Source organism: Macaca nemestrina, chromosome X, assembly GCF_043159975.1.
Source record: "Macaca nemestrina isolate mMacNem1 chromosome X, mMacNem.hap1, whole genome shotgun sequence".
NCBI lineage: Eukaryota > Metazoa > Chordata > Mammalia > Primates > Cercopithecidae > Macaca > Macaca nemestrina.
The window spans coordinates 35276133-35348221 of NC_092145.1; the positions used below are offsets into that span (position 1 = coordinate 35276133).

Here is a 72089-nt window from a genome sequence, read left to right on the forward strand (position 1 = left end):
AGTCTTGCTCTGTCTCCCAGACTGGAGTGCAATGGCACAATCTCGGATCACCTGCCTCAGCCTCCTGAGTAGCTGGGATTACAGGCACCTGCCACCATGCCCCGCTAATTTTTGTTTTTTGTTTGTTTGTTTGTTTTGTTTGGTTTTTTTAGTAGAGACAGAGTTTCGCCATGTTGGCCAGCCTGGTCTCGAACTCCTGACCTCAGGTGATCCACCCTCCTTGGCCTCCCAGAGTGCTGGGATTACAGGCGTGAGCCACCATGCCCAGCCCTCCTTCATCTCTTAATCCGACTCCCCAGAAGACAGAGAGCCCCTGCTGAGAGTTTGAGATCTCATCACTCAGAATGTGGTCTCCAGACCAGCAGCATCAGATCACTAGGGAAGTTGCTAGAAATGCAGATTCTTGTGTCCTACCCCAGACCTGTTGAACTTCACAGTGGGGCCCAGTAATCTGTGTTTTAATAAGCCCTCCAGTGGTTATAATGCATAAATCATTTTGTTTTAGCAGATTGGATCAGATCTTTTGGCAGGGGAGGTTGAGAATACTACTGGCCGTGAGAACAAACAACTCAAAATGACACGTTTCCATTTCTCCAGAGAACTCTGGCTGAAGAGTTGGCAGCCCCTTGAGCCCACTGTGACCTCACTGTGGGGTTGAGCGACGACTATACTGTCATCCAGACAGTGGATATTATAGGTATTATCCAGAAAAAAGGGAAATGCCAGAAGGAGAAAGGAAAAAGAGAGAGGGTAGGAGAAACTTAAAAAAGGATGAGTAGGGAAAGGAAAAATGGGGCAGAGAAAAAGATAATGCAAATTTAAAAAGTAAAGATTCTATGGTGGCAAATAGATGACACCAATACCTCAGGGCCACTCATTTATTTATTTTTATTATTTATTATTATTATTATTATTTTGAGACAGGGTCTCACTTTGTCACCGAGGCTGGAGGGCAGTGGCGCGATCTTGGCTCACTGCAACCTTTGCCTCCCCTGTTCAAGCAATTCTTGAACCTCAGCCTCCTGAGTAGCTGGGTTTACGGGCATGTGCCACCACACCCAGCTAATTTTTGTATTTTTGGTAGAGATGGGGTTTCACCGTCTTGGCCAGGCTGGTCTTGAACTCCTGATCTCAAGTGATCCACCCCTTTCGGCCTCCCAAAGTGCTGGCATTACAGGCGTGAGCCACCGCGCCCAGCCCATTTATTTAATAACTGTTTATTATTCTTCCATTCTAAACCTCTGCACCTTTAAGTTCATTTCCTTGGCTTATCCCCACATTTCATTGTCTATCATTTACCAAATATGATAGGGTCACCATTTCTTACATAATTCAGTATGTTGACATGTAGGGAAATGTTTGCCAGTGATTCCCTGCTCTTTGGCCAAAAAGTAATGCACTCTCAAAGGTGCTGAAAAGAATCTTAATCTCCCTATGATGGTAGGGGACAGTGTGGGGGGACTGCTGAGGAGTTTGTGCACTGGGGTGGTATGAGGTATATTCAGGAGAGCAAATAAAAGCACCCTAGGTACAAGCAGTATCAACAATCAAGTCAACCTATGTGAAGCTAGATCGGAGGGGATCTCACAGATTTCCTCAAACACTAACCCCAGTCTCACGTATACATCTGCATCTAGCACCGAAAGCCAAGGAAAAGCTCCTTCAATCTGGGGCAGGGTAATGGGAGACTGTATACAAAAAGGGATCTTTCTCACAGTGTTTTTTGGGGAAAACGTTAAACAATTCTGAGTATGGGAGTTCAGCGCAAACAAAGATTTGAGAATTTTTAGCCTATTTATTCTGACAAAATACCCAGCATGTATCTACAACTTTTTTTTTCAAACTTTTTTTATTATCACAGTTGAAATAATTTCTACATTGTAATTTAGAATGCATGCACACATGCATGTGCACACACACACATATACATACACACACACTTCTATAAGTAAACCAAAAGTGGTCAAACATCAACTTTCAAAACATTGTTGTGTCTCACGACGATGCCTGTCCCAGTCAAGGAGCCAACATTTGTATTTGCCTGAGGAAAAGGTTGTGATGGGGGCGAGGGTGGATTTCGCTTGTAAGGCTGCTCGTATTTCACTGTGTTTCTTTGTTTTTTTAATTTGATGACACCTTCAAGAGATAAATGGCGACAATTTGTTACACCAGATATTTGACAAATTGGGACAGTATTTTATTTTAATTGTTAGAGACAGGGTCTCACTCAATTGCACAGGCTGGAGTGCAGTGGTGCCATGATAGAGCACTGCAGCCTCAACCTCCTGGGCTCAAGCAATCCTCTCATCTCAGCCTCCCTGGTATCTGGGACTACAGGTGTGCACCACCATGGCTGGCTGTCCTTATATATAAATATAAATATAGTATATGTGTATATATGTATATATGTATATGTATACATACATATATGTATGTATATATAAATATCTATATATGTATATATAAATATATGTACATATATAAAAATATATCTACATATATACACATATAAATATATTTATATATAAATATATACACATAAATATATATTTATATATGTACACATATAAATATATATGTATATATAAATATATGTACATATATAAATACATATTTATATATAAATATATGTACATATATAAATACATATTTATATATACATATATAAATATATGTACATATATAAATACATATTTATATATACATATATAAATATATGTACATATATAAATATATATTTATATATAAATATGTACATATATAAATACATATTTATATATAAATATATGTACATATATAAATACATATTTATATATAAATATATGTACATATATAAATACATATTTATATATACATATTTACACATATAAATATATAATTTATATATTTATATAGTTATATGTGTATTTATATATATATACACACACGCACTTATATATGTATTTTCAGAGACAGGGTCTTGCTCTGTCACCCAGGTTGGAGTGCAGTGGTGCAAACATGGCTCACTGCAGCCTCCACTTCCTGGACTTGAACAATCCTCTTGCCTCAGTCCCCAAGTAGCTGGGACTACAGGTGCACACCACCAAGCCCAGCTAGTTATTCATTTTTTGTAGAGAAGATGGGGTTTCACCATGTTGGCCAGGCTAGTCTCAAACTCCTGAGCTCAGGCAATCTGCCTGCCTTGGCTTCCCAAAGTGTTGGGATTACAGGTGTGAGCCACTGCGCCTGGCCAATTTTAAATAAATGAGCATTTACTCACATAGAACCCTTGAATTACAAAGCTGGTGCCACCTTAGAGATCATCTGAGGCCCACCAATATTGTTTTGGGGAGTTTTGCGAAAAACACCATGCCCAGGCCTGACTCCAGACAAACTGAACCAGAAGCTCAAGGGATGGGACCAAGGGGCATTTCCACTTTTAAAGCTCCACAGGTGATTCCAACATGCAGCCAGGATCAAGAAACAGCTCCAGTCTCACTATTTCATTTTACCAATAAAGATCTAGAAGTTCAGACAGATGAAGTGACCTGCCTAAGGTCACACTGCCAGTAAGTGGTGTCTCACAACCAGCTCCTCTGACTGCCAACCCAATGTTCTTTCCACTATGTTCTTTTTTTGTTTCTTCTTATAGAAAGAACTTAGGGTTTTACTGAACATTAAAGTTATACAATTTACAATTGAGAGAGAAGAGCTAGGGTCCAGTAAGTACTGGTGGGGCATCTCCAGAGGGCTCAACGCAATTGTGGGTTCTCTGAAGACTACTATGCCCAGGACATAGCTCCTGCCAAGTCTCATTGATGGCAGTCGAATGACATTTTGCTAAAGGCAATGACTAACACTGTATGCAGTGTTCATTAGTCTTGTGTTCGGTCACTTGTTCACAAATTAGTTTCACCAATGATAGTAAACATTCACTGACAAATGTTCTCACTTTCAGGAATTAATTACATTAAAGCAAACAATAGTGGGACAGATCAGTGGTTCTTAGTGTTTGAATTAGGGTGGTTTATTAACCTTAATATTGGTTAGGGCAGGGAGTCACAGGTCCCATTGGAGAACTAGTGAAAACTACAAACTTCCCCACAAAAATACACATACATAAATGTTGCATGTAATTTCTGAGGATTCACTGACACCCCTCCCATCCTGCCTAAACTCATACATAGACTCCAGATTAAAATCTCCTGGACTAGATGATTTTGAAGCTCTCTTTTAGTGTTTCTCAAAGTGTGGTCCATGGACCACAGAATCAGAATCACTTGGGGTGTTTGTTAAAGAAGAGATTCATAAGACTGCCACAGACCTACTGTTTCAGAATCTCTGGGGAATGAGGTACAGGAATCCTTATGTTAAAACAAACAAACAAACAAAAAAAAACCAGATGGTTCTTTTGGAAACTAACACTTGAGAATCAGTGCTTTATTCCAACTCGACATTTTTAAATGCTTTCATCTGTTGAATATTTTAGGTTTTGTCTGTTCATCTATCAAGTATAGCAAACAGTATGCTTAGTATTAACTCATTACAGAATATTTGTGTGTATGTACATAGGAAAAACACCTGGAAGTGTAGATGTGGGTGTGTGTATATATATGTGTAAATATATATAATAGTGTTAATAGTGGGAATACAGATCTCTATTTTTCCCCCTTTATTCTTCTGTTTTATTTCTCTCATTTTTTTTTCTTCCTGTGTTTTAAAAAATATGCTTCTTGTTTCTGAGCTCAATTCCCCCATCTGAGAACAGGGTGTTGTAACTAGGTGAACTTCAAGATCATGTCTTGTTCCAATGGTCCGTGACTCCATACTATCCTCTAGGTTCCCTCGTCCATCTCACAGCATGAACTGCATAGGTAACAACAGTGTTTGGAGAATAAGCATGTATTATTTTTGTATGTATTACGTTTGAGATGCCTAGCAACCGTTTTTGTGCCCGCAAAATTTTTCTCTTCTTTGTCAAGGAGCCAAAACGGAAATAGTCTACTATCTACGGCCCTCAAAAGTTCCTCCTCTCTCCTTAGCCTTAGAAAATACCGTCCGCCATAGGCATGGGCAAAGACTTCATGACTAAAACACCAAGAGCAATTGCAACAAAAGTCAAAATTGACAAATGGGATCGAATTAAAAGAGCTTCTGCACATCAAAAGAAACTAGCATTAGAGTGAACAGGCAACCTGCAGAATGGGAGAAAATTTTTGCAATCTACCCATTTAACAAAGGTCTAATATCCAGAATCTACAAGGAACTTAAACAAATTTACAAGAAAAAACAACCCCAACAAAAAAGTGGGTAAAGGATATGAACAGACACTTCCCAAAAAAGACATTTATGTGGCCAACAACATGAAAAAAAGCTCATCATCACTGGTCATTAGAGAAATGCAAATCAAAACCACAATAAGATACCATTTTACGCCAGTCAGAATGGCGATTATTAAAAAGTCAGGAAACAATAGATGCTGGCGAGGCTGAGGAAAAATAGGAATGCTTTTACGCTGTTGGTGGGAATGTAAATTAGTTCAGCTGTTGTGGAAGACAGTGGGGCGATTCCTCAAAAATCTAGAACCAGAAATACCGTTTGACGTGTGCACACGTATGTTTATTGCAGCACTATTTACAACAGCAAAGACTTGGAACCAACCCAAATGCCCATCAGTGATAGACTGGATAAAGAAAACGTGGCACATATATACCATGGAATACTATGCTGCCATAAAAAAAAAATGAGATCGTGTCCTTTGCAGGGACATGGATGAAGCTGGAAGCCATCATCCTCAGCAAACTAACACAGGAACAGAAAACCAAACACTGCATGTTCTTACTCATAAGTGGGAGTTGAACAATGAGAACACATGGACACAGGGAGGGCAACAACACACACGGGGGCATGTCAGGGGGTGGGGGCCAAGGGGAGGGAGAGCATTAGGAGAAATACCTAATGCATGTGGGGCTTAAAACCTAGATGAAGGGTTGATAGGTGCAGCAAACCACCATGGCACATGTATACCTATGTAACAAAGCTGCACATTCTGCACATGTATCCCAGAACTTAAAGTAAAATTAAAAAAAAAAAAAAAAAGACAGAAAAAGAAAAAGAAAATGCCGTCCGCGCATATCTCTTAGGCGCATAGGAAGGGTTGTGAACCAAAAAGCCAGGGCGTGGTTGCCCCGCCCACCGGCCTCTACATCACCACCCCTCTCGCCGCTTTCAAGCGCGGAGATTGGCTGTAAGCAAGAAAGAGCCCCGCCCCTAGTCTTATGACTCGCGCTGAAGCGCCGATTCCTGGCTTTTGCAAGGCTGTGGTCGGTGGTCACCCGAGCTCTTGACCCAGGTCCAGCGAGCCTTTTCCCTGGTGTTGCAGCTGTTGTTGTACCACCGCCGTCGCTGCCGCCGTCGCCTGCTCTGCGGGGTCATGGTGTGCTTCCGCCTCTTCCCGGTTCCGGGCTCAGGGCTAGTTCTGGTCTGCCTCGTCCTGGGTGAGTTGTCGGGCCCTCCCGATTAGTCTGTCCGCCTGGGCCCGGGGCGCCAGTTCAAAGCTACAGCCTGAAAGACTGGTCCGAGGGGGCGGGGGGTGAGAGGCTCAGCAACTGACACTGGGCGGCGGCGATTGGCCCGAGGAGGCGAGCGGTGACCTAGAGAAGGCCTGACAGAGGGATGGCGGGGAAGAAGGGCCCAGGAGAGTAAGAAGGGGCCGGTAACGGGGGGTGGACGCCGAGGGAGTAGGCTGGGAGGAGTGAAGCGTGGAGAGGGTCAGGGTGGAAAGAGTAACTTGGGGAAAACACTGAGGAGTGAGCGTAGGAGGGTGGTACATGCAGATTTTGGGCGCCAGAGACAATTAGGAGAGTCCTGGTTTGCTGAGATCAGGGAAGAGTTTTGAAGATGGTGGAAAAACTATGGGGTGAGATAGGAAATTAAGAGAGGAGACCATGCCTGCCTGGAGTAGCTTGGGGGAAGAGTGTGGGTGGGGGACAGATGGAACAGATAGGACAGTAGAGCCTGAAGGGCAGGGGCAGGGACAGGGTTGGGCATTTTGAAGGTTGGAATTTGAGGCTGTGAAGAAGGGGTGATTCAAGAGATTAGGAGTGATGCTGGGTTTGAGTTTGGTAGTCATAGTTTTAAGGGCGAAGGAGCCTAAGGTAGCTGGGGCAATTTCCAGGAAAGAAAACTTGGACCCAGCCTCTGGAGACTAAGGGGTTCGGTGGGAACTTTGATGGGGAGTGCACATCTGACTTGGAGGTATTAAGGATGTCGATTTTCTCCCAGTTTTGCTACTTCCTCCCAGCCAGACGCTGACAAAAAAATCCCCAGACGTTTCAGTTAGGAGGGCCTCCCAGATGAGAGGTTTTGATAGACTGAGTTTGGTAGACTACCTCTTTGCCTTCAGAGTCTCTTGTTTTCTTTCTTCCCCATCACACTAGCCTATTACCTCATTTTTTTGGGGGGTGCAGGGAGCAGGTAGACAACTTGCTAAGGATTGGGTTGTTACCAGGGCCTCATTAGAATGGCTGGATGGGGCCGGGCGCGGTGGCTCACGTCTGTAATCCCAGCACTTTGGGAGGCCGAGGCGGGTGGCCTCACCTGAGGTCAGGAATTCGAGACCGGCCTGGCCAACATGGTGAAACCCCGTCTCTACTAAAAATACAAAAATTAGCCAGGCGTCGTGGCACATGCCTGTACTCCCAGCTACTTGGGAGGCTGAGGCAGGAGAATCGCTTGAACCCAGGAGGCGGAGGTTGCAGTGAGCCAAGATCGTGCCATTACACTCCAGCCTGGGTGACAAGAGTGAAACTGTGTCTCTAAATAAATAAATAAATGGCTGGGTGAATGTTCGCTGATTGTGTTGTGCCCTAATAGGCAGTGGGTCCCTAACAGCTTTAATGCCTGAAGATGAACTTTGACTAGTGTCTCTTCCTGACTTGATTCATGCTGTGCTTGTTGCTACCCACCTGCTCTTGCTATTTGTGACTTAATAAAATAACATAAAGAACAGACCCAGATGGAAGTGGGGAAGAAATAGACTTATTAGGGGTCTGAGAAAGCAGTGAGAGGTATACATTTTGTAATTCACATTTCAGTAGAATAAAATCAACACCCTGGAATAGTCATTCTCCACCAGGGGACATTTGGAAACTTTTGGAGACATTTTTGGTTGTCACAACTGGGGGATTGCTTTTAGCATCTAGTGGGTAGAGGCCAAGGATGCTGCTAAACGTCCTAACTAAGCACAGGGCAGCCCCTCACAACAAACAATTATCTTCCTGAAAATGTCATTGATAAACCCTGCTCAAAAACCATAGTATTGGAAGGGTTCTTGATTATCTAATTCAGTGACTCTCAAGGACCTTTTCATGGGTCTATGAAATCAAACCTTTGGAATAATGTTAAGAAGGTTTTTGTCCTTTTCGGCTGGGCACAGTGGCTCACGCCTGCAATCCCAGCACGCTGGGAGGCTGAGGCGGGTGGATCACCTGAGATCAGGAGTTCAAGACCAGTCTGACCAACGTGGTGAAACCCAGTCTCTACTAAAAATACAAAAATTAGCCGAGTGTCGTGGCACATGTCTGTAATCCCAGCTACCTGGGAGGCCAAGGCAGGAAAATCGCTTGAACCCGGGAGGTGAAGGTTGTGGTGAGCCAAAATTGCGCCACTGCACTCCAGCCTGGGCAACAAGAGCGAAACTCCATCTCAAAAAAAAAGAAAGTATTTGTTCTTTGTCCTTTTCACGCTCATCCTCTCACCAGTGTACAGCGGAGTTTACCAGTGGCTACATAACATGTGATGACCTCACCACTCTGATGTTCTTATATTTTATTCATTTCTCAGTTTTAATTTCTAATACTCTAAATACCAATACATATGACTCACATAAACCTCTGTGAAGTCCTCAGTGGATAAGAAAGTAAAGGGGTCCTGACACCAAAACGTTTGGTAGTCCAACTGTTCATAGGGTGCAGGAAACTCTTCTGTAGCACTTCTGAAAGGTGGCCTTGAGGCAGGCTTTGCTTGAATACTTAATTCGAAGCCTTAACTGTCCCTTGGAGCACTTACTGAGGGCCAACTGACCCTAAGAAAGGATTGTTTACAATGGAAAGTACCTTATCAGTGACTAGAACACATCTGACCAAGGCATCTGTTAATCAGTAGTTCCCTGCCAGTTGAATCTGTGCACAAATACAACACTGCTATTGTTTGGGGAAAGTGAAAAAAATAATAGTTGTCCTACTTGTTGGCTTTCATGTCATTACATTTTTTTTGTTTTTTAATGAAAGCTTTTTTGTTTTGTTTTTACAAAAGCAGTGCTTACTCATTGCAGAAAATAAACATGCAAAAAGAAGCACATAAAAGAACCCATCAGCTCATCTGCTAGTTTGCCATTTATTGATCGGGACTAACTAGATTCATCCTCTTGGAAAATTTCCAAGATTGATCCCCTCCACCTCCAAGTTCAGAGCAGGATTTGGAAAAGTAAATATTAATAATGTACCTAGATCGGATTTTTAAGAGGTTCCAGGATGAAATAGAAACCATTCTTCTATACAGCTGCATTTTCTGATGGCTACTGGTTCAGTGTGGAGCCCAAAGTCCTCCCATATGGCTTTTTCTCTCAAGAATTTAGCAGTTGCTTGGTGGGTTTTGCGCAAGTTACTTTTCTGTATCAAAATGGATACCAAGAATAGGTTTTTGAAAACTCAGTAAATATTTGTAAAGTACCTACTATGTAGCTAGATCAATAAATATTTGTGAAGTATCTACTATGTAGCTAGAACTGTGCCTGGGTACTGTACAGGGTGCCAATGAAGAAGGACCTGTCCTAAATTTATAGTCTTATTAGCATTAGTGCTCTAGCTGTGCCAGTTTGACTTTGTAACTTTATAACTCTATCCCAGCTTCACCCGTAACCTTTTAAAAACAGCAGCTTTAGAGTAAGTACAGAAAAGGATTCTTAGAGGCTATATATTGGTCTTTTTCATAGAGATTAAATTATGCTGGTGTTTATTTGGATGAATTGTAACTGGCCAGATAACTTTCCGAAGAGAAGCTATATGATTTAGAGGTGTTATAAAGTGGATAGTGAAAATCCTTTCTTTATATAATTGCCTAATTATGGTCCTTTTGTGACATCATAGATTTCAGGATTCTTCTGTGGTTATTGATTCTTATAACTAGCTTGACTTCTGTTTTTTGGTTTCTTTGTGTTTGTTGTTGTTGTTTTTTGGTTTTGTGTTCAGATTTTTCTTTTTTAGATTTGAGTCTTTTCTGGGTGGGAAAAACCTCACAGAAATATTCTTAGTGTCCGTCACTGGTAGGAGCCTCTCCCTTCCACACATGTTTACAGAATGCCTATTGTGTCCCAGCCACTATATTAGGTGAAAGTGACAGAGGAATGGATAAGACAGATGAGTTTCCTGCTCTCATGGAGCTTACATTTTAGTGGGAGAAGAAAGCTCAACAGATAAATAACATAATGTCAGATAGTGATAAACACTATGAAGAGGTTGGGTGTGGTGGCTCACACCTGTAATCCCAGCATTTTGGGAGGTCAAGGCAGGCAAATCACCTGAGGTTAGGAATTTGAGACAAGCCTAGCCAACATGGTGAAACCCCATCTCTACTAAAAATACAAAAATTAGCTGGGCATGTTGGCCGGCACCTGTAGTCCCAGCTACTCGGGAGGCTGAGGCAGGAGAATTGCTTGAATCCAGGAGACAGAAGTTGCAGTGAGCCGAGATCATGCCACTGCATTCCAGCCTGGGGAACAAAAGCAAAACTCTGTCTCAAAACAAAACAAAACCCTATGAAGAAGATTACACAGGTAATGAGAAAGGAGAATGAGTAGATGATAGGAATGGGTGATGGTGGATGTTCCTTCTTTATATTATGTGGTCAGAGGGCCTTCCATTATTGGGTGACATTTGGGCAGAGACCTGGGTGTTGGCAGGAGGCCAGCCATTTGACCATCTGGGGAAATAGGAATAAACCTTATCATTTGCAAAATCTTAGGTTACTAGCCTATTTTCCACTCTCTTTTGTTTCCTCCTAGTTTTAATCAAGTCTCTCCTATGGTAGCAGTCTCTAAGAGCAGAGACTACTTTATGTACTGTTATCTCCCATTTCCTACTTAGCATAGGGTCTGGTACATGGTTAACCCTTAGTAAATTTTTGTTGAAGATATTCATTGGTGGGCACTAGGGATATGATGGTAAACTAGACTCATTTAATCTCCTTTTTCTTCCATGAATTTTAAATGATGTTTTGCAAGAAGTACTTTTGGATTGAAAACTTCAAGATCAGTGCTAAGCAGTACAGATAATTATACAGTAATTTACTAAAGTATAATCCCATATAATAATGCTTACCTGTACTCCTTCAGATATACCTCCATAGTCTTGAAGGGGATGATATGGAGAATTAGGAAGTCCTTGGTGAGGAGAGTTAGGTTTTCACAAAGTTAGGTTTTCTCTGAGAGAAAACAAGCACTAAGATTTTTCTGTAGACTTAAAACATTTCATTTAACTGATAACTTTGATTTTGAGGTTCTACCAAATTATTCTAGTTATAGAGATATTGGAAAGGACAGGCTTGCATTGGTTTGTTAGTCATTGATTATCACATCTGATAGAGTTATAGATATTCAAATATGTCCCAAATACCAGATTAGTTTGTTAGTCATTGATTATCATATCTGATAGGGTTATAGATATTCAAATATGTTGCAAATATCAGATTATCACATCTGATAGGGTTATAGATACTCAAATATGTCCCAAAAGGACAGCTTTGTTCCCCTATATCTTTGGGTAGATTTTGTCTATAACCAAGGATTATTTCGTAGCACTGGAGCTGATTTAAATGACCCTTGATGCAGGAAGGCTGCTCTTCTTTCTGTAGTGCAAAAGCATTCTGATCATAATTTTTTATTAAAGTGATCAGAGATCCCCTCAGACCCAAAAGTATACTTTGTAAGTACTTGTTGGTATCCTGCTATGCATTGTGAAAGAATTCTGGAGGTGTGCCAAACACTGCTCAACAATAAGCACTTTCCATTAGTTGAGTAGTATTGAATCTTGTTTCCTACCCACTCTCTGACCTTAAAAAATTAAGTCATTTTATAGCTTAAAAACATATTTTTATTAACTTCTAATGCTCTTTTTCATGTGTTCAACATTCTTACTTTAAAATCATATTACTTTTCTCTTTTAAGAAACTTACCAAAAAGCAAGGGTATAAGGTAACTGAATGCAATGAGTGTACCTATTATTAGGAATTATAAAGGAGAAGCGGTTAATCTGACTTAAACCTGTAGGAAAACCATCACTCTGAATAGAAAACAAAGACAAATAGGTACTGTATGCCTCTGTGTCCTGTATTTTAAGAAGACCTTTTGCTCAACATCATTCTAAATTCATGAGTTTGAGGATGAGTCCAGAATTTAATATGATGAAAGTAAACATAAAGCTAAAACTTGGGAAGGTTCCCTTTAGGTGCTGTGTTTACTAAAAAGGAGACTTGTAAATTGGTATCTAACTTGTTTGGCAAATTTCTTTTAGCTCTGAAGGGTTTATATGCTTTCAAAGAACCTATTGGAGAAATATGCACTATAATTCTAAACAAGGGTAACCTGCCCAAAGTCTCACAGCTAGGAAGTTGGACTGCCAGATTTGAATTCTAGCTCTTCAACTCCAGGAATGCGGACTCTTAATCACTTCATTTTATGATCAATCCATTATATCTTAGATCATTGTTCCATTTCTTTTTATTGGTCTTGTTTTATTGCTAGCATTATGTTCTTCCCCCACCCCTAATTTTGTGTGTTTATATTTTTTCAGCTACGTTTTGGGTGAGATAGACTTGCAAAAACCTAGCCACTTTTTGCAGTGTCATACGCTTGGGGAAGTAAGGTCTGTGTTCTCTGTGAGAGGTATTTTTTTGTTTGTTTTGTTTTTGTTTTTTGTTTTTTGACCAAGTCTTGTTCCATTCCCCCAGGCTGGAGTGCAGTGGAGTGATCTTGGCTCATGGCAGCCTCTGCCTCCTGGGCTCAAGCAATGATCCCACGTCAGCCTCCCGAGTAGCTGAGACCACAGGCATGCACCATCACACCCGGCTATTTTTGTGTATTTTTAGTACAGATGGGGTCTCGCCATGTTGCCCAGGCTGGTCTTGAACTCTTGAGCTCAAGTGATCTGCCCCCCTCCCCTTGGCCTCCCAAAGTACTAGGATTACAGGTATGAGCCACTGCCCAACCAAGGTCTGGGTTCTAAAAGAATTTACAAATGACCTTTTTGGAAAACAGGATTGAGAGGATATTTGACTTTGAGAACGTTGATTTTGAGGCATACCTTTTTCGTTTGTTTAGAGTACAAACTCTCAGCTCTAAAATTATACACTCTAGAATATATTCATCTATGGTTTTTTAATGTCATAAAGCCTTTTAACAATTGGGTATTGTAAAATCAAACACAGCAATAAGGATGGAAATTGCTTGCTAGAGACTTTTTAACAAAGTGTAAATATTTCAACTGTAAACTTACTTTGTGGGAAAAGCTCTGTTCCTAGCTTGAAATCCATGCCAAAATTTATTGAGGTAAAACCCAACATGGGGCTTGAGGGAATATCAGAAGACTTATAGGTTCAAGACTTGGAAGAGCTAAAGGACTGGCCTCTCTGTAATTAGATTAAGCTACATTTTGGATCCCTATTGCAGTGTGTTTTCACCTTGATATAATCAATCAGTATTTATTGAAAATCTAATATGCATTCAACACTACTTGAAATGATAGGAGATAGAGGAAAAGTAATACACATGGTGTCACCTACCATGACACACATGATAGGTGGCATTCATATAAAAGACACACTGCTAGGGGTTGTGGCATAAATCAGATCATCTGGTCAAGGGAGCATACTGGAATTCAAATAAGTGACAGAAGTGTTATCTAAAGGGAATCTTGAATCTATCCATATATATCATTCATTCACAGACTTGGTACTTTTTTTATTAGTAACAAATTACTTGCTGTATATTATAATTTACCATGGCACACCAGTCTGTTATGAAGTGACAGTTGAAAACTGCTGTGTTGGAGCTTATGACAGTAGGATGGACAGGATTTACTGCTATAAAATAACTGAATAATTCAGGATAATATAAAATATACTGAAATGGGATATGCATTATTACTGCTCCTTGAGGGCTTTTATAGTCAAGGAAAGCTTTGTGGAGAAAATGGCTACTGAAAAAACAGATAGCGTATCAGCCCAGGTTCTTAATTGTAAGGAAGAGAAATACAATCTGATTGATTTTAAGCAGAAAAGAATTTATTAAAAAGATACTGGGATGTAATTCATATCCTTTGGCGCCACAGTTTCATTCCTAGATATACAGCCAACACACACACATACATGTGTTTACCAATATATGCAAGAATGTTTGCAACAGTGTTTGTAATAGAATCAAACCAGAAACTATCTAAATGTCCATTAAAGGTAGCATAGATAAGTAGTTTCTTTTTCTTTTTCTTTTTTTTCTTTTTTTGAGACAGAATTTCATTCTTATTGCCCAAGCTGGTGGAGTGCATTGGTGCAATCTTGGCTCACTGCAACCTCTGCCTCTCAGGTTCAAGTGATTCTCCTGTGTCAGCCTCCTGAGTAGCTGAGATTACAGGCATGCGCCACCATGCCCAGCTAATTTTTACATTTTCAGTAGAGGCGGGATTTGGCCATGGTGGCCAGGCTGGTCTCAAACTCCTGACCTCAAGTGATCCGTGCTCCTCAGCCTCCCGAAGTGCTGGGATTACAGGCCGGAGCCACCACACCTGGCCTGTATTCACCTGATCATAGAAGGTTATACAGCAGTGAGCACAGACTGCAATTATGCACAGCATGGGTGAATCTCACAAAACCTAAAATTGAGTGAAAGAAACCAGACACAAAAGAGAGCATAGTGAATGATTTTATTTATATCAAGTTGAAAAATGGATAAAATTAATCTATAGTGTTAGAAATGAGGATAATGGTTACCCTTGTGAAGGGAATAGTAACTGGAAGGGGAAATAAGGAGGGCTTTGGAGGTGTAGTTGACCCTTGAACAACACAAGTTTGAACTGTGTGGATCTACTTATACATGGGTATAAGGCTCAAGCGATTCTCCTGCCTCAGCCTCTGAGTAGCTGGGATTACAGGTGCCCACCACCAAGCCCAGCAAATTTTTAGTGGAGATGGGGTTTCACCATGTTGGCCAGGCTGGTCTCGAACTCCTGACCTCAAGTGATCCGCCCACCTTGGCCTCCCAAAGTGGTGGGATTACAGGTGTGAGCCACTGTGCCCAGCCCTCCTTATGATTTTCTTAACATTTTCTTTTCTCTAGCTTTATTTTCAAAACACAGTATATAATACATATATAACATACAAAATATGTGTTAATTAACTGTTTATGTTGTTGGTAATGCTTCCAGTTAACAGTAGGATATTAGTAGTTAAGTTTTGGGGGAGTCAAAAATAATATGCAGATTTTCAACTGTGCAGTGGGTCAGCACCTGTTCTGGTAATGTTCTGTTTCTTGATACAAGTGGGTTTGGTTTGTGAAAATTATTTGAGCTGTAGACTTAATATTATGTGCACTTTTCCCTTACATCTGTTATACTGTGCCTGTTTCTGTACATATGTTACATATGAAATGTTTATTAAAGGGGTATATTGGGTAACTCAGAATTTCTGGTGCTCCTGGCTATATATACCAAATACCAATTCAGGATTCAACAACCCAGATCATGCCACTGAACTGCACTACCACTGCCAAGTGTGAAATTGCAGCTTGCTCTGCTGGCCTTGTTGCCTGGGAGCTTGATCCTGCTTCTGCTACTCTACACCTGCCTCCCAACCTGTTCCATTCCTGGCTCCATTTGCAGCCCTCCTTTCAACGTGTGGGGTGGATACCTTTGTTAGGCAGAGCCTAGCACAAGTGGTCCTCCTTACTGCAAGGGAGTCTGTGAAAGCAAGTATCCAGTGTTTTCAGCTTTTATAGTGGGTGGTGATTTCTGCCAGAAATTGTAACAAGGGGACAAGGGGTATTTCAGATTTGGGACAGCCAAAAAGAGAGGAAAATCCATCTTTGAGGTGAGCATTTAGGCCAGTAGAAGAAAATAGACTTCAGGTGTTAGGAACAATAGAAGCCCAGGGTAGAGGTTGAATAGAGTATGGCATTTGAGCCCGGTGGAAACAAGTTTAACTGGATTACAGGGTGTGCTCTGGGAAAATAGTTTGAGAAAAGTTGAAGCAATAGGATGGGACAAGATTAAAGATTACTTTGAAAGTCAGGCAGAGGAATTTAAATTTCATATGGGAATTTTGGAACCAGTAAAAGTTTTTGAACAAGAAAGTGTCGTAAAAGGAAATGGTGCTTAAGGATTGTTAATCTGGCAGCACTTCTAGGGGTATCTTGGCATTGTTTGTCATAATTTAGGCATGGGGTGATAGATTGGGAGTAGAAATAAAAGGCAAAGATTGGATTTAAGAGAAGATTTGAAGGAAAAAAAATCAACAAGACTTCTTGAAGAGAAAGAAGTAGAGGCTATTTCTGAAACTGAGCTTGAGTGACTGATCCCACTCTTCATTTAGAGCTAGCGAGGCTGAGGAGGGACCCAGTTTGGGGGAAGTAGAAGAATGAACTTTAGTTTGAGAATTGCTGAGTTTGAGGTGAGAGATATTGAGTAAAAGTGGCCCCTGTGTAGTTAGAATTGGGGACCAAGAAGTGGAAAGAATTGTACTCCCAGGTATAAAGGCTGTGAAGGGAATGGAACAGAGTGTGCCAGAACCCTCGGGGTGTTTCTGAGCTCTTGTTTACAGGCCACCAGGTATACTATCTTGAATTTGATTTCAAGTGATACATTTGAACCACAACCTCTACCTTCTGTTTCATAAAACGTCAGTTCTCACACCCCAAGACACATTGATGCTATCCCTATTATACATGGTCTTCTTCCTGTTATTCTAATATCTTTGGAAAGAAAACGATTAATACATTTGAGGCTTTTCTTGGTTATTTTCAATACTTTTGAATGCTTTGAATACAAGGAGAATAATATACTAAAGCTAGAGACCTTAAACAAGACCAAGAAAGACTGAATATAAAAAGCAAACCTCCAGTTCATTAAAATTGTTAAGTTGGAGCTCTTGGCTCCACGGCAGGGAGCCTTGGATCAGTAAGTGTGACAGCTCCCTTCCGTATTGTACTTAGAAAAGAATGATCATAAAACCTACTTAGGCCTCACAAGGTCTTTTTGAGCCTTAGCCAATGCATTTAGTCACTGTCAGTAACCACAAGCTTTAGTATAATATTCTGGCTTGCAAAGCAGCCAGGTCTCCAGAGCATGACGATAGGCTCTTGTATACGACTTGAATGCTGTTGCCGAGGCATACCTTCTTGATATTCATCTTAGCACTTTTCTCTAGTCTATAGCATGTCCGTACCTGTAGATGACAGTGGATTGCTCAGATATTATTAAAGAGTATGCAAGTATCTTAACAGGAAACAGCTTACTCTTTGGGTAATGTGTGATACAGTGAAGAAAATCCCTTAAATGGTTGTTCAATATTTATGCTGCTGGCATGTGTGCTGGAATATTTTTTCACCTCTGAATTCGTATTTTGAGTCCTTGGGCTCTTCAGTTTAATAGGTAATGTTTCTGTGTTTAAGTGTAGAAGATCAATCATGTTAGCTGAAAAGTCCCAAGGCTTTTCTGTCTCTGTAATATTTCTCTGCCTAAAGAGGTAGCAGGTTGAAAATTTAGGAAGTAACTCTGTGTCAAAAAATTCATCAGCCTTTCTAATCAATTAGATTTTAAAGTGAAACAAAGTGATAAACTTTGCATTTATAAGAATTCATGTTTTTCTTACGGATTTAACAGCCCTTTGCAACTCTGCTTCCTTGGTTACATGATACTCGGAAAGAATATCTGATCACATCAGAATAAAATCGTTTGAGAAGACATCCATGTGTCATGGGTTATGTAGCTTGCAACAGGATTTAAAGCAACAAGATGATAGAATCTATCATTATTTTTGCAGAGAATGTTTCACCAGCTGGTTTGAGAGGAGTTTTACACCCCTACCAGGCTTTCTCTTACCTCATTTACCTCAAAAATCACAAGTCCTAACAGGCAAACTGTAATAGCCTAAAACAAAACTAGTAAGGTATAAATGCATGTGGAAATGATTATTTGAAGGCAAAAGGCAAATAAATGTCACCAGTCTGAGCCATTACCTAAGCATCCTAGGTCTAGTAACCATTCTTTTGGTAAGGGATAATGCCAACTTTTTATCAATAGGATTCTGTTAAAAATACAAAGAAAAACAGTCAGCAGGATACTATATATATATATATATACACATACATATATATACATATGTATGCGTATACATATATATGTATGTGTGTATATATATAGTATCCTGCTGACTGCATGTATATATATGTGTGTATATATGTATGTGTATATATATAGTATCCTGCTGACTGCTGACATATATGTATGTGTATACAGAGATATACTTTTGTTTCATTTTAGAGCTGGTTGAACTTCAGTGGTGGATAGAGCTTGTTTTTAATTTATATGTATTTTTGTAGTACAATTTTAAAATCTTATTTTTTAAAATAAATCCAGGAGCTGTGCAGTCTTACGCATTGGAACTTAATTTGACAGATTCAGGAAAAGCCACTTGCCTTTATGCAAAATGGCAGATGAATTTCACAGTACGCTATGAAACTACAAATAAAACTTATGTAAGTATATATTTTAATTTTTCTTTGAGTTTTATAGTAGGAATTTAATTGACTTTTTTAATCCTTTAGATACATGTATACAAATGAAATTCCACATTGACTGACTTAATAAACTCTGGGAGTTTTTTTAAGCATATACACTCGGAAGTTATTCTGTTTAGTGTTAGAATGAATATTTCTTCTGATTCATTGGTTCTTGGGAGTTTTTGCAGGACTTGATTAAGGGCAAATGATCTGAAGATGACTATATGGTGTTCAGGTCTAACTATTTCTGTAAAGTGTTTAAAATGTACTAGCACCAAAGCTTGCCCTTTTAAAAAATAGCTTCCCTTCTGGGCATGGTGTCTCATGCCTGTGATCCCAGCATTTTGGAAGGCCAAAGCAGGAGGATTGCTTGAGCCCAGCCTTGGCAACATAGTGAGACCTCATCTCTACCTAGAAAAAATTTTAAAAATTAGCCAGGCATGGTGGCATATACATGTGGCTCCAGCCACTTGCCAGGTCGAGGGGGGAAGATCGCTTGAGCCCAGGAAGTTGAGTCTGCAGTGAGCGATGGTTGTGCTACTGCACTCCAGCCTGGGCAACAGAGCGAGACTCTAGCTCAAAAAAAAAAAAATGCTTACTTAGGTTGGTACAAAAGTAATTGCCATTAAAGGAACAAACCACAATTACTTTTGCACCAACCTAAGTAAGCGATTCTTTTTGGCACAAACTGCAATTACTTTTGCACCAACCTCTCCCCCTTTTTGGTGTCTCCTCTTAATCCCTTTGCCTTCTTATTTTCTTTTTGTTAAGGTCATGACTAGTTACAACCTAATTTTTTTAAAAATCAGTTTAAGAACAGCAGCTCAAGCCAGTTTTCCTTTTCTTTTTAGACATACATGAATTTATCTAGAGGAGTGGTATGTAGCTGAAGAATCAGGGACTGGTTTACACAGCAAACCAGGCAAAGGGCAACCTGGCCACGGAGAATGTATGATTTAGGCTGAAGTGGCATGCCCTGCATAAATGGTTGGTGCTACTTGCTCCCTGTTTGTTTCTCACCCCCAAATTTCTATTTCTTTTAGAAAACTGTAACCATTTCAGACCGTGGCACTGTGACATATAATGGAAGCATTTGTGGGGATGATCAGAATGGTCCCAAAATAGCAGTGCAGTTTGGACCTGGCTTTTCCTGGATTGCGAATTTTAGCAAGGCGGCATCTACTTATTCAATTGACAGCATCTCATTTTCCTACAACACTGGTGATAACACAACATTTCCTGATGCTGAAGATAAAGGTAACCTTAAGAATGGATGTGTGTTATGTTCTCTTGCTTTTTATTAATGATAATGTAAACAATTTAAAAATTGTTATGAACGTCTGTCTTCCTAACTAGCATGGAAACTTCATGTCTTTATACCCCTCCCACCGACCCCATGCGTAGCACATATGCCGCCATCCAACACACTGATGATATTTGCTGTCATTGCTTGAGTGACTTACTGTATACCAGGTATTACCCTAAGTGTGTCACCTGCAGCATCTCACTTAATTCTTAACAGCAACCTTGGGAAGTAGATGTTGTTTCATTTTTACAGGTAAAGGAAATGAGACTTGATAAGATTAAATGACTTCCAAACATCTCACAATCTAGTAAGTGGGTGAGCTGGTGCTTGAAGCAGTCTGTTGACCTGCAGAAGTTGTATACTTAACTCTTATTGATTTCATTCAGTAGTGGGCACGAAACAAAGGTTTGATGAATGAGAAAATGCTTTAGTAATAGCTACTTTATTTTCAAGATGGGGAGTCTCACTATGTTGCCTAGGCTGGTTTTGAACTCCTGGGTTCAAACGATCCTCATGCCTCACAGCCTCCTGAATAGCTGGGACTACAGGCATGCACCACTGCACCTGGCTACTAATAGCTATTTTAAATGTGTACAAGTTAAGTAACTTGAGATTAGGAGAAATGCCTCTTGTTCAAATCTTTTTATCCTTTAGGTTGGATTTTGATTGAAAAGCAAATGATGATTAGTTAAAGGTATAGTAGTCCCTCATTACACTCAGGGGGTATCATTCTAAGACCTCCAGTAGATTCCTAAAACTGCAGTTAGTACGGAACCCTATACAGGAAATGCTATGTTTTTTTGATCTGATAACCAAGATGGCTACTAAGTGACTAAATGGATGGATAGTGTAGACAATGTTGATATACTGGATAAAGGCATGATTCATGTTCCTGGTTGGGCAGAGTGGGACAGCAAGAGATTTCATCATGCTACTCAGAACGGCGTACATTTTAAAACATGAATTGATTACTTTTGGAATTCTCCACTGAATATTTTCAGAGCTCAATTGACCATGGGTAACTGAAACCAGGGAAAGCAAAAACTGGATAAGGGGAGACTAAAGTCAACATTTGCTGTTATTTTAAGACAATTTCAGGTCAAAATGAACTTGGGAAGGCATCGGCAATTAGGCCATTCTAGTAATTCCCAGAACTGAAATGCATGTTAAAATATTTTGAAGATATAGAGTGTAGAGGTTTTATTTTATTTTATTTTTTTGAGCTGGAATCTCACTCTGTCACCCAGGCTGGAGTGCAGTGGTCTGATCTCAGCCCACTGCAACCTCTGCCTCAAGCAATTTTCCTGCCTCAGCCTCCTGAGTAACTGCCACCACACCCGGCTAATCTTTTTTAGTAGAAAGGGGGTTTTGCCATATTGGCCAGGATGGTCTCGAAATCCTGACCTCATGATCCACCCACCTCAGCCTCCCAAAGTGCTGGGATTACAGGCGTGAGCCACTGTACCTGGTCGAGATTTTAATTTTGTTAGGGATGTAATTCTCTTCTTTCTCCCCCTGCCCGTTGAGACTGAGTTAATGTGGTATTTGTAGTAGCTTAGCTCTTCACACAGATAGTGTTTCATTTTGACCCCAGAAACACAGGTAGATGGGCTTTAGTTGCCTAGATCTGGGGATTAATAACTCATTTGGACTTATGGATATCAAAAGATCATATTTGAAAGAACCAAAGTAAATAAGCTCATGTAAAACTTGGGAGGTATTGCAGAATGAGACTTGGAGATCAAATTCTAGTGTTCTTTTCACTAATCTCTTAGTTTGAGAGTATAACTAAAGCAAATGGTTATTGCCTATCTTATTAGTTTATCTTTGTACCCTGTTTTGCCTTTCAGAGCTAGTATAAGATTTGCCCCTCACTTTCAAGTAGCCTAAGAATGAGCTGGGGAGACAAAGCTAAATGCTATTCCTGAGTGACATGGAAAAATTGGAAAACATTGAGCTCAGTCTGATTTTGTTGTTGTTGTTGTTTGCGTTTTTGTTTGAGGGAGTAGAGGGTTCATAAATCTCTTCTGACAGTGTGAGGAAAACTTTAGACTCCCTCTGAAAAAAGAAAAAGTACACAGTAAACTTTGCATATGGAACATAGTCCCTGAACCCATATGTAGATCCCTGTGGTTAAGAGTGCCTGATTTAGGTCGAGCATGGTGGCTCATGCCTGTAATCCCAGTACTTTGGGAGGCCGAGGCAGACTGTTCACTTGAGCCAGGGAGTTCAAGACCAGCCTGGGCAACATAGTAAGACTTCGTCCCTACAAAAAAAAAAAAAAAAAAGACTGGCTGATTTAAAAGTGTTCCCACAAGTGGTCCTGATTAGGAGGAGTGATAAAGGAAGGCTTAGTGTGTGTTAGAGTAGTGAGAAAGCTTGGTAGAGAAGTAGGACCTGAGCTGAAACTCAGCTGATGGTAGAATTTGAATAAGTGGAGGATTTTGAGCAGGATGTTTCCAGCAGGGGGAAGCATAGCATATGCGGCAGTAATTGGAGAGCTGCCTGATTAAATCAGAGGCTGTGTGTAGCAGAAGGAAAATAAAGTTGGTTAAATGCAGTGGGCCTAAATTATAGGGACCTTGGAAGCCAAGGAAAGACATTTAGCTTCAGGGGGTAGGCACTGGGGAATCATTTTAGGTTTTTAAAGCAGGAAAATGATATAACAAAAGCAGAGACAGTAGCTTATAAAGAATATTCTGCAGGATTGGTTGAGAAGTGAGGAGACTGCAGGCAGAGATTCCGGCTTAAGAAGCTGTTATAGTAATCAAGGGCTGATGTAATAAATGCCTGGACTATGGGGGCAGCAGTTGTTAGCAGTTATTAGGAGGAGGTGTTTAATCTGACATATTTGGATAGAAAAACTATGGACCCTGAAATGTTAACACTTCTCTCTTTCCCCCTTTATTTAAAACAAAGGGAGGATTACTTTTTAAATTACTACCTTCTGTGTAATAATATTTGAAACTATTGGGAATGCTAAATGGCTTCCTGAAATGGACTATTGATAATTGTTTTTGATATAGTTCAGTGTTTCAAGAATACTAATTTATGGCCGGGCGTGGTGGCTCACACCTATAATCCTAGCACTTTAGGAGGCTGAGGCTTGTGGGTCATTTGAGGTCAGGAGATCGAGACCAGCCTGGCCAACATGGTGAAACCCTGTCTCTACTAAAAATACAAAAATTAGCCAGGTGGTAGTGGCGCGTGCCTGTAATCCCAGCTACTTGGGAAGCTAAGGCAGGAGAATTGCTCGAACCCAGGAGGCGGAGGTTGTGGTGAGCCAAGATTGTGCTACTGCACTCCAGCCTAGGCGACAGAGGGAGACCCTGTCCCCTACTCCTCCCCCCAAAAATACTAATTTAGGCCAGGTGCAGTGACTCATGCCTGTAATCCCAACACTTAGGAAGGCCAGGCAGATCGCTTGAGCTCAGGAGTGTGAGACCAGCCTGGGCAACATAGTGACACTCTGTCTCAAAAAATAACAATAAAAAACCACTAATTTATTTTTAGGCATCTGATAATTGAAGTAACATTGAAGTTGCTTTATTCTTTTTAAAAATTTTTTCATGATTAAAATATAGAAATGTACTTGCCAGGTGTGTTGCTGGCTCATGCCTGTAATCCCAGCACTTTGGGAGGCCGAGGCAGGCAGATCACCTGAGGTCAGAAGTTCGAGACCAACATGGCGAAACCACATCTCTACTAAAAATACGAAAATTAGCTGGGCGTGGTGGCGTGTGCCTGTAATTCCAGCTACTTGGGAGGTTGAGGCATCGGTTGAACCTAGGAGGTGGAGGTTGCAGTGAGCTCAGATCATGCCACTGCACTCCGGCCTGGGCAACAGAGCAAGACTCCATCTCAAAAAAAAAATTATATATATAAGTTACATATATAATAAGGGTTTCTTAAAAGGCCCTACATATATATACACAAATATTCTATATATATAAAGATTATATATGTATACAGAGAATAATATAGCAGACCCATATGTACCCATTATCCAGAATTCATAAATGCTGTTTTTTTAATGTCTGTGTCACTGTTTGATTAAAAAGATAAAACGTTGACGATACAGTTTATATTTCCTTTGTCTTCACTCCCCAGACCCATTTTCCTCCTTGCCTGCTAAGAGGCAAACACTTTCACGAATTTGGGGTATAACCTTCCTGTCTTTATGTTTGTTTTTCACTACATAAGTACATGTTCATAAACAATACATAATTTAAAAAAGCTATTCATAGTATAACTCCAATATGTCTGCAAGTTGTCTTTTCACTCATTTGTTTTTGAAGTCGGTCTATATACAGCCAGTTCACGTATCTATTCATTTTTGTTAATGGTGAGAAGCAATTCTGGGAAAAATGTTCTAGTTCATTGTTTTTTGTTTGTTTGTTTGTTGTTGTTTTTGTTTTTTTAAAATTCCTATGGCTGTTAGGGGGTGCCAAGGCAGCATTATATGGCTGCTTGCTACATGATGGAGAGGCACAGAAGGTGGCATATATTAAGGACCTTGGATACTTTTCCTTTCTTGCTACTTCTCCAAAAGAAGCCAAACCACTTAGGTGACCATCATCTTTTGAAGTTTCACTATATGCAGGCTAATAAAAACTATACGAAATGGCTGTAACTTACTGCTTTCATATTCTGAAGATTCCCTGAAATTGAATCATCTTTAAATTTAATCCAGGAAGAGGTTCTATAAGCTCATTGGAGTTAATATAACTTACTTGGGACTAGTAAAACGAAAATAAGGATTTACTATACAAATCCATGATTAATCCATCTCTCTTGCTTCCTTAGTTACAGTCACTAAGTCCTGTTGATTCTACCATAGATAAGTGTTTTCAGTTTGGCTTCTTTGCTCTCTTTCTGCTGCCCCACACCATCTTAGTTTAGGCAACCCTCCCTTACCCTTCACCTTAACCAGACCATCACCCTCTGGTTTCCCTCTTAAGTGGCTTCCCTGAAAAGTTTTCCCCCATGCCTATCCCCTACAAATTTGCTATCTTCCTTAAAATAAATTATGTATGTGTCATTTCCTGCTTTAAAAACGGAAGCTAGCCCTCCACTGCTAAAAAGAAAAGCCCAAACTGGCCTTAGGTCATAGAAGATGCTTCAAAGTATCATTACTTGCAACTTGTCTTTCCTTCTCAACCCCCATTTATTTTTATTTTTTTTCTTTTTTCTTTTTTTTTTTTTCTTTTTTGTCTTGAGACAGAGTTCTGCTCTTGTCATCCAGGCTGTAGTGCAATGGGCGATCTCGGCTCACTGCAACCTCCACCTCCTGGGTTCAAGTGATTCTCCTGCCTTAGCCTCCCAAGTAACTGGGATTACAGGTGCCTGCCACCACGCCCAGCTAATTATTGTCTTTTTAGTAGAGACAAGGTTTCACCATGCCCACCGTGCCCAGCCCCTAACCCCCATTTCTTCTTCCCCCTTACTCCTTATCTACAGTGAACTGGTCATGCCCTTGAGCATGCTATACCCTTTGTCACTTTAGGCCTGGGGTAGGGCAGGCAGAGAGAAGAAGAAAGCCTATACAAATATATTTACATTATCATTTTTCTCCTACCTTCTTGGAAATAGCCATTGTTAATCTTGTTTTATAGGAATTATTACTGTTGATGAACTTTTGGCCATCAAAATTCCATTGAATGACCTTTTTAGATGCAATAGTTTATCAACTTTGGAAAAGAATGATGTTGTCCAGAACTATTGGGATGTTCTTGTACAAGCTTTTGTCCAAAATGGCACAGTGAGCACAAATGGTGAGTACTTAAAGTATATATTTCTCTACTTGGATCCTAATTTAAGAGTAGAGTATACCAGGTAGCCTTCATTGAAGTCATTATCTGAAAGCATTTATGTATTAAGGTTTATTCATAGCTTCTACTAGGCTATAAAGTTTTTGTAAATAATAGCAATTCGTATTATTGTGGAACTTACAATTTAAAGTTTTTGATGTACAAGTTGTGGAATAGTCTTTAAAAAGACACTAGCTATACTGTTCTCAGCTGATAAAACCTAATCATTTTTTGAACAGCTCCTCGGATAGCTTGATTATCAGCTTTTTTTTTTTTTTAGCAGTTCCCAGACCAAAGCTTAGAAATCAGATGCATGTTCTAATCTTGAATTTTTAAAGTTGATTTTGTAATTTTTATATAGCTTTATGGAAAGGTAATAATTTCTCATTCACCAGTGCTGGAAAACTACTGACACTTCCTAAGAAGATGTTGAAATGCCTATGATTTACCATAGGGCTAATGCAAATAAATGGTTCATTTGTATTTAAGTCCTTTGATGATTTCTAAGCTTTTTTCTGGTAAACAGTATCCTTCTTTATGGTGGTTGTATGTGGGAATAAAGAACCAAAAAATTTAAGACTTAAATCTCTGAATTTCATATCAGGCAGGCAAAGTTCTTTGGGAATAAAAAGATTTAAGGGTCTGAAAAAGATGAGTATGTGGCCATGTGTGAGCTGATAAAGCATATGGATGTGTCCTGAGTTTGTCTGCTGTGTCATAACTCATATAGATAGTCTGTATATGAAGCAGCAGTTTAAGAACCTCTGCCTAATTTAGTTTCACATATACTAACAAGATATTCTCTTCCCCTAATATAACCCTTTTGGACTTCTATTATGAGAAATTTTTTTGGTTTTCCCTGGCCTTATGAATTAAGAAAATGTCCACTTTGGTTTCTTTTGTCCCTTTTTGCTTGTTTTAGAGTTCCTGTGTGATGAAGACAAAACTTCAACAGTGGCACCCACCATACACACCACTGTGCCATCTCCTACTACAACACCTACTCCAAAGGAAAAGCCAGAAGCTGGAACCTATTCCGTTAATAATGGCAATGAAACTTGTCTGCTGGCTACCATGGGGCTGCAGCTAAACATCACTCAGGATAAGGTATAGGTGTCTATTTTTATTAATACATCCTTTTTGTATTTCATTTCAAATATTCCATATCCTACCTTCAGCCCAAAGGTAGTAGAATGGTTCAGTTTTTTGTTTTGTTTTGTTTTGTTTTTTTGAGACAGAGTCTCGCCCTGTCGCCCAGGCTGGAGTGCAGTGGCATGATCTTGGCTCACTGCAACCTCCACCTCCAGGGTTTAAGCGATTCTCCTGTCTCAGCCTCCTGAGTAGCTGGGATTACAGGCGTGCACTGCCACGCAAAACTAATTTTTTTGTATTTTTAGTAGAGATGGGGTTTTACCATGCTGGCCAGGCTGGTCTTGAACTCTTGACCTTAAGTGATCCACCCGCCTCGGCCTCCCAAAGTGCTGGAATTACAGGCATGAGCTACCACGCCTGGCCTGATAAAGTTTTAAATGGAGATTTTATGTTGGCTTGTTGAACTTTGATTAGTTAGGAGTTACTATAGCCATGAAGTGTTAATGTCACTTTCAGGTGTTGTGTTGGCCGGCAGAAAACCTAGCAGTTTAAAGTACTCTTTGGGGTTTAGATTCTATTTGCCATCAGTGGATCAGAGTACAAACAATTGGCCTTTATTTCGGTCAGTTTAAAATATAACTTCTTCACACTTTGATCTGAAATGCAGTGTAGGTTGGCGTACAGGAATGGCACAGCTATCCGTCTCTCCAGCTATTTGATGACTCGGATAGTGTAGATGTGCTCAAGTACATGATGGCACTTCTAGTTGCAATGTTCCACTGAGGCTATAGAGGGAGGGAGTGCCAAGGAACAAATCCGATTTCCAGGATCCTGTGACTTAAACAAGCGAGACAGATGGCTCTTGTGCTCCATAAAAATGTGTGTTTTCATTTGGCTCATTATTGTAGAAGCTTTCCTCTTGTTTTTTTTTTTTAAGTCATCTGAGTCATAGCTTGAGGACCCACGCCAACTTTGTTTGAAAGTTAAGACACCATGAATTTAAGTATCCAGACAAAAGATTTTTTGTTCTACGCTGCAATTGGTTTTGGTAGCATATAAGGCTTTGCTGGCCACTTTTATAGCTAACCTGTACCTTTTCCCTTTTTTCTTCTCTTGAAGGTTGCTTCAGTTATTAACATCAACCCCAATACAACTCACTCCACAGGCAGCTGCCGTTCTCACACTGCTCTACTTAGGCTGAATAGCAGCACCATTAAGTATCTTGACTTTGTCTTTGCTGTGGTGAGTAACAGATTTTTCTAAAGTTAGGTTCATTCTCTTAGAAACACATCTGAAAGTCTAAATAATTGCATGGGCAGAGGGGGATATTTAGCTTTATTTTCCAGTTCTACAGTACTCAATTATAAAGTGTAGTCCATTCATCCCTCAGAGTCTGTGCAATGATCTATGGACTGGACTCTTGCATTAATGTTCACCAAGAGTGGCCATTTTGCCATTATACAGACTCTAGGGTAGGAGCAAGAATTAACCCACATCAAAAAAACACAATTGTCTAATCTATCCATATATAAGTAATTTCCATGATAATTTTTTCTCTGTTATTAGTTAGGTGATGCTCATGTTTTTCTATGATACTATTTTAAGCCAGTTGGAGGCTATATTATTTGTAATAGTGTCAGTAATAAAAATAGGTAACATCTATTGAGTACTATGTACAAAGCTCTTTGTAAGTGTGTATATGAATTCATTAAATCAGGACAATTTATAATGGCAGCATTCAGGTTTTTGTTGTTGATCAAGAGCTGAAACCTAAACAGAAGGTTTTGGGTTAAGCATACCTGTTCTACTTCTTGCTAGCATAAATTAATCATTGGGGACCTTTATTTCCACCTTCTCAGAAGCAATTATTATTCCCATAATTTCTTTGAGGGGATGTATGTGTGAACATGTTGTGGCAAATGAGACTGGTGGAATAGAAGATAGCTATAAGTGAGGGAAAATGTTGAACCACCAACTATTCTCAAACTAAAAATATTGTATAATTAGATAAAAACCAATTCTGCTTTTAAATCAGATTACTGTGTTTGGGGATGGGGAAATAATCTCAACATCTGATATATAAAAAGTAGGTATGTTGTTATTTCATATGTGAACTTGGTATTTTGAATCTAAAGCACATTTTTCTCTTTAGAATATATGCCGAGTAATTGAGGATTACATTAAATGCTTACATTTTGGAAAGGTTTACGAAAATATTCCTTTTTCCAGCATTCAAATAATTCCTCTGTTAAGTACCATGTGACAGGTGAATTACTATTGAAAATGTCTAATTAAACTTGTCCTCTCCATTATGGTAAAAGCAAGCCTCAGGCACATTCTCTTTTAAAGTTACCTCATAGGGGCTGTGGTCAATAAGAACGAGGAAAGTAGTATTTTGGGTTTATTCCCTTTCAAGTGATTGAGTTTGATCTTTCTAGCTGTGGTAGACTCCTAAAAGGAACGTGATTTCTCTTGACTCTTATATGGCAATGTTTAGTATTTAAGAACTACAATATTTAAGTTACCCAGCAGGCTATTTTAAAATGTAATCCAAAATAGTGACATTTTAATCATGCTACAGGCACTCTGAAAAATCAGAGATACCTGCAATGTCCCCAGAGTTCAGTGGGACCCATTATTGCCTTCAACCCTGTCATGATAGATGCTCCTTAGGAGAATTTATAGAACTTGAGTGCGTTATGTGCAGGCTGCTTTGGTGGGTTATGAGGAAGAAAGCCAGTATTCTTAAAGTGCCCACAGTTTAGTCGTAATGGGAGAAATCTACAAATAATTACCATTTTTGTGAAAGGCCTACATGCCATGACAAGGCTTTTGAACTCGATTCTGTGGGCAGTAGAGTACTGTGGAAGGTGTATATGAAATGGGATGAGTGCCAGACCAGAGAATAGTACAAAGTGCTGCAGGAGAATGGAGGAGGGAGAGGTTAATTCTGGATGGAGGAGAGTCAGGAAGGTTTAATGGCAGAGATGGCATTTGAGCTGGGCCTTTGAGGATGGGTCAGATTTGTATATAGGGAGATAAGGAGAGTAAGTGGGAAAGTACAGGTTATCCCTGGATAAAGGGCATAATCAAGACCAGCTGGGAGAATGAGGAGTGTTATATGTTTAGTGAAAGTATGGAAAAGTCGTTGGGACAAATTGTGGAGTCTTGAATGCCAAGCCAAGATGTAGCCTAAGTTGAGGAGGGATGTGATGAAGGTGTGAAGTCCTCCTGTATGCTTCCTCCTGAAATTTCTCTCAAGTCTGTCCCCTAGCTTTTAATCCCCATTGCCTTTGCTCTGGGTCCAGTCCACATTACCTCTTGCCTGGACCATTCAAACAGCTCCTGCCTGATTGCTCCTCTTCCTCACCTTCTCTAATGTTCTACATCAACGTAACCTTCCTAAAGTACATCTCTCCATCAATGTTTCTCTCTTTCTTCCCCTCCCCTCCCCTCCCCTCCCCGGACACTCGCTCTGTTGCCCAGGCTGGAATGCAGTGGCAAGATCTTGGCTCACTGCAACCTCCGCCTCCTGGATTCAAGTGATTGTCCTGCCTCAGCTTCCCGAATAGCTGGGACTACAGGCACCTGCCACCACGCCTGGCTGATTTTTTTGTATTTTTAATAGAGATGGGGTTTCACCATGTTAGCCAGGATGGTCTCGATCTCCTGACCTTGTGATCTGCCCACCTCACAGTGTTTCTCTTTTGCCAACAAAGTAACATCTAAAGTCCATGGCTGGGTAGTTCAAGCCCTCTTTTCTCCCATGCAATGCAGCCTGCATTTTCAGCCTTCACTCCCTCTTTATGAACCTTATGTTTCCTTCAGTTCCTTCAGGGTGCTTCCCTCACCCTGTCCTCTATGCACTTCTTGTGAGGTAAGAGAACATAGTAATAATAATTACATAGACTCTGCAGCCGTACTTTTTGAATTTAAATCCCAACTCACTGACTACTAACCATGTAGGTTTGGCGGAAGTTACCTAACATGTCTGTGCTTCGATTATTCCCAAAATGGGGATGATAACAGCACCTATTGCATAGGAGTGTTGTAATTACTCAGGGAAGCATCATATGTAAAGTTTTAAGAACAGTGCTGGGCACTTAGTAAGTGCTCAAATGCTAGCATAAAAATTTGAGATTATGCTTATTTTCTAACTACTGTTATTTATGCTGTTGCTCTCTCGAATACCCCTTTTCCTGCTTGTTTCCTAAGAGAATCCTGCCCGGTTCAAAATGCCCCATCACTAAGCTGGCATTACTTTTTCTCCTCCCTTAGCTGGAAGTGATTTCTCTCCTATTTTCATGACTTCTTACTTTCTTTTTTGTAATATGGTTATTTATGTGTTTACCTTGCCTTCCCTGGCATATTGCTAACAGGGTGAAGACGGGATCGAAGTGTGGTTCATTTTGGTAGCTCCTGCCGTACTCGCACTCTGAAATTATTAGAATGACTGGCTGATCAGATGAGTACTTCAGAAAGATAATAACAGTAAAAAGGAAAGATTAGGGCTGGAGGGGCTGAAAGGCAGGGAGCCCACTTAACAGGCTGCTATGATCCAGGCTGGAGGTGGTGAGGTCTCAGCAAGTGACGGGAGGAATAAAATTGAGGCCATAAATCTTCAAGTGTCTGAAGACTACAAGTGTCACATGACTACACCTGTGCTCCAAAAGTTGGAAAGAATATACAGAGGAAAGGGGTTTCTGTCAGATTATGAGTTCTCTTTTACTTACTTACAGTTTGTTCTACAGCATGGTTTCTTCTTCTGTGTAATAGTGTTAGATTGCTTTTCTTCTGTGGATATTAGCTGTATCTGTTATCTGTAGACAGCTGTGATATGTTGATTAACTGGAAGCTCTTTTTCAAACAGAAAAATGAAAACCGATTTTATCTGAAGGAAGTGAACGTCAGCATGTATTTGGTTAATGGCTCTGGTAAGCGAAGCATTGGCCTGGGGAAAAAGACTGTGGGTTACCCTGAAGGATTAGAAATTACAGTGGTCTTATTACCAAATTGCGCCTTATTTAATGAAACAGAAGATGCTATGTAAAAAGTGTGCCTTGATCATACCTTAAAATCAGTAACTTAGAACTATGATGTTCTGTCTTTTTCTGTATCCCATCTTTTCAAAGTATGGTAGATAATAATTAAGGATGTAACTGATTTTTAGACTATAGAAACATCTATAGAAAGGTAAGGGAACCTAGTGATTGTAAGAATTGCTTTTTGTGGGTTGATCTTGTCCCCCAGGCTCCCATGCTTCACTGAAAAACCCTGAGGACTGTTCCTTTTTTTTTTTTTTTTTTTTTTTTTTTTTCTTTTTTTTGAGACAGGGTCTCACTCTGTGCCCAGGCTAGACTGCAGGGGCGTGACCACAGCTCAATCCCAGGTTCAAGCCAACCACCCACCTTAGCCTCCCAAGTAGCTGGGACTACAGCTGTGCACCATCATGCCCAGTTAATTTTTTTCTTTTTTTTTTTTTTTTTGGTTTTTTGTATTTTTTGTAGAGACAGGGTTTCGCCATGTTTCCCAGGCTGGTCTTGATCTCCTGGACTCACGTGATCTGCCACCTTGGCTTCCCAAAGTGCTGGAATTACAGGCGTGAGCCACTGTGCCTGGCCAACTTTCCCATTTTTGATGTTGATAGGATAAGAAGTTACTAACCTGTTTCTTTTCTTTGAAGTTTTCAGCATTGCAAATAACAATCTCAGCTACTGGGATGCCCCCCTGGGAAGTTCTTATATGTGCAACAAAGAGCAGACTGTTTCAGTGTCTGGAGCATTTCAGATAAATACCTTTGATCTAAGGGTTCAGCCTTTCAATGTGACACAAGGAAAGTATTCTACAGGTAAGAATCAAGCAAACTTCATTAATAATTTATGTTCTTATGTTGACTGATAGGTGGCTTTTCCTTTGAATCACAGACATTTAAATGTTGAAATAGAGGAATATGAATTCACCAGAGGTCTCATAGCCTTGAGCAAATTGTACACCTCTATATTTGGCTCATCATTTTGCTCAACCGAGATGTTTTTGTGATCTTAAAATCATTGGCAAAAAAGTTCTTAAAGCTAAAAACTGATAGAAGCTTTAAGTGAGCTTTATTTGAGGTATGGGTTTTAGTTTGTAGAGAAGATGGCACTTGGGAGCGGCAGCTTTGAGCATGTTGCATCTGCTTTCTGAGGCCGTCTTCTCACTGGAAACATTTTCATACCTGAATGAAAGCAGTTTGGTCTGATTTTGTTAAGACAAAAGATAAAAGAGTGGTAGCAAAACCTCAAATATCATGAACTATGTTTTTACAAGCCAAAACGATCTGTAGAGTTTTCAAAGCATGTGCCAGTGTGAATGAGGCTTTTTGAAGATCACTCAGGGCTAATGGTAGTATTTATTAGATTTTTAATGAAACCCTTGTTTGATGGGTTCATTATAATGTGTTCATACGAATATGAAAGACATATTTGGCATTATAAGATTAAAATTTGCATGAAGAAAAAAAGCACGTAAAATTCCTTAATTGACTTTTAAGCCCATTACCTAAAATTGGGGGTTTGTGGATCACAACTCTGTTGAGCAGAGCTATTCCAGTCATCCACATACTTTTCAACCATTAATTCTATGGTTTGGAAGGAAATGTGGAAGCTGTGTTTAGAAGCGAATATACTGTGAGCCAGTCGACTGCTTTTGCAGTGGTGTTGAATACCTAGTCTGACTTGGTTAGGCCACAATAAATTGGGCTCTCCACCCTACCATTCTTGTGGTTAAAGACGTTAGTTACACTTTAAAAATATTTTCAAGTATTCATTTTCCCTTTTGCCTGTTTTGCTTATGCACTTCAATTATTTTGATCCTTTACTAGCTTTATTTTTGGACTTTTTATTTGGCTCCCCTTCATTACTCCCCTAATTTTAAGATCAGATTTGTGTTTACAGTTTAAAATCATTTGCAGTATTAGTATCATCACTTCAAGACGGTTTATCTAGTCAACTGTAATAGAGATGAGCTATGCTCTTTCTCTCACTTTGAAACTTTGGTTTTTATGTACGTAGAATTAAAAATATCACCCAAAGAGATATACAACATTTAATACTGATATTGAATGTATAATCTATTCGTGGAACTAGGTTCTTGGCTGTGGGTACCTATAAATACAACACATAGGTAATATTTGACTGTAAGGGAAAGAAATAGAATTGCAATAAGGCAGAAGAGTGTTGATTGGATTTTACTGGATCAGACCACTTTCTAGAAATAGAAAAAAATAGCCCCTTTAGGCTGCCAACCCTGACCAGATAAGAAATGCAGTAAGCACACTCAAATTAGTAAGAGGTCCCAGTTTCTTGACTTTGCAGCCACTAAAATTGTATGTTCTAAGTCATGATCTGCAAACTTTAAAGTTCCAAACAGTAAGTGTTTTAGGCTTTGGGGCCATATGGTCTCTGTCACAACTATTCAACTCTGCTATTGTAGTACGAAAACAGCAACACATAAACAGATGATGGGCTGGGTTCCAATAAAACCTTATTTATGGACACTGGAATTTGAATTTTATATGCTCTCATGAGTCACAAAATATTTTTTTCAACCGTTTAAAAATGTAAAAGCCCTTTTTAGCTCTTGGACCAGATTTGGCCCATGGGCTACAGCTTGCTGACCCCTGACTCTAAAGGGACTCCAGAGCCAGCCTGGCTATTCTCATCACATGATACCTTCCTGATCCTGTTTCTACTTTCCCAAAAGACATTCATGCTACCACTGAGCGGCTAATCTGGCTATGTAAAAGTGGGCTAGATTAGGTCCCTTAACTTGTGATAAAGTAATACTCCTATTTTGGAAAGGACTTGGAATATAAACAAACATATACGTGTGTGTATATATGTATATGCAAACATATATATCATATATATAATGTGTGCATTATATATCATGTATATAATTGCATTATATATCATGTATATAATGTGTGCATTATATATATCATGTATATAATGTGTTCATTATATATCATGTGTAATGTGTGCATTATATATATCATGATATATATATTATGATATGAGCTGTGTTTATAGATGTAAATGAATATGCATGTATTCATATATATGAATATCTACATATATACACGTAAACAAATGAAAGAACAAAGTCTTAGAATTTTAATTCTAGAACAGTTCTCCATTTTCTATAGCTTTATCATAAAAATATACCTGTCTTAGTTACTTGAAGTTGATCTTGTAAGAACATTTCTGACTTTTAAATCAACATCTTTTACTTTAGGACATTCTTTTGTGATTATACTCATTATTTGTTACACACTTTTTCTCACCTACAGCCCAAGAGTGTTCGCTGGATGATGACACCATTCTAATCCCAATTATAGTTGGTGCTGGTCTTTCAGGCTTGATTATCGTTATAGTGATTGCTTACATAATTGGCAGAAGAAAAAGTTATGCTGGATATCAGACTCTGTAACACTAATCAATACGTGATCTCTGTTACAAAAGAAAAAAGCAAGTACAAGTTCCAACATGCAATACTGGTCAATTTAAGGTATATTTAGTTGCAGTCCGGCTCTTTAGAATGGGTGGTGTGGGGGATTTCAAACTTAAACAAAAAACTATCAACTACAAATTAGTTGCCTGACTTTGGTTTCTCCAACCAAGCAATTTAAAACTTATTTTTACAGCAAAAGATGTGCAAAATCACTGAATTATAGGTTCTGTTTTACTGTCTTGAATTAGTATTTCAGTGTTTTCATTTTAGACATTTAGACTAAAAATACACAGTTTAGAAAAAACAATTTTTGAAAAAGAGATTTTTTTTTTCCCTGCATGTAGTTGAGTTGGAACAACATGTTCTACAGTGGATTTGTACTTGCTCCTTTTGCTCTTTTTTTTTGTGATTTTTGTTTGCAGGTTAACTTAGCTACTTTGGCATTGCTGCATATTTGACCTATGAGAGATATACTGGTAGATTTGAACAGGGGCTGGTATTATGATGTTCTTAGCAATAAATGCTTTTCTAATGCTTTTTGAATATATTTGTATTTATGTGGCTGCAATGACAAAAGATACAAAAGCTTTTTAAAATTTAGAGTAGGTATTAATCTTATTGTTTAATCCTTTTTTTAAAAAACTGGATATTTCAATCTTTTAAATTGCAAGATACAAGACTATTCCAACAGGGCATTTCAATCCATTTTTTAGGTGCTTTAGAGATAATTGCTTGCCAGTGCCAATTGAGGGCATTAGTGCTTTGTGCTCATAAATTGGCCTCTGTATGCAGTACTAAAATTAATGCAGATTTCTCTTTAGCCTTCCAATATTTCTTGTTGGTAGTGATGTATTTTATTATTTTCTTTTTCTTAAGAAATGCCAGTGTGTCCTAGAACCTAGATAACGAAGTGCACTTACACTTATAAAATAACTTGCATCTAGGCTGGGCGTGGCAGCTCATGCCTGTAATCCCAGCACTTTGGGAGGCCGAGGCGGGTGGATCACTTGAGGCTAGGAGTTTGAGACCAGCCTGGCCAACATGGTGAAACCTCGTCTCTGTTAAAAATACAAAAAATTAGCTGGGCGTTGTGGCAGGTGCCTGTAATCCCAGCTACTCGGAAGGCTGAGGCAGGAGAATTGCTTGAACCCGGGAGGCAGAGGTTGCGGTGAGCTGAGATCGCACCATTGCGCTTCAGCCTGGGCAACAAAAGCAAAACTCCGTCTCAAAAAAAAAGGCGAAAAAACAAAAACAAACAAACAAAAAAAAACTTGCATCTAACCCAAAAGTCTTGGTCTTCTCTTAATCCATTAAAAAGTTGTTCTTTGTTTCCAGCTTGCATTGATTGCTACAACAGTACTAATTTGGCTTTCACATTTAAATGGTTCTGTGCTAATCAAAACTTTCATTGTTATTATTCGTTATGGTAGAATCATTATTAATTCATGTGCTTTGTGTTCAGTTTTGTGCTCTGAGAGATGCACCAATTGTCAAATTACCGTGCACCACCTAATGTTTATAGGAGAAAGCAAAATACATCAGCTTGATAATTAACACATCAAATATTTCTTGCTGCTTCTGGGAGAACTTCTTTGGTGTGTGTTGGAATGGCAGAGCAAATATTAAAATTGTTAATATGCAGCCATATATGGAAGGTTCTTTTGGTTTTTTGTTTTTTGGTTTTTTTTGGTGGGGAAATTATGTGCTTCCCATTCACTAGAAAATGAGAAAATGTTTGGGTTCCAAAGTATTGATATTGAATGGATCAATACACACACACACATATATATATATATATATATATATATATATGCACACATATATAGGCAGTTGCATGCTAGCATGTGTATTTTTATAACAATATAACTGAGTTATATTGGAATTACAAATATTTTCTGTCACTTAAATTTGCCCTTTATTTAGCCTGAAAACCTTTGTGGCTCAAGATCAGATTCCTGACTAACCCCTGTCTTAGAGCTACAGCGAGCTGCATTACCAGCTTAAAACACTTCTTAAAGATTAAATATAGATGTGATTTTTCAAAATCATATTTTATTTAAACTGCGTTTTAGTGTAAAATTGTTAACCTCATAAGATGGATAATGCGTATAAGAATGTAGGCCTTAACTATTTCACATGAGTCAAAACAAAGCAGCTTTAAAAAAATAGTTGGAAGCACAAGTGTGTGGCACTGACTGAATGCTGTTAATATTTCTAAAAGTTTCTACATTCAGATTATATGCCTGATTCATAGTAAAATACCTCTAATAAACACTGTTTTATAGAAAACCTGACTTCAGTGAATATTTTTGTATTTTACACGGGCCAGTTTATACACTGCTATTTACACTATTATTTCCTATAGCTACGTGTTCTTTGTACCTTTTGTAGTTTTATTTGTATTACTGGATTCATACCTTGATGGTAACCCTCTATTTGGTTTTGGGTGTTTTTCATGTTTTAGCATTTGTGTAAAGAAACTGGTCCATGTAAATACTTTCCATGTTTTCTTCCTCAAATGTTTAAACCACTAGTTGATGTATGGTATCTTTAGATATTTGCCTGTCTGTTTACTCAAAGTTGCTTCTAAAACAATAAAGATTCTTTTATTTCTTAAGGCAATTTGCTCACATTTTTTCCCGTTGGTTAAAGTCAAGATTTTGTATGCTACATAATGGCAATTTCTTTCAAATGGAAAAACTTTGGAAATGTTTAGAAGTAGAACTAAATTATTTGCAAAATGTTCTGATGTTCTGTCTGTATATTACTATCTGGATGAATGGTCCCATACATAAGCCTCGACTGATGGTAGGCAGGCTACAGAATAAAATTCACTTGGGAAGCGTTTTATAAAATATAAAAATAGATTCCAGGCTCCATCCCTAGAGGATTTAACGTAGTAGGTCTAATGAGGAGAGAGAGAGAGAGAGAGTGTGTGTGTGTGTGTGTGTGTGTGTGTGTGCGTGTGTGTGCGTGTGTGTGTGTAAGCTCCCCTGCTGAACCTGATGCATAGTCAGTTAGGGAACCAGTGATCTAGAATAGTTATTTCATCATAAAAGCTTCAGAGTATCTCTCTGTACATTTTTCTCAATTCCTAAGTTGAGGTTGATATTTAATATCTCTACATAGTAGCTTTACATTGCAGCCATACATATTGAGCTATTGATCTGAACCAACATAGGATTGTGTCCAGTCTCTCTCTTACTTAGATCACCCTAAAATACTTGAGCCTTCCAGTTTCCATATACGAATAGTTTCCTAGTCACCTTACTATATCACATAAGAAAACTTAGCAATATAGGTGGTAACTTTTCTCTGAATTACCCAGTTAAGCCATGTGAACGCCAGTTAGTCATCACGGCTGCAAACTCTGCAGTTAACTACCATTGTCTTTGGCCAAGTTGTTTAACTTCTAGTGTCTCAATTTCTTCATCCAGTGGGTGGGGACTTTAAAATCCTGCTACTCATTTCTTTGAATGATAATTTGAATTTCAGAGGAATGCATCTTAGTATTTCATACATCTTAGTATTTTAGAAGGAATCTGATAGGAAGCTACTTGTTACGTATCAAGAACATACTATAAGTTCCGTGTAAAATGTACCGCTTAAGTTTCCTGCAGTCTTTCAGTAGGAATTCTTATAAGACTCGGACATTTTTAAGATTATAGTATTTCATCTGTTTATTTAGATAGATAATGTTAACTTGTCTTGGGCTCATCTTCCACCCATCTCCTTTTCTTTTACCCTGGTAGCTAACTTTCTGCGTTAATAATTACCATTTCTTGTCCTTGAAACTGGTATACATTTTCATGAATGATACTGAGTAGCTTCACGAATCTTTTCAGATGCATGTGATTTACTTAACACAGTTTGATTATAGATATAAAATGTACATAACAAATAAGATGTCACCTAAGAATGTGCTTCTTAATGTTGATTCTTCCAAAAAGAAGTTTTGATTCAATTGTTTTTTTGTTTGTTTTGTTTTGTTTTGTTTGAGATGGAGTCTCGCTCTATTGCCCTGGCTGGAGTGTGTGTAGTGATGCGATCTTAGCTCACTGCAACCTCCGCCTCCCAGGTTCAAGCAATTCTTGTGCCTCAGCCTCCCAAATAGCTGGGATTACAGACAAGTGCCACCATACCTGGCTACCTTTTGTATTTTTTTAGTAGAGATGGGGTTTTGCCATGTTGGCTAGGCTGGTCTCGAATTCCTGACCTCAAGTGATCCGCCTGCCTCGGCCTCCTGAAGTGCTGGGATTATAGGCGTGAGCCACTGTGCCTGGCCTCAATTGGTTTTTAAGAGAAATTGTATTAGTTTTTGTTGTATACCTCAGCTTTCCAGTTCTTGTGTTGAAAATTGTATTTGAAAAATGTCTGAACTGGTAGAAAATTGAAGATTAACAGCATTTTTAATCTACATGAAACTTCTTATTGAAATTTTAGTGGCCATGGAACTTTTTAAACTTTAAAAATCTGTATTGCTTCTGTGGCTATTAAATTCTTCTGCAAATACACTTTTCTTTTCCCCAGAAGCATTTTCAATATAGTGTTAAGTATACATTAGGCAAGTAGATCAGGTCAAAATGACTTATAGGATGAGATTTTCTTTTCTTCAGAATGTGATCCCATTAAAGTTACTGTTTTACCAAAATTTTTTCCATTAACTAAAGAATTTTTAAAGGTTGAATTCATACAATCAATAGTTATTATAAATTAATATTTCACATACTAATTGAGAGCATTTTAAGTAAGTGACAGTATCTAGAAAGATCTTTGTATTAGCGGAATTGCCTTTTTGAGCTACTCTGGGAATATTTGTCTTACATGAAAGCCTTATTGGCAGTATTTATGAAAGTCGTTTCAGTACTAGGTCAAATACCCAATTTGGGAAAGAGAGAACTATGAGTCTGTTGCCAGAATAAGAAATTAATCTACTAATGAATCTTTAAAAAACCAAGTTATATTAAACCCACGGCATAATACTTTATGGTACATGTCACCTAATAGTTTATGGGCTGGGTGGTAATTTGGGAAATTGTAGGGGAGGTGCTAACTGGGGACTCTTAACACCATCTATTCACAGGTCACATCTAGCAACCTCAGCTATCTGGATTCTTAACAGAACCAAGAAGCAAGTAAAAAAAATAATTGAACTGGCAGCCAAAGTCAATGTCAGAAAAGTTCATAAACTCCAGGGTTGCATTTTGTTCCTAGTTATTGCCCCAGAGGCTAGTAGGGGGTGGATGGAAAGCTTGGCACATTTCTTGAATGCAAGCACAATCAGAATTGCCATGCAGCCTATTTGTCCTATCTTTGATACAATTCTAATAAGCTTAGTTATCTGATTTATCAGTCCCTAATAGACTACAAGCTAGGCAGAGAACTAGGGCAACAAGACACAGGAAATGGGAAATAGAAGTAGCAGTTAACATCCTTCCTGCAAGTGTATCCATCTGTATCATTCCTTCCTCCTCTCCAGTCTCAGAGTAGGTTTTCTTTTCCTGGTTAAACTGAGGCAAACAGTTATGTCATCAAGGCCCATTTATATCTCTTTTCCCATTACTGAGTGACCCCAGATTGTTATGTATTGAGTTCTTATGTCTTATGCTTTTGGAATCTCATTTCTCTTGCCTTGTAGGAGAACTTGTACCAAAGCATCTTCTGTCGATTGCTAGTGGCTCTTTCCCTCATCCTATTTAAGTTCTTCTAGCCTGAAGCTATCCTTTCTTATCCCTATGTCCCCCTTCTAATTACCTCCCTTTTGTCCTGTCTTAATCATTCTAAACTTCTCAAAATGAGTATAGTATTCGTTACCCTGCCCAAGTTCTTGATGTCCTAACCAATCCCTTCCCATTCCCTCTTAAACCTGCAGCAATTCTACTCATATCTCCTACCCTTCATATTGCTAGAGGCAATGGACATGTTTCAAAGCTCTCTAATATTATTTGCTGTCTTTCCACCCTAATTGAAACTTTCCATCCTTGGCTTCTCTGGTGCCATTTTCTACCTGCCCTTTTACATCTTTTTCCTACCCCATTGTCTATTCCACAGGTATTGGTGTTCCCAAGGGTTTTTGTCTCTGGTCCTCTTTTTATTCTACTTCCCCTTACTGAGAAATGTTCTTGCCCCGTGTTTTAACTACCACTTAGGTTCATATAGCCACTTGGTTACGACATAGTCTTTTTTTTTTTTTTTTTTTTTTTTGAGATGGGTTCTCGATATGTTGCCCAGGCTGGTCTTAAACTCCTGGGCTCAAACAATTCTCCCATCTCAGCTTCCCAAGTAGCTAGGACTGTAGGTGTAAGCCACCGTGCTCAGCTAAGGACACGGGTATCTTAAACTCACATATCCAAAACTGAGCATCTCTCTCTTCCACGTATCCTTTTCGCCCCCTGTTCCATATAACTACAAAAAACTGAAATGCATATATTCTTCCTCTTTTATAGACTAGCACCAGCATCTACATAATCAGTCAAGTGTGGAATTGGAAACCATTCTATTATCTCCTCCTCCTACATCCCCTACATCCATTTGGCCAATTTTGCCTTCTAATTTGATCTCCAGTCTGTACCTTCTGCTTTTCTTCTGCACTTCATTAATCCAGCTCAGGACAATATTATTGGTTACCTGGACTCTAGTGATAGACATGCCCCCTACCTTACTACCTCCATCTGCCATAACTTCTGAAATGAAATCCTGCTTAATATCCTGCTGCTGAATTTTTTTTTTTTCATCAGGATAAGGCCAAACTACCTAAGAGCATATAGGACCTTTGTGACCTGGGTCCCTGTACACTTTTTCTGCCTTCTGTCCAGCCAAAATACCTTTGATCCATTGTTCTAGCTATGCCAACCTGGCTTGCGTTTCCCTTGAAGTGCTGTGTCTTTTTACTCTCCATATTTTTGTCTGTGCTATTTCTTATACCTGGAATGCCCTTCCCCCATTACTTGCATCGTTAATTCCTATTCATCCTTAAAATCTCAGCTGAAGTGTCACCTTTTCAAAGTGTCTTATGTAATAAGGCTGAGCTTGAGTGTGCCTCTGAAATTTTTACATGGCACTTTGTGTTGCCTGCTCCTACCACAACACATTTTGAAATTACAACCACTGATTTTTCTTGTCTGATTCTCACACTAGGACTGAGCATCTTGAGGCAAACAGTTATGTCATCAGGGCCCGCTTATATCTCTTTTCCCATTAGTAAATGACCCCAGATTGTAATGTATTGAGTTCTTATGTCTGCTTTGTATAGTTGTTCATTCAGTGAGTTAATATTTAACAATCTGCAATATTTGAAGCACTGTGCTTCTTTGACATCATAACAGTTTGCCTCTGAAAGCTCAAAGCCTGATCATCAAGGCAAGGCTAATTATATTTGTTCATTATGTTCTGTTTAAGAAATCTGGGAAGTATGTGACCATGTTGTACATTTTTCATCCAAAATGAGTGCATTTTTACTTGGTATTTAAAAGTGTATTATTTGGTTATTTGGGAAATCAGTTTTGTGGAACATCTCATTTGCTGATAATGAATGCCAATGACTTGTTACCTTGGTATAAAAAAAAACAAAATATGTGTGTTAGGAAGTACTGTCATTTTACCCAAAATACACAGATTTGAAAGTTTGTCACTGTTTCTGTTCTCAATTGTCCTTTCTCCACATCTAGCTCAAGACTGCAGTGCAGATGACGACAACTTCCTTGTGCCCATAGCAGTGGGAGCAGCCTTGGCAGGAGTACTTATTCTAGTGTTGCTGGCTTATTTTATTGGTCTCAAGCGCCATCATGCTGGATATGAGCAATTTTAGAATCTGCAACCTGATTGATTATATAAAAATACATGCAAATAACAAGGTTTTCTTACCTCTCAGTTGTTGAAACACTTTACTTCTTAAAATTGATATGTTGAAACTTTAATTATTTTATCAATCCCAGCATTTTGATATTAGTCTTTATTAATAAAACCTGTTCTCTTTAATCAGCTTACAATCCAAAGTGTCATATTTACTGGTCCTGGAGACAAACTTGTTCAAAGGAACATCGATGTGCAATGTTTTAAAGTCTATCTTAAGAAGCCTTGGCCAAATTTTGATCCTAACTTTGAAGTATGCATTGAACTTATTAACATGGCCTTTATAAGAATAAAATATATAGTTGTGTCTTAATGGAATTAATAAATATCATTTCATGACTGGTATTCTGTTTCAGTGTATAAGGACTATAGTGATTTAAACTCATCAATGTGCCTTTGTGTAAAGTTCATTAAATAAATGTTGATGTGGTATAAATGCCCATCAGATGTGCTTAAACTTGGTTTTCAGTTGAATAAAGTAGAGAATGTCCTCAGGACCATCAGCATTTTAAAGGTTATGTGACTTCTGCTGATTTCTCTGAGTTTAAGTTAAGCATGAAGTTAGTACCTCAGGCTTGTGATTTTTTCCCTAGGGATGATACAGACCCAAGAGGCTACAACAGAACTTAAACTGGCTTCATAATTAGAGTTTTTAAGAGAATTGTTTGTTTTTCAGCAATATAGACTGAAAAGATTCAAGCATATTTAACCACTTGCTTTTTTGTTTCTTGTTTTGTTCTTCTTTGGATGCCTGATTCGTATTGAAAGATAGAAATATTCTATGAACTAATTAGGACAGATTGTGTTGTGTTTCTCTACCTCATCTTGTTGATCTCTGGAGCATTAAAATCTATTTAGTGTTGTCATCAGAGTGGTACTTATGAAATGTAAGCTAACAGCAATCTCAGAAGGGAGGCAGTGAAGCAATAGCAACTAGGCTCTTGTTTCTTCAAGATGGCCCCTGTGGGACAGTGCATAGATAGGGTTGTAAAGAGAAGCTGTTGGCATTAAAATGAACTAGATAATCAGCCCTTGTTGAAGCATATTCCGTGGTATAAGAGTAGCACAGATATGAAACATAGATAAAGAAGGAAGATTAATAGACTAGAAGACTTTCGCGTTGAAGTATTATTAACCCATTGTATGTATATATGGGCATGATCAGAGTTTCTATAACTTCTATACAGTGTATCTTGTTACCCAGCTCTCAGTCTTTGAGAGCTTTCAGTAAAATATAGTAAGTTCTTTCAACATAGGCTAATGTGTGGTTACTGAAATGAGTGTTATGTACTCAGAACCGTAGCAACATTTTTATGAATGGCAAAAATACAAGAGGAGGAAAAGTTAAAATTAGAAGAAAAGTACAAGTCATTGCTTAATCATAAATCACATCAGATAACACATTTTGTTAATTTCATTAGCTATTACTGGAAATGACCTTAACGATTATTTACAGAAAGGGGAGTGAAATTCATTGAGGTTCCATATCAAGTGGGCAACAAAACTATTGTTAGCATTTTGATAAAAATTGACCCTAATGAAATCTAGTCACTCAACAGTAAAACAACAGCTGGTTTACACTTGAAATTATGAGATCAGAATTGGGCACTTTGGGCTTCCATACTATGTTTTGCTTAATTTTTTTTTATACTAATATGGACTTTTTCAATAGTAATATACCAAAACACTCCTATTTTAATCTCTGTTTGCTACTTCAAAACCTAATCCTTCTCAGATGGGACCATGAGCATAAGAGGAAAAGAGACGAGAAGGAACACTTGTTGACCTCCTGATGTGTATCAGGTGCTTTAGAAATAAAATTGTATTTAATCCTCAATTTCCTTATGGGTATTATCCCCCTCTTACAGATGAGGAAAGTGAGGCCCAGTTTGAATAACTTGCCCAAGGTCCTTTGGCTAGTACTGGAAGGAGTCAAGATTTAAACTCAGTTCTGTCTGAATCCAGAACTCAAAATCTACATTGCACATGTGGCTTTCCTGGTGGTTTGGTGGAATGGACTGCAATGAATTAAATACTGCTGTTATTCGTCCAGGCCACTGCTCAGCTAAAAGTAATTGTGTATAACCTAATAGCTACCTAATGCCTATGCAAAAAAAAAGTATATACTGCATTCTTGATCCTAAGTCTTTTTTAACTTATATTTTATTACTTATACAGAATTCTTATTTATACTTTAGTCATAAGTATAACAAAGGAGAAAGAGAGTAGGGAAATACACAGGCAGTGGTTTTAAGTGAAGATGATGGCTCCTTAACCCAGTGTCATTAGATAATCAAACCTAAAGTCTTCCCATATTAGGCAAGCACAATTCTCTATTTTGGGCCCTTCCTATTCTTCCCTTACCTTCTGCTTTTTGTACTGAGGAATTTCGTGTGCTTTTAAATAAAGCGATAATGAGATATTGAGCAAATAAAATAGAGGTAATGCTATAAAAGACTAAGCTATGTACACTTTAAAAATGCTTGTTTCTCGCATGCTTTTTACTGCTTAATTGCATTCTTTACTAATTTCCTTGCTGTCTGTTCTTTTCTAACAGCTGAAGAATGTTCTGCTGACTCTGACCTCAACTTTCTTATTCCTGTTGCAGTGGGTGTGGCCTTGGGCTTCCTTATAATTGTTGTCTTTATCTCTTATATGATTGGAAGAAGGAAAAGTCGTACTGGTTATCAGTCTGTGTAATCAATTAAATCTAGTGGGGGTTTTTTTGTTTTGTTTTGTTTTCAGTTAGAAGTTACGTTTCCATTGGCTAAAAGCCAGGACATGCTGTGCAATAGATTGTTTAAGATATGCAGACAAACTTAAGTGAGTTGCTAGCTAACTTGGGCATGAGTACACTTATTTAAGACAAAATATATTAGGACCAATTTTTTTGTTTTTTTTCTTCCTTTGTTAAAGTATAATTAAAAGAAAAATTGTGGCTTAGAATTTTTTAAGTAAGTAATGATTTTAAGCCCCTGGATCCAATTATGAAAGCATTTTTACTGATGTGTAATTTTATATGTTACAGTTACTTATATTTTACTACTTTGATGTTATTTGCAAAATCAAAGGTGTTAAAGAATTTAACTTGCTTCAGGAAATAAATTCAAGAACATAATGGATTCATTTTCATTAGTGGCAGAAACGAAATTTGGTTCATGATAAGACTTCCTTTCCCCACCTCCTGATCAGCATTATTTAAATCTGTATTTTTTTGGTTAAGAAAGAAATGGCTTCATGATATCGTATTTAATAGCAAAAGTTTGGCTGTTTTCTTCATCACTGTTAATAGCTACTATATTTTAACAAGGAAATTTCTTTTTTTTTCTGGAGTTTGGAATATACTGATTATCTCAGACTTGACATTTATACTGAAGGATGAAGTAAGACCTTCAGCTTTTTTTAAAAGGTGTTGATTTGGAACACCTGTATGGGTTATGGTTTATTAAGGTTGTGGTTTAGAAAGTTTTTTCCCTCAGAGCCTTAACTTGTTAAGAAGGTTCATTTATCCTGCACTGAAAACAAAAACTCTATATACTTTGTTTGTGTGCCTCCTGCACTCTCCCATTCCCTACATGAATATGCTCTAGTTGATATTTTTAATATATTGATTTCTTTTTTCTCACAGCAACAAGTGCTTACTCTAGAGGTTAGTGGGCCCTGATATGTCATCAGTCAGATGCCTGCCTAGCCAAAGCTGGACCAAGATTATTCTGTACATTTGTTGATCTTGATGTAGACTTATATCCCTGTAGGGACCGCTAATGGCTCTGGCTTCTGGAGTAAGGTACTAGAGACCGCTCATCCCCGTGTCTGCTTGATTGGTTCAGCTGTTCAATTGCCCTTTTTTTTGGAAGCACAGTGTTGAAGTTGTCTGGGGTTCAAATGGCTGCTTTGTACACCTGTCATTAGTGTAAGGCAGACGTTTATTTTATCAAGCTATTTTATCTCTATATTTAACTAAAAACAAAAGTTCCCAAAGATCTGCCTTCACTTCAGAAAATATTTTTTTTGGATTAAAAAAATTAAGCCTAAACCTTAAATAAAGTGAGTTGGTTATTCAATCCAAGGATTAAGTCCCAATCTACCTCTCAGCACAATGCAGAAGCTCACCACTGTATTGCTGCCATTAACTCATGCCAGAACCCTTTGCCAATAACTGCAATTACAAAATTTTGTTAAAGAAAATTTATCAAGATCTTTCTTTACTGCCTTCTCTATATGTACATCTCAAAAACTGGAGTAGAAAGTTACATTGCTCAATTACAACTCCTCTAGAACTCTATAGCTCTGATCACACTCTCCTGTATTTGCTAAGTATGTAAAGAATGTTTTCTTTCAAAGTGTTCTCTTTTGAGAACAACTGCTCATTTGTTGTAAAAGCATTTGGTTAAATTGATGGCATCATAAACAGTGACTTCATTTCAATACATATTTTTGAGATGATTGTCTAGAAGCCAGATTAATTAAATCCAGCTTGTGACCTTGCTAAGCATATAAATTGGAAATTCAGATACATTCAAAATTATGGGTTCATTTAAAAGTGTTCTACCTTTTGGGTATGAGACTAATATCACTAATTCCTCAATAGTTATCGTGGCTCTATCTTAATTAATTAGAAAATATGTGTGTTTAATTCTTTGAGAATTAAAATACAGAATATGAACAGAGGGTTAAAAACTGCTTCAACTCCAATAAGATAAAGGAAGCTGAAAATCTATGAGCTGAGTGTTTAATTAGCTTTGCCTACTGGGTTCATTTTTATGTCAATACAACAGTGGATCAGACAGTACGACTTTGAACTGGTGAATGTAAAGAATTGTTTTTCACCTAAGCTGCTTTGGAAGAACTGATGCTTGCTGCTAACTAAAGTTTTGGATGTATCAATTTAGAGAACCAATTACTACCTGCAAAATAAAGCATACTGTGGTACTTCTGTTTGATCTAGTATGTGTGATTTTAGATTGATGGATTAAAAATTAATAAAGATCATACATTTCATGCCACTATGGATAACCTCATTTTTATTCTATATGCTCAGCCTTAAGAGCTTAGAGTTAATTGTATAACCTAAGTTCCTTAAATTCTAGTCTCTTGGATTGTCAACAGGAATCATAGGATCTCATGGATCTGCAACTTAACCAAGTCCTGTCATTAGGAAGGCACTAGTACAGAACCTTTAGTACAGACACCTCAAATAGGGGGACCTACATAGTCATGGAAATTGCAAGAAAACATCAAAAACAAAATACGGAAATCTAACAAATGTAAGAACATCTTAACAAATGTACTTTCAGCGTATGTCTGTCTGCATTGATGAACTGTACTCATTGTTGAAGTTCATTTCATTCTGAGTGAGATATACCTCAGGGATGTGACGGGGCAAGGGGAGGAGCTATCCATTTTCTGAATTTCCTTTAAATTCCTTACAATCCAATCTAATGCTCAATTTTTATATAATTGGATAAAACGACAACACATACATAAACATACTCATTTTTACATAAGAGGTATTTTTGGTGGGAGAAGGAATTAGACATTGGCTCCCTCCATAGTTCCAGAATAATAGGGTTTCATTTTCTGAAAGATGTTTAATAGCTTGTAATTAAGTCAAAGAAATGGCTTTCATAACTGCCACCTCACGAGGCCTCTGAAAGAAGCACTTTAAGTTGACTGATCATCAGGAAGAGTGGTTCCATATATGTTGCTGTGAGGGTTACAATGTATCTAGAAAGTCAATTTGGAGGGTCATCTTTTTAGGTTCAATGCGTTTACTTTTTGAATGCCAGAACTGCCTTTAGAATTCTGATGAAATGTGGTTCCTTTGTTTTTGCTGTCTGCATGTATTTTGATAGCAGTGTAAGTTTGGGTCCCTTTAATTTCAAGAGGTATGCATAATGAATGTGAGAAATCTTGACATACAATGCATCTTTAGTAGGAAAAAGCCATAATTTTATTGAGCAGTTACAGTGCTGTGCACTTTAAACACGTTGTTTCATTTAATATACCAACTGTCTGAGGTTGGGGGTATCATTTCCAGTTTACAGATGAGGTAACTGAGGCTCGAGTTGGTTGCTTAACCAAAGTCACACAGGATTAAGTGGCAAAATGGATATTTGAGCCCAGTTCTGTTTGCCCCCCAAAGAACATGCAGTTAACCACTATACATCCTGCCTTTTGCAGAAACAATAGATTTTTTAAAGCACATGCCTTACATTAAATGATTACAGAAATCTGACTTCTGTACTCTTCTATCTTGTATGTAGTTGCCTTATAAATATTCTTCAATATTCTTAAAATAACTTGAATTTTATCCAGCCCACTTGTGGGGCAGATGGATGTTGTGGCAGCATGCCTTTTGGAAGATCAAAACCAAGCCCAGTTTGCACTGTACCTCATCAGTAATATTAAGCCCTGAATGTCACTTTTTTTCAGGGTAGCCTCATCTAGTTATTCTGATCACATATCATTGTCATTCTGCCCTCAAACTCTTGTGCATCATGAATCATTTTGACTGTGCGTTAGTGTCTTTAAGAAACTAAATGGAACTGTCTCTCTCTTCTCACTTTCCTTAATAGCATTCATACCCCTTCCCCTCGTCCCTCAGCTTTAAGTGCAGTGTAGCCATGACACTCAACTGTCTTTGCCAGGTGGTTCTGAACCCTATTAATACACAGTTCCTATTCCCAAATCTAAGGCCTTTTGGGAAGGGTTTCAACAATTTTTATTTTATTTTATTTTATTTTATTTTTTTTGAGACAGAGTCTCTGTTGAACAGGCTGGAGTGCAGGGGCACGATCTCGGCTCACTGCAACCTCTGCCTCCTGGGTTCAAGCGACTGTCATACCTCAGCCCCCCGAGTAGCTCCCAAGTTGCTGGGATAGCCACCACGCCCAGCTAATTTTTGTATTTTTAGTAGAGACGGTTTCACCGTGTTGGCCAGGCTGGCCTCGAACTCACGACCTCAGGTGATCCACCTGCCTTGGCCTCCCAAAGTGCTGGGATTACAGGCGTGAGCCACTATTTGCACAGCTGATTTCAAGAAACCTTTACCTGCAGTTTCCAGCCATAATCTGGGGCAGCCCCATGCCCCTCCCTCCTCATCTACTACTTTCCTGTATTCAGGTCAGCCATATTGACCCCCTTGCTACACCTGGCTAATTTTTGTTTATTTTTGTATCTTTAGTAGAGACAAGATTTCACCATGTTGGCCAGGCTGCTCTTGAACTCCTGACCTCAAGTGATCTGCCCGCCTCAGCCTCCCAAAGTGCTGGGATTATAGGCGTGAGCCACCATACCTGGCCAATGTTAGCTTTTTATTTATATCAATCTGGACTTCTTCCTAAAGATGACAGATGTCAGCTGTTTAGATGAGATCATAGAAAGAGGAAGTGGAAAGAGAAAATAAGGCTGAGGTAAAACCTTAAGGAACAGAAATCTACTTAGACTGGGTTAAAAAGAAAAAAAGAGGCCGGGCGCAGTGGCTCACTCCTGTAATCCCAGCACTTTGGGAGGCCGAGGCGGGCGGATCATGAGGTCAGGAGAGCGAGACCATCCTGGCTAACACAGTGAAACCCTGTCTCTATTAAAAATACAAAAAATTAGCCGGGCGTGGTGGCAGGTGCCTGTAGTCCCAGCTACTCGGGAGGCTGAGGCAGGAGAATGGCGTGAACCCGGGAGGCGGAGCTTACAGTGAGCTAGCGCCACTGCACTCCAGTCAGGGCGACAGAGCGAGATCCGCCTCAAAAAAAAAAAAGAAAAAGAAAAAAAGAAAAGATCGAATTGTGAAGCTATGGGGTAAGTCTCACAGAATCCAATTGAAAGAAGTACATCTTGGACTCAAAGGAATACAGAATTAGATTTTAAAGCTTCAACTGAGAGAATACAGGGGTGATGACTACCAAGAAAGGTTAGGACAAAATGAATAATGAGTAATAACTTCCACTGCATTTGTTAAAATGTATTAGAAAGCTAGAATCAGATGTTAGGTGGGTATAAGAATAGACCAACAGTTCAAAGGACAAGACACAGTATACACACAAATATATACAGCAGTATGTATTTATGTGTATGTGTATATACATTATGTATGTATATACAGTATGCGTGTGTATGTGTGTGTGTGTGTGTGTGTGTATATATATATATTTGGTATTTGATAAGGATATTGTTTTCAGATGAGTGGGGAAAGAATGGAACGTTTACAAATGATGCTGAGGGCCAGGCATGGTGGCTCATGCCTGTAATCCCAGCACTTTGGGAGGCCAACGCAGGTGGATCACTTGAGGCCAGGAGTTTGAGACCACCCTGGGCAAAATAGCAAGACCCTGTCTCCACAAAAAATAAAAATTAGCTGGATGTGGTGGCACATGCCTATATTCCCAGATACCCAGGAGGCTGAGGTGGCAGGATTGTTTGAGTCCAGGAGTTTGAGGTTGCAGTGAGCCATGATTATACCACCGCACTCTAGCCTGGGCAACAGAGGGAGACCCTGTCTCAAAAAAATAAATTAAAAGAAATATGATGCTGAGATACTAAGATACTAGGTTAGCTATTTGGGGGAAAATACACTTAGTCACCTACTCACAATACCAAAAAAATTCAAGGATAGAGTTAAGTTTTAAAAAAAAAAAAAAACTATGAAAGGTATAGAATCAAATATAATGGCTGTTTATTTTATCTCAAAATAAAGACCTTCCTAAGAATAGAAGAAAAAGAAGAAATGGCAGTGGAAAAAAAGATTTCCGTATAAAAACATTTAATATATCTGACCACTAAAATGCTACCAGACACAAATTTACAGGTAAACTACAAACAAAGGAAAGTATTTGCAATCTTAAGTATAACAAAGAGTTAAGGTGATATTTTTACAATCAAATAAATACAAACAAGATAAGATGAATATTCCCTGAATAAGCTGGAATAAGGACATGAATAGCAAAGTCATGCTAGAATTGCTGATGGATAAGCAACTTGAAAAAATGTTCCATCTCCCTAGTAAACAAAGAAATACAGGTCGAGTATCCCATATCTGAAATGCTTGGGACCAGAAGTGTTTTGGATTTTAGATTTTTTTTTTTTTTTAGATTTTGGAATATTTACCTTATGTTTGCCAGTTGAACATCCCTAATCTGAAAATCTGAACTGCTCCGATGAGCATTTCCTTTGAGCGTCATGGTGGTACTCGAAAAGTTGTGGGTTTTGGAGCATTTCAGGTTCTGGATTTTTGGATTACAGATGTTCAGCCTGTATAAATTAAAACAATGTATCTTTCAAACTGGCTAAGATATTTTTAGTGATAATATTCACTCTTGGCCATGATACAGAAGACTGCACACTAACAATGTTGGGAGTGAAAATAAAAATTTGGGAACAATCTAAGTACCCAGTAAGATAGAACTAAGTAAGCATATTGTGAAATGTTGACATGGCAAAATGTTACAAAGCCATTTAATATCACAATATCAAAAGTTAAGAATATGAGACTGTGCTTGTGTCTTACTGTTAAGTGAGAAATGAACATCAGAAAGAAATATGTACCATTCTGTTTTGGTAAATAAATCTCTCTAGCTCTATCTCTCTTTCTCTCTACATATCTACATCTAACTACTGGTCTACTACCCAAAAAGTGTTTCTGCCTGTCCTTATGCCTTACCACGTGATTGGTACAGAGTCCACTACAGGAGGCTCCAGATTTGAGCCATTACTTCTACAGTTGAGGCCACAACAGAATGTGTACTGTGTCCTGTCTTGGTATATATGTACGTATATCTGTAAATATGTGTGTGTATATAAAGTAAATACATCAAAGTATAAACAGCAGTCACCTTCAGGTTTTGGGATTATGGGTGGTGTGAATTGTTTTTCATAGTTCTTTTTTGATAAATGCAGTCTATTTTGATGATCAGAAGGGTCTCGGGAAAATGACTTCCCAAGAGAGTGGATTTAAATCTCCTTGATTCTTTCCTGTGTGTCTTGGTTTCTAGTGTTGGTGCTCGAAAAAAAGTTAGCGGAAGGAGAGGATTGAGGACATGGCTCCTAGGGGTGTTGGCCTGGTTCTTTCTTGCGTTCTGCATGTAAGTGAGAGCTGGTCCCATGAGAGGACAAAGCCTCCACTTCTACCAGATATCAGGGCACTCTCCTCATTTGAAACATGTTTTTATCAAGAAAAATTCCTTTATTTTACATTGTTCATCAGTCCAGTCACTTAGCCTTGATCACGCGCCGCTCTCCTGCCCCCACAGGAATACAGAAGCACACTTATCCATCAGTCTATTGTTCTCTCCTGTGACGCCTGACAGGTGCTTCCCTCTAGCCCTGCATGTTATCTGCAGAGGTTTCCATAGTAAGGGTCTGAGTTGGAGCCACTACTTGCAGCTGAATGAGAGTGGAAGTTTTGATGGCAAGAGCCTTGGTGGGAGTGGGGATGGGGGACATGCCAAACATCACATGCTGTCCATCTCCTGCATCTCTGTCTCTGCAGGTTTTGCCAGGCCAACACTCCTAGGAGCCATGTCCCCAACCCTCTCCTGCCATTTCCTTTCCTAGCACCAATACTATCCATAGCAACGAAGCCTGACTCTTTTGGCACGTCAACCCACTTCCCTTTCTACCATACTGTCTCTATGACTCAAATTTCCTTCATTATCATCAATTCTATGGGTCAATGTATTGGCATACCCTATTAACTGCTATTAATTGGTAAGGGTAAAAAGTTAAGGCACTGTGTTATAGTAGAAAAAGCATGGAGTTTGGTGCCAGGCAAATTGGAGTTTGAACCCAGGCTTTACCAACTCCCAGCTGAATGACTTTGGGTAGGTGATTGAGTTGCTCCATCTATAAAATAGGGTAGAATATCCTCCTTGAAGAACAGTTAAAGGGGGGGGGTAGCTATTATACCTATAACTTTACAGAGATGTGATGGTTACTAATAGGATAATGGCCATAAAGTCTCACATAGAAGGCACTCAATGGTATGAGTAGGCAATCAAGAGGCATCCCTTATACTCATTACCCCAGCATCACAAAGCAGAACCGCGAGGGTAGGGGAAGGGAATCAACACTTTTTGCGGACTGAAGAAATTCAGAAACTTGTTCAAGGTTGCACACCTAGTGAATAGCAGAGCAGGTATTTGAACCCAGTTCTCTCTGGTGCCAAAGCTCAGGCTTTTCCCACAAACACCTCACTTACTGCTTTTACCTACATGTCCAACTCCCAGAACGAAGGGAGAATTGACAGCCAACTTCAGTGATTCTGGCCAACCTTCACAGATTCAGGCAGGTTACTGTGAAAAAAGCCCTGATATGTGGGGTAATCACACTGAGCTATATAAAAAGCTATGCACAGAACTTCATACATTCCAGTAGACATCAGAGTACATTGTGACGCCCTAAACGAACCAACTATAATGAGAACTAGGGTTATTCGTTCACATTACACTGTGGATGAAAACAAAAGTTCTCAAACTTCAGTGTGCATCAGAAACACCTACTGGGCCCCACTTCCGGAACTTCTGGGATCAGGAAGTCTGAGTGGGGCCTGATCATTTGCATTTGTAGCAAGTTCCCAGGTGATCCTGATGCTTCTGGTCCAGAAACCACACATTGAGAACCACATTAAAATGTACTATAACACTTCCAAGTCCCATCTGTGTCCTATCTTCCAAAAATTCCAAGGAGCTATCAGCATACGAGTATCACAAAACCTTAGCTGCCAATCCAGAAACCCTAGCTTTGGGTTTGATGTCTCTGATGGACCCTTTCCCCTCCAGCACTCCAAAGTAAGTAACCAAGGCCTTCCTGGTAATCGTGACTGTCAGGGAAATGAGAATGCTGGTGGGGCAGGGGCACTTTTGTTCTCTGTCCCCATTCCTGTGCCCATACCAAGCAGGTAGCCGGCCTCCCCTCCCCTTCACCTCAGGGAACATTTGTCTTGTGAGCAGACAGGCTACAGCCTGGCTGTTTTCCAGAATCCTAAACACCTTGATAGGATTATGCATAGGAGAGAGGGGACAGTGACTTGGCAGGCAGAAATACATGAGGGAAGTTTCTGCACATGGGACATCAGGGGACCTCAGGGAGACAGGATCTCAGGGAAATGGCTTAGTGGTATACAGGAGGCTGGATCCCAGGCATCAGAGCACCAAGCCTAGGTAGAAGAAGCATCTTCCTCACCTGACCTCTCATGCCCCACCAGCCCTGGAGCAGCCTGCCCTAGAGCAGTCCCATCTTCAAGGGACCATGTGGACAGTGAGGGTAGCAGGGAAAATCACGATGTACTGAAGGTCCCACAGAGGTGCCCCTAATCCTTGGGTAACTTGTTGGAAGAGGAAGGGCCCTCCAGTAGTGAATGAGATTGAACACAGTGGGATGGAGGGAAGATACAGATTTAAGCTGCCACCTCTGAGCAAACTGCCCTGACATACACATGACACAGAAGACACAGCAGTGAAGTGCACACTCTTTATTACTAGTTAGGATCAGAAAACCCTTGACAAAGATTGATCTTGGTGAGCTGGGCGGGATCTCATGGGGTAACCAGCAGACACCTTTAGCTCAGATTGGAGGTAGATCTGATTAACCATTCCTGGCTCCCTTCCTGCCTTGTAGCAGCTGCCTTGGGGAGCAGACAGCCTGCAGTGAACACACCAAGAGGGAGAGAAGGGGCCCAGAGGCATTCTCAAGAGTACTCGCTCAGTCCAGTTCTATTTTTAACCCACATATTCCTCCCAAGAGAAGCACCATCCAGAGCTTGGTGCCCCTGAGGTCTGTACTTGGAATCCATTTTGTTCTTCATCCACTGTTGACTGGAAAGAGACTTGGGATGGGGGCAGCCCCAGGCTGAGGGCTAGAGTGTGTAGCCAGCACCCCCTGCCCTCAATCACTGTCTTTCTTCAAGATACCCCAGTGGTCTTTCAGTCAGGCTGGTGGGCAACCAAGAAAATGCCTGTCCCAGTGCGGTGGCTCATGCCTGTAATCCCAGCACTTTGGGAGGCCGAGGCGGGCGGATCATCAGGTCAGGAGCTCGAGACCGTCCTGGCTAACACGGTGAAACCCTGTATCTACTAAAAATACAAAAAAATTAGCCGGGCGTGGTGGAGGGCGCCTGTATTCCCGGCTACTCGGGAGGCTGAGGTAGGAGAATGGTGCGAACCCAGGAGGCAGAGCTTGCAGTGAGCCGAGATCGCGCCACTGCACTCCAGCCTGGGTGACAGAGCGAGACTCTGTCTCGAAAACAAACAAAAAAAAAAAAAGAAAGAAAGAAAGAAAGAAGGAAAGAAAAAGAAAAGAAAGAAAGAAAAGAAAATGCCTGTCCCTCTCAAGGGAGGAAATCAGTAGGCAATCAGAAAAGCCCTGCCTGCACTTTCCTAATATTTGCCACTGCCCATTCATTTCCACTGGGACTAATGTGATGAGCAGTTCAGTCACTCAAGGCCTTTCATGAAAGTCTGTTTGACACTTCCCCAAGAATTACAAGAATAGATCTTGATGTTATTTCAATTGGGTTTATCCAAAGGGCACACTATGTGCAAGGGTACAGAGACATCCCTGATCTACACTGTATTTCAAATTAGGCTTTCTTGGCTGGGCGTGGTGGCTCACGCCTGTAATCCCAGCACTCTGGGAGGCCGAGGCTGGTGGATCACCTGAGGTCAGGAGCTCGAGACCAGCCTGGCCAACATGGTGAAACCCCGTCTCTACTAAAAATACTCTACTAAAAATACAAAAAGTTAGCCAGGCGTTGTGGCAGGCGACTGTAATCCCAGCTACTCGGGAGGCTGTGGCAGGAGAATCGATTGAACCCAGGAGGCCGAGGTTACAGTGAGCTGAAATTGCGCCATTGCACTCCAGCCTGGGCAATAAGAGTGAAACTCCGTCTCAAAACAAACAAACAAACAAAAAACCAAAAACAAACAGAAAAAAACAAATTAGGCTCTCTTATCTAACCAAACTCACCCAATTGGATTATAATGTGTGCACCAGATGACAACATATAATTATAGTTTCTAACACACACTAGGCCATCAATGACTATTTGGTCAATAAATTAATGAATGAAATTAAACAAACTTGCTATAATCTCTAAAATATTATTAATGCTATTTTCCCAACCCCCTTTGAACTCAGCTATATCAATCCCTTTTCTCCAGCAGGATTAAGTTCTAACAAAATCTGTCTGTTCTCCATTGTTCCAAAATACATGCAGAACATCTCCTTCCTGGTTCCTTTGCATTATTTTCAGCAGCAGCCAGTTGAGGTCTCACTGAGGTGAAGGATGCTGAGAGCCAGAAGGGTTATTTTGTGAGGTTTCACATGCTGAGAGCTGGATCATTTTCAGTTTCATGCAAGATTCCTGGAGTTTAGAGACACAAAAAACAGGCCCTCACCTATGAATGTTATAGGAATAAATCAAACAAATATGAACACTGCTATAGTTTATAATATGACAATAGCAATCTCAAGGAAAAAGCAATGTTCTAGAAGACGATGTGTTTTATGTTCTAAAAGCATGGCTATTCCCAGCCAAAAGCCTAGTGTTGAGGAGAGAGGAGGTTAAGGAAAATGCAGAAGGAGAAAAACAGAACGCTCCATAACATCAGCTTCAGGGTGTCAACTAATTAGTAGCAGTCACCTAGAGTCCACCACCTGTAAACTTAAATGCAATTGGGCAAATTTTCCTTTTAAAGATGGACATATTCAATAGAATCTCATCTTTCTTGAAAACAATACTCGGCTGGGAGCAGTGGCTCACACCTGTAATCCCAGCACTTTGGGAGGTCAAGGTGGGCAGATCACTTGAGTCCAGGACTTCAAGACCAGACTGGGCAACATGGCAAAACCCTGTCTTTAATTGAAAAAAAAAAAATGCAAAAACTAGCCAGGCATGGTGGTGTGCACCTGTGGTCCCAGCTACCCAGGGGGCTGAGATGGGAGGATTACCTGAGCCCAAGAGATTGAGTCTGTAGTGGGCCATGATAACACCACTGCACTCCAGCCTGGGTGACAGAGTGAGACCCTGTCTCAATAAATAAGTACATAGTAATATGTGCTATCAAGATAATATAAGTTTATATGAGAGACAGGGATTCTACAGGGAGCTGAGATTGTCCCCTGTATAAAAGGTGTTTAGGGAAGGTCTCTTTGAGATGACATTTGAGCTGAGATCTAGAATTCCAATAACAAAAGTCTTGTGTAGAAAAAGCTTCAAATCTCCAAGGAATAGAAAAGATCTTGGCCTGGTGCGGCTGGGATTACAGGTGTAACTTTAGGAGGCCGAGGCAGGCAGATCTCTTGAGCTCAGGAATTCAGGGCCAGCCTGGACAACATGGAGAGATGCCATCTCTACTAAAAAATACAAAAAAAAAATTTAGCTGGGCGTGGTGGTGCACACCTGCGGTCTCAGCTGCTTGGGAGCCTGGGGTGGGAGGAGGATGGCTTGAGCCCAGGGAGGCGGGGTTGCAGTGAGCTGAGAACATGCCACTGCACTCCAGCCTGAGTGACAGAGTGGGACGGTGTTTCAAAAAAAAGGAAAAAGAAGAAGAAGAAAGAAGGAAAGGGAGGAAGGGAGGAAGGGAGGAAGGAAGGAAGGATTGAAGGAAGGAAGGAAGGAAGGAAGGAAGGAAGGAAGGAAGGAAGGAAGGAAGGAAGGAAGGAAGGAAGGAAGGAAGGAGGGAAGGAAGGAAGGAAGGGAGGGAGGGAGGGAGGAGGGAGGGAAGGAAGGGGAAAAGAAAGAAGGAAGGAAGGCGTGGTGGTGCACACCTGCGGTCTCAGCTGCTTGGGAGCCTGGGGTGGGAGGAGGATGGCTTGAGCCCGGGGAGGCGGGGTTGCAGTGAGCTGAGAACATGCCACTGCACTCCAGCCTGAGTGACAGAGTGGGACGGTGTTTCAAAAAAAAGGAAAAAGAAGAAGAAGAAAGAAGGAAAGGGAGGAAGGGAGGAAGGGAGGAAGGAAGGAAGGATTGAAGGAAGGAAGGAAGGAAGGAAGGAAGGAAGGAAGGAAGGAAGGAAGGAAGGAGGGAAGGAAGGAAGGGAGGGAGGGAGGGAGGAGGGAGGGAAGGAAGGGGAAAAGAAAGAAGGAAGGAAGGAAGGAAGGAAGGAAAGAAGGAAAGAAGAAAGGAAGAAAGAAAGAAAGAAAGAGAAAGAAAGAAAGAAAGAAAGAGAAAAGAAAGAAAGAAAGAAAGAAAGAAAGAAAGAAAGAAAGAAAGAAAGAAGGAAGGAAAGAAGGAAAGAAAGAAGAGAGAGAGAAAGAAAGATATTAGTGTGACCAGAGCATGATAAGTTTGGAAGAAAGTGGAATGAGATGATGTTGAGAACATACATAAACAAAGATATTATCTTGCATGGCCTCAGAAGCAATAGTAAGAAGATTGAATTTTATTCTAGGTGTGAGTAGGTGACATTGTAGTGTTTTTTTTGTTGTTGTTCTGTTTTTTTATTTTTTATTTTTTTTTTTTTAGTGATAGCGTCATCAGATCTTAAACGTTTTACTCTGAATGTGGTGTGGAATAGAGATTATATAGAGATTAAGAATATAAATAGGGATAATAGTGTGGAAGTTGTTGCAACTGACAAAGCAAGTAATGATCAAGATTTGGTTTAGTCTAAAGTGTTGTTATTGGAGACGAACACCAACTCCAGTAGTATGTGGAATGGGGTTCATCTGGGGAGAGGCTGAGAATATATTTTGAAAGTAAACTTGACAGGCATTATAGATTGTTTGGCTAGGGGGGGTGTAAAGATTACGAGAAAGAAAGGAGATAAGGGTGACCTACAGTTTTTAAGTTTGAGCCAAGTGGCTGAATAGTGGTACCATTTCTGAGATGGAGAAGATTGGGAAAAGAAAGGAAAAAGCAAGAGTACTGTTTATATATATTTTTTAGTTTTAAATTTACTTTTATTTCTATTTTTATTTTTTTGAGACAGGGTCTCACTATGTTGCCCAGGCTGGTCTCAAACTCCTTGGCTTAAGCAGTCCTCCTACCTCGGTCTTCCAAAGTGCTGATATTATGGGCATAAGCCACCGTGCCCAGCCCAGGAGTACTGTTTCAGAGATTTGGTTTGTGATGTCTCTTAGCAACCAGGATAGAGATATCAAGTAGGTCTTCTGGGATTCAAAGGTCTGGAGCACAGGGAAGAAATTGTGTTGGAAATATAAATTTGGAAATCTATTGATGGTATTTAACAACCATGGACCTGAATGAGACCCCCTAGGGAGAAGAGAGTCATATAGAGATGAGTAGAAAACAGTGGACTGAGTCCCGGGGCACTCCAAATGTTAGAATCATAGTTACAGTCAGTCATTGAAAGTGCAAAGATGATTCCATGTTAATTTGGATTTAACCTTTAAATTCAGATAATTATGGTGATGTATGTTATTTCAGCCAATGAAAAATATGAAAAACTCCCCAGATAATTTTGTGTATCTATAATCACACCCAGTGAGAAAAATATATTATCAAAAAGAATGCTATTGGCCTATCTTATTTGTAAGTATAGTTGCAAAGAGATGGCACTGACATGTCTACGTTATTTTTGTTTAATATCCAAGAGCAATTCCTTGTGAGATTCTTGTATTATACATGAAGTAGTACAACTTTTGAAGGTATATTATGATAAGTTAAAGATGTACATTATAAGTTAAAGATGTATATTCCATACCATAGAAAAAGAGGGACAACTTCCAGGCTCATTTTGTGAAGCCAACACAATTTTAACAGTCAATCAGGAAAAATAGTGTATAAAATAATACTGTACAAATTATACTGACACATCTGCAAAAATTATACATAAAATATCTGTAAAGTTACTGTATCAACATTCCTGTGGCAGATATTGTTGGTTAATAACCAACAACAAAGTCCACTCTTTTGCTAACACAGCCTACACATTGCTCAGTGAGTGGCAAGCCCTGGGTAGCACCTCATGATTGGTTTCAGGCAATGTTATTCTTTGTCAGTGACCGGTTTAGGGGTAGACATGTAACCCTGTGATGGTCAATAAGATATATCAGGAAATTTTCTGGGTGGGTTTCAGGGAAATATTTTTCTTTGCGATTAGATAGAGGACCAATAAAGTGAAATCCACTCACCATGAGTCCCAATCCTTTATGTTTGTGATGCAAGTATATAAGGGCATGTTGTTTGGAGCTGTAGGAGTTACCTTGAGACCATGAGGACAGACATGACAGACATATGTTGTGACCATCATGCAGTCTTGACCTCTGAACCGTCACCCAAATTTGGTTCAGAGGTCAAGACTGATGGTACCACACATGCACTAAGAGAGTACAAAAATGTTTGTTACTTACCTAATGCAGCTTTCTGGAGAAAGCAGGTAAGCCTCCCAAGTTGATTCAAAAATTGCTTGAGAGAACAAAGAAAAGAGACTGGCTTAGAATTTTAATTATGGTTAGGGATGGGACTCGGGTAAAGGTTTCTGTGTGTGGGCAGGGGCTTGTATGGTTTGAAACACCTGCTGGCACTAAAGGAGGGAGCACTAAAGCTTTCTTATCAACTTGCCCAGATGTAAGGCATAAGGGGAGAGTGAAGGGTGAGGCCTAAAAGCTGTTAGCAGTCAAACATCAAAAAATGGAGTCAGGCTCTTCATTATAATTTACCCCTGATGTTTGAGTGATGACAAAAATATAACATGCTTCATTTAATTGAATTTGAACTTGTTTAAATAAGCCGTTGTGGGACTCTATGAAGCCTGAAGCCTGTAACCTATAAGGAAGGTGAAATTTTCATTGAATGCCTTGTTTCAGAGCCCAGTGTTGTGTATTCTGAGAAGTGAAATAAGTGCCTTGGTAACTATCAGTAATGTCTGGAACTACAAAGAGGGTAAGGATTGTCCTGATGAAGTTTTGTATTGCTTCAGTATATGTACAGGTATGTGCTACCTGATTTATATTTCGGATATCTATGAGGCAGTAGATTACCACAGTTCTTTACCTCAAAGAGGGAATCCTTGGATAAGAAATTGTTATTACTGTCATTGGCTAGACCAAATAGCGAGACCATTGACAATGGCCTGATAGTGTGTAAAATGGTGCAGATGGGGCTGATTTTTGGCCATAGAAAACAGCACTAAGATGCCTGACTGAAGTTTGCCAATTGTATTAGCCTTGAGTCTCATCTTTTATCAGGGATGTCCTGCTAAAGGGATGAAAAACAGTAGCTTCAGTTAATACCAATCACATGTAATGTTAACAATGTCATCTGTAAAGTATACAAACTCCCATTGCCATTGATTTAGTTGATCCTAGGGGGCGCCTCAGGTGGCTAAGAGGTCTTGTAGAAGGTTGACCTCCTCTACCACCATGACAGCTGGTAAGGAACTGAGTACAAGGGAGGCCACGCTCTCCTGAAGGTGGGATATGCCACCAGGTTTAGGTTTGGTTCCATCCAGGAATAAGGAGTACTTGGTGGCCATCGCAAGCTTCTGGGGTGCTACTTCCATGACTCAATACATAGTGGACATCTAGGTATGGAGGGCCATGGGCTCAAGGCATGCGGGCCCTCTATTTCTGGAAAAGTCCAGTATGCAGCTAGCAATTGCCCACAGCACAGGGCTGAGGAGGGCAGTTTTTTTGGCCCATAGGTAACATATGGACAGTATGGGTGGTCCAGAGACTCCAGGAGGCACAAAAGGAGGTTACTAACACCTATACCATGAAAAGAATCTGATGGAGGAGCATTAACAGGAGGGGCTGTTGTATTGCAATTTGGACAGAATCTAGAGCCTTTTGTTGGAGGCGTGTCCGTTCAAGGTGGGTTGATTTGCAAATAACCACATAGATGGGCTTAAGTAAAATTCGTAAGGGAAGAATATGTTGCCTTCTGAACTCAAAAAACCTAAAAGATGTTAGGCTTGTGGCTTATTTTAACACTGCAGGGACTGAGAGGGTCTATAGCTATTTCTTGACAGTGTCAGGTACAGAGTAGCCCTTGGTTTGCCAAATAATTTTCAGGAATTTACAGATCTGGTGGAGCCTTGTATTGTGTAAGTCAACGGCCTGTTCATTCTTTTGAACTCCTTTATGAGTAACTGTATGTTCTTAGTGTGTGAAATGAATATTATCAGAAGAGGATATCATGAATATAATGTCATATCTGTGCCCATGAAAAAAGTTGGGTGCAGATAAAATTGTATCTGCAAAGATTGTGTGTAATGGCAAGGCTGTTGAAGTACCCCATGGATATATTGTGTCCCTTAGGAGGTGAGCACAAACTGGAGTTGACAGGTTGTTAAAATAGGCATTGAACAGAATATATTAGCCATATCTATTATAGCAAAATATTTATCAGTTTCTGATTAGATGTAGTCAATAACTTAAATGATTTGGGGTATAGGCCCTTAATGGATGAGGCCACAGCATTGAAGTTGCACTAATCTACTGTGAGGCACCATTCATTTTTTCCAAGTTTAACAGCAGGCTATTGAAGCCCAGTAACTTAAGTAAAAAAAAAAAAAAGAAAGAAAGAAAAAAGAAAAAAAGAAAGAAGAACAAGCTAAATTGGATTGTGATTAGCAGGAGCAGTGGTATCAACCACTCCTTTTCTCAATAAGCCTTGCATAATGTGTTTCAATCCTTGAAGACCCTATTTTAGTTTACATTGGACCTTATTAAATACTTTAGTGGGGGTGGGGAGAGATGGAAAAGTCCATGTGGTCCCATTTTAAAGCCAATTTGTAAGTGCCAAAAACTTAGTTTTAATTTATTACCCACTGGATCAGAGCATCCATGTCCACTATGGGATATTTTAGGGCAATGGGTACAATAATCATGGGGAATTTAGGCAAGGCAATTGTTTTGATAGTTAAAGTGGGGCATAACTGTTTGTCCTCTACTTTTATGTTCAGTAACTCCCTGAACATTATAGGGGGTGTGTTGTTCAAATTTAGAAGGATCCCCAGGTATTAGTGTAATTTGAACCCAAGTATTGATTGAAGCCATGAAGGTTTGCCAATTGGTGCGTTTTAGCAGATACTGAAGTTAATTCATAAGCTATGTTGTAGAGGTGCAAAAGAAATTCAGTGCACATTTATCTTTCTGTTTCATAAATTCTTTAAGTAAATTTTGAACTTCTAGTTGGGTCAAATTGTAGACTTCTGTTTCAGTATTATGTTCCCTCCCTTGTATCCAGATTCCTTCCTTCCTTCCATCTTTCTGCCTGTCTTTCTGTCTTTTCTTTGTGTGTGTGTGTGTGTGTGTGTGTGTTTGTGTGTGTGTGTGTGTGTGTGTATGTGATTACTGAATACACTTTGGGGAGGTTCTCCCAGCAAAGACACTGGCAGCATTTTGCCCCTAACCTAAAGATCTGTGGAACATTGAAATTGAGAGAGATTATCTGAAATTGGAACTTATGTTTAAAAGGGAAGCAGAGCCTAAGTTTGGAAAATTTGCGGCCTGATGATGTGATAGAACAGAAAAACCTATTTTCTAGGGAGAAATTCAAGCTGACTGCAGAAATTTGCATGAGTAAAGAGGAGCCAAATGTTAACCACCAAGAAAATGAGAAAATGTCTCCAGGGCATGACAGAGATCTTTACAGCAGCCCCTCCTATCACAGCCCTGGAGGCCTAGGAGGGAAAAATTGTTTTGTGGGCCAGGTTCAGGCACCCCCTGGTCTGTGCAGCCTCAGGACATGGTGCCCTGCGTCCCAGTCACTTCAGCTCCAGTAGTGGCTAAAAGGGGCCAAGGTACTGCTTAGGCCGTTGCTTTGGAGGGTGCAAGTCCCTATCCTTGATGGCTTCCACTTCGTGTTGGGCCTACGGGTATACAGAAGTCAAGAATTGAGGTTTGGGAACCTCCATCTAGATTTCAGAGGACCTATGGAAATGCCTGGATGTACAAGCAGAAGTTGGCTGCAGGGGTGGATCCCTCATGGAGAACCTCTGTCAGGGCAACGTGGAAGGAAAATGTGGGGTTGGAGCCCCCACACAGAGTCCCCACTGGGGCACCACCTAGTGGAGCTGTGAGAAGAGGGCCACCATCCTCCAGACCCCAGAATGGTAGATCCACTGACAGCTTGCACAGTGTGCCTGGAGAAGCCACAGACACTCAACACCAGCCTGTGAAAGCAGCTGGGAGGGAGGCTGTACCCTGCAAAGCCATAGGGGCAGAGCTACCCAAGACCATGGGAACCCACCTCTTGCATCAGCATGCCCCGGATGTGAGACATGGAGTCAAAGGGATCATTTTGGAGCTTTAAGATTTAATGACTTCCCCACTGGATTTCGAACTTGCATGGGGCCTGTACCCTCTTTGTTTTGGCCAATGTCTCCAATTTGGAATGGGAGCATTTATCCAATGCCTGTACCTCCATTGTATCTCTGAAGTAACTAACTTGCTTTTGTTTTTATAGGCTCCTAGGTGGAAAGGACTTGCCTTGTCCCAGATGAGACTTTGGACTTGGACTTTGCAGTTAACGGTGAAATGAGTTAAGACTTTGGGGGACTGTTGGGAAGGCATGATTGGTTTTGAAATGTGAGGACATGAGATTTAGCAGGGGCCAGGGGTGGAATGATATGGTTAGGGTTTGTGTCCCACCCAAATCTCATCTTGAATTGTAATCCCCATAATCCCCATGTGTCGAGGGAGAGACTTGGAGGGAGGTGATTGGATCACAGGGGCAGTGTCCTTCATGCTGTTCTCATGATAGTGAGTGAGTTCTCATGAGAACTGATGGTTTTATAAGTATCTGACAGTTTCTCTGTCACACACTCGCTGTCTCTCACCTGCTGCCATGTAAGACATGCCTCTTCCCCTTCTGCCATCATTGCAAGTTTCCTGAGGCTTCCCTAGCCATGTGGAACTGTGAGTCAATTAAACCTCTTTTCTTTAAAAATTACCCAGTCTTGGGCAGTTCTTTATAGCAGTGTGAGAACAGACTAATACAGTTGTGTAGACTCAATAATTAAAATCTTCAAATAGTAACTGCTCTTCAAATAGCGACAGCTCTTCCTCCACACAACCACCCAATGGACCTGTATACTGCACCAGGTATAATCTTTCCCATGAGCACTCCATAGAATAGTGGCCAATGCTTGGTTGAAACCCATGATCAAACAGTCTTAGGATAAGACTCTTACCCCTAAGCCTAACATCAGTCACAGTTGATGCTGGAATCAAGACAGATGATTTATTCTAAGACACACAGACAGGTCTGGGCCAAGACACACAAGCCAGAGTAACTTTAAGGAGGGCCCCAGTCCCATGCTCCTGTTTCTAAATGTCAGTTGATTATTGAAACTTCTGACTTAGGTCAGTTACATCTATAACAGAGATTCAGTAGAACTCAGCAAATTCAGCACTAAGCAGCATAACTCACAGTGCAAGCTAGCCAGCAGGCAGTAGCTTGGAGTGCATGTTTATCACCAGGCAGTGGAGTCAGTTAGCAAATCAAAGCAAGAGAAGAAGGATATCTGGTGGTGGTGGTCATTGTCTCAACCTCCTGCTAACAGTACCAATTATTGACAGAAACAGGATGGATTGCCACCAAAAATTTGGTTTTAATGTCAAGACTAATGATGTCATCAACACATCAAGGGATATAAAAGGTTTATTACTTACATAATGAGACTTTCTGGGTCTACCAGAGCAGTCATCACAGGATTATCTGTATGTGGCTTGATAATGCAAGGAAAGGAGACTGGACTGCGATTTCTATGGTGGTGAAGGAGGAGGCTGAAGTGAATATTCCTGTGCATGGGATGGGGCCTGCATAGCTTGAATCTATGACCAGTACAAAAGGAGAGAGACCCAAGGCTTTCTCATCACCTTGCCAAGATGTGAGGCACAAGAAGAAGAGGGGGAAATGAGCTTTAAAAGCTATCAGAATTTAAGCTTTGAAAAATGGAATCAGACTCTTGATTACAACATACTTCTGATGACAGTATGGAAAAGTGATAGAACGAGGGTCCTTAGGGTCCTTGATCATGTTATTCAACCTCTAAAATGACCTTTGAACCACCTACTTCAGACTTCTAGGGCTGCTTAATAATTCAATGTCTTTATGGTTGAGGATACTTTTAGCTAGACTGTCTGTTACTTGCAGTCAAAAGAACTCTGGATGATACAATGTTGAAGATATAATCAATTACTACCATGTTGAATATATTCAGGGAATACAAAGACAATATAATAAATTCATCAATGTAATTCATAACAAAAATAAATTAAAGGAGAATATCATAGGGTCATATTAATAACATACTTAAAAAGCTTTCATAAAATCCAGTAACTATCCTTAATAAAAACACAAAGTAAAGAGAAGCAGAAAGCACCTACCTAAAAACTCCTTACTAAAACTAACAACAAATATCAATCAATCTAAAGAGTGAAACAATAATAATGTTTTTTTAAATTTATTTATTTTCTCTCTTTTTTTATTATACTTTAAGTTCCAGGGTACATGTGCACAACGTGCAGGTTTGTTACATATGTATACATGTGCCATGTTGGTGTGCTGCACCCATTAACTCATCATTTACATTAGGTATATCTCCTAATGCTATCCCTCCCCGCTTCCCCCTCCCCACAATAGGCCCCTGTGTGATGCTCCCCTTCCTGTGACCAAGTGATCTCATTGTTCAATTCCCACCTATGAGTGAGAATGTGCGGTATTTGGTTTTCTGTTCTTGCAATAGTTTGCTGAGAATGATGGCTTCCAGCTGCATCCATGTCCCTACGAAGGACACGAACTCATCCTTTTTTATGGCTGCATAGTATTCCATGGTGTATATGTGCCACATTTTCTTAATCCAGTCTGTCACTGATGGACATTTGGGTTGATTCCAAGTCTTTGCTATTGTGAATGGTGCCGCAATAAGCATATTTGTGCATGTGTCTTTATAGCAGCATGATTTATAATCCTTTGTGTATATACCCAGTAATGGGATGGCTGGGTCAAATGATATTTCTAGTTCTAGATCCTTGAGGAATTGCCACACTGTCTTCCACAATGGTTGAACTAGTTTACAGTCCCACCAACAGTGTAAAAATGTTCCTATTTCTCCACATCCTCTCCAGCACCTGTTGTTTCCTGACTTTTTAATGATTGCCATTCTAACTGGTGTGGGATGGTATCTCATTGTGGTTTCAATTTGCATTTCTCTGATGGTGAGTGATGATGAGCATTTTTTCATGTGTCTTTTGTCTGTATAAATGTCTTCTTTTGAGAAATGTCTGTTCCTATCCTTTGCCCACTTTTTGATGGGGTTGTTTGTTTTCTTCTTGTAAATTTGTTTGAGTTCTTTGTAGGTTCTGGATATTAGCCCTTTGTCAGATAAGTAGATTGCAAAAATTTTCTCCCATTCTGTAGGTTGCTTGTTCGCTCTGATGGTAGTTTCTTTTGCTGTGCAGAAGCTCTTTAGTTTAATTAGATCCCATTTGTCAATTTTGGCTTTTGTTGCCATTGCTTTTGGTGTTTTAGACATGAAGTCCTTGCCCATGCCTATGTCCTGAATGGTACTACCTAGGTTTTCTTCTAGGGTTTTTATGGTATTAGGTCTAACATTTAAGTCTCTAATCCATCTTGAATTAATTTTCGTATAAGGAGTAAGGAAAGGATCCAGTTTCAGCTTTCTACTTATGGCTAGCCAATTTTCCCAGCACCATTTATTAAATAGGGAATCCTTTCCCCATTTCTTGTTTTTCTCAGGTTTGTCAAAGATCAGATGGCTGTAGATGTGTGGTATTATTTCTGAGGACTCTGTTCTGTTCCATTGGTCTATATCACTGTTTTGGTACCAGTACCATGCTGTTTTGGTTACTGTAGCCTTGTAGTATATTTTGAAGTCAGGTAGCGTGATGCCTCCAGCTTTGTTCTTTTGGCTTAGGATTGTCTTGGCAATGCGGGGTCTTTTTTGGTTCCATATGAACTTTAAAGTAGTTTTTTCCAATTCTGTGAAGAAAGTCATTGGTAGCTTAATGGGGATGGCATTGAATCTATAAATTACCTTGGGCAGTATGGCCATTTTCAAGATACTGATTCTTCCTTTCCATGAGCATGGTATGTTCTTCCATTTGTTTGTGTCCTCTTTTATTTCACTGAGCAGTGGTTTATAGTTCTCCTTGAAGAGTTCCTTCACATCCCTTGTAAGTTGGATTCCTAGGTATTTTATTATCTTTGAAGCAATTGTGAATGGGAGTTCATTCATGATTTGGCTGTTTGTCTGTTATTGGTGTATAAGAATGCTTGTGATTTTTGCACATTCATTTTGTATCCTGAGACTTTGCTGAAGTTGCTTATCAGCTTAAGGAGATTTTGGGCTGAGACAATAGGGTTTTCTAAATATACAATCATGTTATCTGCAAACAGGGACAATTTAACTTCTTCTCTTCCTAATTGAATTCCCTTTATTTCTTTCTCTTGCCTGATTGCCTTAGCCAGAACTTCCAACACTATGTTGAATAGGAGTGGTGAGAGAGGGCATCCCTGTCTTGTGCCAGTTTTCAAAGGGAATGCTTCCAGTTTTTGCCCATTCAGTATGATATTGGCTGTGGGTTTGTCATAAATAGCTCTTATGATTTTGAGATACGTTCCATCAATACCGAATTTATTGAGAGTTTTCAGCATGAAGGGCTGTTGAATTTTGTCAAAGGCCTTTTCTGCATCTATTGAGATAATCATGTGGTTTTTGTCTTTGGTTCTGTTTATATGCTGGATTATGTTTATTGATTTGCGTATGTTGAACCAGCCTTGCATCCCAGGAATGAAGCCCACTTAATCATGGTGGATAAGCTTTTGGATGTGCTGCTGGATTCGGTTTGCCAGTATTTTATTGAGGATTTTTGCATCAATGTTCATCAAGGATATTGGTCTAAAATTCTCTTTTTTTGTTGTGTCTCTGCCAGGCTTTGGTATCAGGATGACTTTGGCCTCATAAAATGAGTTAGGGAGGATTCCCTCTTTTTCTATTGATTGGAATAGTTTCAGAAGGAATGGTACCAGCTCCTCCTTGTACCTCTGGTAGAATTCGGCTGTGAATCCGTCTGGTCCTGGACTTTTTTTGGTTGGTAGACTATTAATTATTGCCTCAGTTTCAAAGCCTGCTATTGGTCTATTCAGGGTTTTTAAGATAATCAGAAATTACACAGGAATGCTATTACAATTATTTCACATATTCTGTGAGGTTCCAATAAATGCAATAAAGGAAGAGAATGATATCGCATAATAACTACTGAAAAAGATATAACTTTTTCTGGTGTGAGTGTATGCCCAGAAAATGCAATAGATATTAATAAATACCAGTTAATACAGTTGTCAAGATTGCTGGACACAGGGTATACATAAAAAAAATTATCCTAAAGTAGGAATAAGTGGGGATAAATAGAAATGGGGAAATATTTTATTCACCAAAATGGTTTAAATTATAAAATACATTATGTTGTAGGTTTGTAATGGGCAAACTTCTTTAGGTTCAGCTACATTTCTCAGAATTTTCTTTCCTTTAGGTTTGTAATTAGGGTTAGTCACAAGAGAGATTATTGTGGGAGACTTGGAGGACAGAAGTGATGCAGTAGCCACTTTGGAGCTCGAATACGTTACCTCCTTTCTGCTAGCTCACCACACTGGCACAAGACATTAGCTGGGTTTGGAACTCCTCCACCTTCCTCTGGATTCTCCTTTAGCTTCTCCAATTCCTGGGCCAGGTGTGTGAGTTTGGCTTTGTGACAAAGTGTCTTGGCTTTTACAGGATACCCATACCGTTAAGGTCAGAGGAAACAAGAACTGATACGGGTTTTAGTCCATCCTTGAGGGTGCCAGCTTGTGCTTGTGGATTCCACCTTACAGTAGTTCTGCTACTCTGATTGAAGCCTGACTGACACACTTGGAAATAAAATTTCACAAAAAAGGAAGCGTATTTCCACTACTGGCCAAATTGGTATAATATAGACTGAATTTACTCTCCCACTAGAAATAAAAAACTTTGAAAGTGGACAAAAGATATGAAATGGCGGCTTTTCAGTCACCGAGCATTAAGTAATGAAGGACAGTGATCCCTGAAAAATGGGAAAGAAATGAGGTGAGACCCATGTTTACTCAGCATACTGTCTGGAGAGAGTTTGCAGGCCATGACACAGGGAAGAGGAACTCAGGTGGAGTCTGGAAAACTCCATGAGTTAAAGAGGAAGGGGGGAGAATCGGGGAGACCAGAGTGGCTAGGGATTGTTAGACAGAGTACCAGAGAGGGGAAATATAGATAGAGAGGACTCCAGAAACCTGCAGAGGGTTCTTTTGAGTAGTAATGGTCCCCTGAAGAACCGATGGACTCATGGCTCAAGGATGTCAAATTAAAAAAAAAAGAAGAACTGATGGACACATGTGAGGAAACTACCTAAGGCTAAGGAATTAACCACACAAAAGAACTGGCACACACAGAGCTGGAAATAGTGCCTGTTCTCTTTAGCCAGGCTAGTAAAACCTCATAATTCATGGAACATTGGGTAGAGTACTAAAAAGACTCTTGCATTAATAGTGGAGAATAGTTGGACTCAGAGTGAACAGTGCTCTTGATCTATCTAAAACATCATAAAAGCAAGACCCTAAAGGATCAAACTGTTCCTGTGTATCTAACTGTGTCTGAGAACAAAGCTCAAGAATATTTATAAGAATACAAACACAACAAATATCCCAAAGTTAAAATTCAACAACATTGAGCATTCAATTAAAAATTACCGAGCATGGAAAGAAACAGAAAAACATGACACACAATAAGGCAAAATATCCAAC

General features: G+C 39.6%; 1 protein-coding gene across 3 annotated transcripts; it reads left to right on the forward strand.

Annotated features, from left to right (window-relative positions):
* The first annotated feature begins 6231 nt into the window (after window positions 1–6231).
* LOC105468414 (lysosomal associated membrane protein 2) lies at window positions 6232–48360 on the forward strand. 3 transcript variants are annotated; one of them, XM_011718551.2, is made up of 9 exons: window positions 6232–6476; window positions 18660–18778; window positions 19846–20059; window positions 25724–25882; window positions 26841–27025; window positions 28130–28252; window positions 31881–31944; window positions 32694–32858; window positions 45909–48360. In XM_011718551.2, exons 1-9 carry the CDS (start codon window positions 6413–6415, stop codon window positions 46049–46051), a joined length of 1236 nt encoding a protein of 411 aa, XP_011716853.1. In that variant the 5' UTR covers window positions 6232–6412; the 3' UTR covers window positions 46052–48360. The 3 variants fall into 3 exon arrangements, with proteins under 3 accessions (XP_011716853.1, XP_070944923.1, XP_011716854.1); XM_071088822.1 differs by lacking the exon at window positions 45909–48360 and adding an exon at window positions 35334–38117 and having other exon boundaries at window positions 6264–6476; window positions 32694–32852; XM_011718552.2 differs by lacking the exon at window positions 45909–48360 and adding an exon at window positions 43168–43477 and having other exon boundaries at window positions 6265–6476.
* Window positions 48361–72089: the final 23729 nt, after the last annotated feature.

Excerpts from the sequence above, each read along its gene's own strand:
- LOC105468414 (XM_011718551.2), top strand. The coding sequence starts at position 6,413 with ATGGTGTGCTTCCGCCTCTTCCCGGTTCCGGGCTCAGGGCTAGTTCTG. Across the intron at positions 27,026-28,129 it reads TAAACATCACTCAGGATAAG|GTTGCTTCAGTTATTAACAT; the intron begins GTATAGGTGTCT and ends CTTCTCTTGAAG. Across the intron at positions 31,945-32,693 it reads GTATTTGGTTAATGGCTCTG|TTTTCAGCATTGCAAATAAC; the intron begins GTAAGCGAAGCA and ends TTTTCTTTGAAG.